This window comes from Schistocerca nitens, chromosome 8, assembly GCF_023898315.1.
Source record: "Schistocerca nitens isolate TAMUIC-IGC-003100 chromosome 8, iqSchNite1.1, whole genome shotgun sequence".
Lineage (NCBI taxonomy): Eukaryota > Metazoa > Arthropoda > Insecta > Orthoptera > Acrididae > Schistocerca > Schistocerca nitens.
In genome coordinates this window covers 89790489-89862577 of record NC_064621.1, presented here as the reverse complement: position 1 = coordinate 89862577, position 72089 = coordinate 89790489, and the positions used below count along the sequence as shown (strand labels likewise).

The 72089-nt window shown below is 42.1% G+C and overlaps 1 protein-coding gene across 1 annotated transcript; it reads left to right on the top strand.

Annotated features, from left to right (window-relative positions):
- The first annotated feature begins 20109 nt into the window (after positions 1 to 20109).
- On the top strand, positions 20110 to 70861 carry LOC126199407 (odorant receptor Or2-like). The gene is made up of 5 exons (XM_049936326.1): positions 20110 to 20996; positions 31354 to 31453; positions 31837 to 31941; positions 40178 to 40333; positions 70805 to 70861. Exons 1-5 carry the CDS (start codon positions 20110 to 20112, stop codon positions 70859 to 70861), a joined length of 1305 nt encoding a protein of 434 aa, XP_049792283.1.
- The last annotated feature ends 1228 nt before the right edge of the window (positions 70862 to 72089 follow it).

Here is a 72089-nt window from a genome sequence, read left to right as displayed (position 1 = left end):
GAAGACCAGCTTTCTGCACGTGAAATTCCACTGTGGTGACAGTTATAATGCTGTGGTGACGTTGTAATACATGTCTGTCGCAGTGACAAGCAGGATTACCTCATTTTTTACTGTCACCTCTGTGTGACTAAACGCGGCGATCTGTGATAATAGAACCGAGCCGGGCAAATATAAATACAGTCCGCTCCAGCTTACCAGTGTCGGTCGTCGACTGCTGCCTACGCTGTGAACTACTCCAAATCAGCCACTGAACCGTAGTGGATCTCGCAGCCTCGCCTATAGCTCTGATAGCTATAGATCTAAGGGACACTCCTAAGCATTATGCTGATATTACGCCATCAAGCTGGACTCCTCTGCAGCCAGTCACAAAATAGTCCTGGGCATCTCCATTGTGTCCTGGGTTCGCAGACCACGCCCTGACATGACTCACACCTAACACATCACTGCTCATTTCTTGTGCCCAATGCTTACATGCCTTGCTATTGGCGGAATATCTGATACAGCGTCGCACTCGGAAGGCTACTGAAGCTGCGAATCTGCCGAGGCCATCTTCCTGCATGTTACCTCTCCTGTGGTGCCAATAAACTCTCTTGTCTTTCGCCGATACAGGCTCTGTCATTTGGGTTCGAGTCAATCCATCGAGTCACTGGCAGTGGCTGCAATATGAGTTCCTGGTAAAAGAAGTATGTTCTTTACATCGCTGGACTTCTGATTCAATGGCCTCCAGGGAACAAGTGCTTTTCATCCTGACAATGTACAGTGCCATTTATTATTGGACCACCCCAACACTGTGGTTTTTGTCAGCCCATATCAACATAAAAATGTGTGATATAGAGCATGAATAGGGAGAAAGACCCATTATTATCGCATGATTTCAGAATAACCATAGGAAGCAGTCACATTGGATAGGTATTTAGGAGTCTGCTTATGGGGTCATTTAACGTGGAGCGACAATATAAAGGCAGATGCTAGACTGAAATTCGTTACCAAGGCGGTAACTGACAAACCTCTAATTTGCCTGTACTTGAATATTGCTCGTCAGTCTGGGATCCCTACCAGGTCGGATTGGTAGGGCAAGTAGACAAGATCCAATAGGAGAACAGTGAGTTTCGTTTCACGTTAATTTATTAACTGCGAAAGTGTCCCAGAGACAGCATACTCCACCAACTGACGCTCGCTACAAGAGAGGCTTTCAGTATCGTGGTGTGGTTTACTGTTGAGTTCCATAGCTGTGCATAGCTAGAAGAGTTAACCAAAACATTGCTTTCTCATACGCATAATGTGCGAGGAAGTAGGATGAGAATCGACTCAGAGGCGTTTCCTTTTGTGAGTCAGTGTGTGTGTGTGTGTGTGTGTGTGTGTGTGTGTGTGTGAGTGTGTGGATGTGTGGGTGGGTGGGTGGGTTTGTGGATGGTTGTATGTGTGTATGTGTATGTTTTGACTTTAAGGGCACTCAACGATGAGGTTATCAGCGCCCTGACACATTTTCAATGGAACGAATGTAGATAAACTCACTAATTTTTTTTGCGCACAGTCAAGATGAAACCTACAAAACGACACCAGTGCTGTTACTCCTACATCTCTCCAGTTAACTCACGCAATCACGCCTTAAGACAACGGAGAAAGGTTGAAAGGTGTTATGCCAGTCATTAAACCACAAGTATAACGACAAAGGAGCTACAACAATAGCACAGGCAAATCAGACAGGAAGACCACCTATAAAAAATAGAGTGAGCCAGTCATCCTAGCAACATTTTAAGACGATGTACCTAAAATCTTGGGAAAGGTGTTGGACAATTCAGAAAACTAAAAATCTAACTACGAGGCCTGTTCAGAAAGTAAGCTCCGATTGATTGCCAAATTGAAACCACAGTGAACATCAGAAATGTTTTACTTGTAACAATTAGCTACACCTTTCAGCTACTTCTCTACGTAGTCGCCGTTCCGACTTAGACTTTTGTCATAGCGTTGTACCAACTTTTCAATAGCCTCATCATAGAAGGCAGCCGCCAGTGCTTTCCGCCAATTCTCCACGCTGGCCTACACCTCGTTGTCTGTGTCAAAATGTTGTCTTCAAAGACAGCGGTTCATGTGACCAGAGATGAAACCCAGGGGGAGACAATTGCGGACTGTATTGTGGGTAATCTCACATTTCCATTTGAAAACGATGCAGGAGCATCTTCATTGCCCCTGCAGAATGCGGCTGAGAATTGTCTTGAGAAGAAACAGCACGACAGTTACGTAATGTTAGCTGCAAAGTTTCAGGCGAAATTTCTCACCAGGCCCTCGTACTTGGCAGCAGACACTATTTTCTAGACATCTTTACGCACTCACTGCGAGCTCAGAAATGAGAAGAGCGACGTGATGCTAACTGGGGTTATACTAGAGACACTACCCAACACATCTGTGCAAAGCTTTATCGGATTTTCATAGTCGTTTCCATTTCGCGACCGATCGGAGCTTACTTTCTGAACGCCCCTCGTACATTCGTTGGAAAGTAATGTAAAATAGAGGGTACGTCTTTCCGCAAAACTGCCGCTACCGTCTCGTCTGAAAATAGACCACAGTCTAATAAAAAGTGGTGCATGGTGATTTATATGCCACAAGTACCAAGCATTGCAGGGTGCTGTCTCTGTAGTAAGAAACCATGTGTTATAGGGCTGTGGCCTATCCAGCGACGAGTAAGGAGGACCTCGCCCCATCGATGTGGCTGGAACGAGATATGTCACAGCTGTGTTATGGGCGTTACTATTCGCAACTTACTGTGTCTCACTTCCAACCAATCATCCTCCCTCCGTACCTCGACAGCACGCAGATGGGTGGCACATCGTACTGACTGAGGATTGCGACACCACTCCTCAGCTGCTACATCTGTTCGTTCACTCTTGATGGAGCCTGATCTTGAGGACACTACCAGGGAACACAACATTGCAAACAACGGAGACCCCCTATTTCGATCCAAATGTAAAGACAGCTGTAGAGTTGTGGTGCTCAGTTAAAATGTCTTTAAATAATGTACTAAAAACAAACGTAGGAGTGCAACCTCGCCTGTACTGCACTAAAACTATCCTCGGCCTCTGCGATAACTAGGGTGGCAGATGGTTAAAACCCTGGATTTGTGGCTGTACTTGCTCCGCACCAAGTGACTCCACCATACGCCACATGTTGACCCCAACCACTCTTTTTGCTCGAGGAGAGGAGGATGAGCAGTTGTGTGGTATGTACGTAAATTCGAAGCTGCGAGGAACTTATATGCTTGATGCACCATGAGAAGTTGCTATCAGATTGTAAGTTGCGGTTTACCAGCTTGAAACATAGGCAGGGTGTGGAGTGAATCATATAAGAGCCTGTGGCCAGCGTAATCCCCTCGTAGTGGACAGTGTCAATGATCTTCAGTTAAGATCCACCCATATTCTAGCCACTTACGCACAAAGCCATATAAAACTGGAGCAGATGTGCGCTGTCTGTTCGCCAAGACTTGTGGCTAATCGCTTTTTAATATTCGGTGTCTTAAGGGTTTTGGAGCCATAAATGAGGCCCAGAAACCTCCTTTTCCCTCATATGGAAGGCAAGTAAATTACAACAATAACGGCGAGAACTGTTTAAAAGAATAACACACACACACACACACACACACACACACACACACACACACACACTTACCCGTAGAAAACTGAAAACCTGTCTTTGTAGTCCACTCTTGTGATTTCTCCACTGTAGGCTGCAAATTGCGAGTCGCTGTTGCGACGCTGGAGGAGGAACAGAACACAGCAAAATCGCCCACAAATAAGGAGCACTCTACAGGAATCCCCACCGTACATGTGATGCTTAAACACTTAAAACACTGACCTGAGGAGCACCATTCTCCTGCTAAAAACTAGGGGACAGAATTTCATCGTCGTGGGACCTAAAACACCTTTTGGACAGGAAAGATAGTAAGAACTGTGGAGGTGGACACGATATCCCCACTCATGCAATTTTGCAGTCTCCAAGTAGTATCGTTCGCCTTACTGATGTCGAAGAATATACGTATACAGTGGTGTTCACATAGGAAAGCCTGCTGAATAACCACCTCTATTATGGTCAAGTAGTGGACCGAAATCTGAGGAATCCGCACTGAGAACATGCCACAGGTTTCCTGGTCTCTAATATCAGAACATTCGACCATTAACAATTCGCTCCAGGTTCTTTCCGAAACAGCTCGTTAAAGCGGCACTTTGGTAACTACTGTGACATGTGCTGTACTTTCCTGGATCAACAATATGGGACAAAGTTTCGTCTTTCCAAGTGTTAGTGCTGGGAAATGAACCTGCCTGCCATGTAAAATAAAATCATTCGAGGATTATTTCGTTTGATGTTGTAGGCAAATGTCTAAGAATGCAATACCGGATTTGGTCGTGACCATGTGCCGTATCATGCGTCTCAGATATTGTAGCCCCCACATTGAGAAAGGGTGGTTGTAAGACTTGTGGGACGTGATGACCAACTTACCCCTCTCTGCAGTCACGTGGCAACAGTAAACCGGAGGATCCTGGCTGGCATTGACAATGTGCAAAATACTCTGCCATCGTCTGAGTTATGTCTCCAGGTGTTGTTTGGCCACACCGTTGTTTAAGCACTGCTGCTGTGGGTAAACGACTGTGTTTACCGAAATCCTGAACAAAGAAGTGAAACAGTTGATGGAATCCAGGAACGGTTGCCATGAACACATCTTGCTCTCCACAGTTAGACGTCGAGCCTTGGCTCTCACAACCTTAGAAACTGTGAGGTTCTCTACTGTTCGGAGGTACTCAAACCATCAGAGAGCTGCTTACATGTTCTGGTTTGCCAAGTGGCACACACTGGTTGGTTAAGGTACAGGTTGCCCCCTAAGACGGCCTGAGGACTTTGGGATGGGTATGTCAGCGGCAAGATAGCTTGGTCATGTGTTGTGGTCCTCCAATTCCTGGACACTCTGAAGGTGTTCATACTCAATTGGTTGAAGAGCATCCACTGAGCACTGCTGACCATCCATATTCGTGGCTTCTGCTCTGGTAATGCTCTGTCCAGTAGGTGGATCTCCAGTGCGAAGCAGCCACCGGAATGAAGGACTTCAGTTTCTCCCCTCTGGGGGGAGTCTGCATAGGTGGGAGAGCACACAAAGAAGTCGATGGTCGAGGACAATCGACTAGCAGCCGAGAAATGAGTAGGTCTTCCCATATTGGATATGCGCAGCTCCTGAGACATCCTGAGGTTCTCCAAGGCCCAATCCGTAGAATAAATATAGGTGTGAGCTCCATAACACATTGCAGACACTGAAATCTCCCAGTAGGATAAATGGGCGGAATAGTTGTTCAGTAAGGCCTCTGAGAGCCTCAGGGTCTATTGCACCCAGGGAAGGTACTTTCAGGGAGCGTATAGTGCTCTTTGGACCCACATGAACTGCAACAGCCTCTGCTTGCTGGTCGGTAACCAAGGAAGGAGCAGAGGGGTGATGCGTGTGGTTGAGAAACACAGAAACACCTCCCTTGCCTCTGTCAACAGTCAGGTCCTCCTTTTGGTGGCGGGTGTAGCCCCAAAGCACAGGGGCAGCAGTGGCTTTAAAATGTGTTTCTCGTAAAAAGAAGCACAGGATTGTGCCCGTGTCAGGAGTTTCAGCTTCTCCACACATATCCTAAACCTATTAGTGTTACACTATTATATGGGAGCCATCCATCACGAGGACAGAAATTTTATCCTGTCTTTTCATTGCAGGCAAGACCCCATAATGGGTGGATGCTCGGTAGTGGTGTGAGATGACTGCCTCAATACGACATCAAGGTCATTATCCTTACAGAGGAATCATGAGCGACGTCAGAGAGGATGACCTTGACATCGTCAGACTGCTTACTTCCATATTCGATCAGCGGTGGCCACCTGGTCTTTGATTTTTTGCCCTGGGTAAACTTAAGAGCCACAGCCATGGCTGTGGTAATGGAAGCACTGGACAGCATACCAGACCGATTCTTCGGAGGGGCGGGGATCTAATCAACGTCAGCAACCACGGCATTTTCTGAAGTTCTGTGAGGACGTACAGACGTTTCAATAACTTCTGCTGCACAAGTGCTGACACTAGCAACCTCCGTTTGTGTAGCAGCAGTGCCTTTCTGCAATGGCTGTTTGAGAACCGAAGCAAGGGAGGTAGCGGACATTGGGGACAGCATGGCTTTATACATCATCTTGGCCTCACTCTACGAGATGTACTTCGTAATAAAGCTCTTGTGTCTTCTGTTCTTCATTATACACGCTGCAGTCCCATCACCAGACAGGATGAGCCCCAGAGCAATTCACACACTTCAAAGGAAATGACCACGTGATTCCTTCGTGAGTGAGTGGCTTTACGACATCTACCACAAGTGGCTTCTACCTTACATCCAACAGTAGTACACCCAAGACACTGTTATTCGAAACAGTGCATGGGTTTGCGAACACAAAGGCTGCACGCTTAGGAGAAGGAAACCTGTCTTAACATGCTCAGGAAGTTTCGAGTTACTGAATGTCAGGATGGAGGAGTCGGATTTTATTAGATCCTCATCCACCCTATTCATTGTGTTTTGTTCATCGACTATACCTTCTTGAGCCCACTCATCTTTCAGTTCCTCCCTGTGAATGTCCACCACATGTATACATGTCGCAACAACTTTGCTGTGATCCAAGATGGTGTGTATCTCAGTTTAGACGGCGTATTCCGCATGGCATTAAGATTTCTGGAGGTTGTTAACTCGTTGGGAACTAGACGTTTCAACCAAAAGTATCGTATTACGCAATCACTTGACTGATTTTAAAGGACCACAAATTTCCTCTCAACCCTTTTGGATACAGATACTACCCTATACTATTTGAAAAATATTTTTGCCAGCAGCATGTGTTCTGTTACTGTAAATGGCAGCACTCTGAATAATTCAAGAGTCAGGAGTACATGAGTCTTTTTCTTTGGTTCGGTGTTGGTACCTACAAGCGCCCTGGGAGGAAGAAAACAAAATCCCGATGGGTCCGTCTCGTCATCTCGGCCCCGCGGGAAGCTACGGAAATGGAAGTCCATCTAGTCACGGCCCTGTTGGCTTAGGTAAGCCTTATACAACTGAGATGCAGCAGGTTTCCCAGATGTTGGCCACTAACGACTGTTCCACCTTTGGAGCATGCATCTGATCAGCCAGAGCATACCTTGAGACTAAGAGGTTTTTAGGGAGGTTTTTACCATTGTAAGCGGTCCATCAAACATCCCATTTCCCTGTGACATACAATGTTCCACTGCTGCACCCCATGGTGGTCGCTGGAGCATACCCAGAGTTTACAGTGACAGAGGACGGTTGGCGCTTACCAGGCCCAAAATCAGGAAGTCTAGGGTCGCCATGCCCATACCCATGAAACGAATGCTGAGCCCCTCAGGACTTCGCGCAAGTAGCTATCAAAGATTGTACCTCTCGTGAATCATTCGCGACAGGAATGGGAAGATGTAAAGTGAGACTAGTACATAAATTACCTCGAACCACACACCATGAGGTGGCTTGCAGCGTGTAGATGTAGCTGTAGGGCCAATGTCCGTTCTCCATGGAGTCTGCACATACTCGTATCTCATCATGATGCTGTATGCAGAGGAGACTCGTCTGAAATGATGATGTGACTCCATAGGTTCAATTGTTTTCGTGGGATGAAGTACTGTCGGCCCTCCTCTCTCCGCACCTGCTTGAAAGCAAACCACACACAATAGTTGCTGTGCTGACAGTCAGTGGGGCTTCTTACGTTGTCACACTGTCCATGTGCTGCTTAAAATTGGTGTACGTCTTTGTCAGGTAGCATCATGGCAGGGTATTCTTCCGCAGCAATGCCAAATTTGTTTACTTACTACCCTATTAGTAGTAGTTGTTTATCAACCTAACAAACATTAATTCACACTGCAGACTTACAATAATCAAAAATGTATATTAGATCAGCGTCGACAATATATCCAGTTCTCCCCAGAAGTGATGATAATGTAGATAATACTACGAGTAACATGGTTAGCAGCACCTCATGGCGAAGCTGAACTTGAAGTTCTTTTCCCAAAATGTGCCAGTAATTTATTTCCTACATCCAAATTCACGTTTCTACCTTTAAAATATAAGTATAATTGTTGTAAGTAAGTAAAAGGCAGTACCAACGAGCAGACAAAAGAACTTGTAGCCCCACCTCTGACTGGTGCTATATCGGCAGAAGTGCCTGTCACCTCAACCGCTTAGCGTGTTTCTGCAATGCACTGATAGCCTCCATGGTGAGCACTTTTAAGGTCTTCCAATTCTGCAGTGTGATCGTGGCTGTAGATACTGGCTAAGAGATAAATGAGGAGAACTATGACCTGAATAAAATAGTAAAACGGGAGGCCCTTGTAGTCACATTGCACCTAGAAAAAAAATGCAGCTTGTCCATGACGATGTCCTGCTGCAAGAAATGTGACCTGGTTTTATGTCTGTACACATCCAAAACAAAAATATGTAATGCCTGTCAATCACTGGGTTAATTGCAGTCATGCCTGGCTTGGAGCATGGTCCTCTTGACCTCTTGAGCCCATCTGTTCTACGATCTTGTAACAGCAGTGAGATGCAGACCCGAATGAGGAGAAATGTTGCATAAAGGTTAACTGTAGTACCGACAGGGCACGGTTCAGGCTGCATCAAATTTGCAAGTACGTTGTAGGCATTTCACCTCCTTATACAGCAAGACAGATCTCTTCTCCAATAACCAATATTCAAATGCGATTTGTGAGTGAGGAACAGTCTACATAATACAGATTGTTGGTGATACATAGCAGCTACCAGATACATCGATTTTGGGTTATTTAACTATGTTGCGCCTCGGGCTCACCTGGGGATCAAGCATAGTTCGTGTGTCGATCAGCATAACGATTTCATAGTGGGAGAAGCAGTTGTCAGCCTGAAGACCAGGTGATAGTGAGCCATAGGGCATATTAAAGACGAAAGAACAATAATTCAGTAAGCTGACACTATGGAATATTTTGCCACATGCCCTGAAAGCCAAAATTGCCTCACCTTACGGCCATGGCAGGCTTTCTGCAGAAAGTGACTAGGCAGGAAAACTGGAGCAAATGACATTATCATTTAACAACGGCATTTCTTGAACCCTCCAGCCATTTGCGATTTGTGGGGTGGGAATATGGTGCTAGAGATACACTTTCCAACCAGCTCACATATATACCACCCAAATCAGACCCTTCCCTTCGAATGTTCATTGTAAACACCAATATGAGGGTGTGTACAGCATCCTGAGTGACACAGTTTATGCCAGCTGATGACGACATGATGTAGATAATGTACTAGATGAAGTATTCATGGGTTTCGCCACACGTAGCTGCGGGCTTCCACCTGAGCTAAAGTTGGCATGCCGCCAACTTGGTTCCTTCGTACCAGTGTGTCATTTTCTGGGTGAGTACATCCGGCAGATACCCACCTCCATCGTGAGTCACACGTTTAAGCCTGAGCCAGCTGGCTGCCCACCTGTCACTGTCTAACGCCCTGAGCGTTCACATGCCGTCAGCTATGATCACGCTAGGCATTGTGGTCTAAATATTGCCAATCCCAGTGTATTGTTACACTGTGGCCACGAATAACTGAGCAGCTAGAGTTTGCTGCTATAATGGCTGACAGCCACGTATCAGTGCTCCTGATGGAGCTTCAAAAGGAATGGAGAAACAGAGGAAGCCGCCATGTGGGAGAGCCACCCGTGGAAGAATAACCCAAACTAACAGTAATGGGACAGGCAGACTGTGGACATGACAAGAGACCGAGACAAGCACAAACAACCTATACTCAAAGCTAGCGACGTAATAATGACAACGCCAAGAGCAGCGGGGAGACAAATCAAGGACATGACCAAAGACAGTAGGCGGGTGACAAGCAAGGTAGTTATGGAGAAGTCCCAGTACAGCGAACCGCTGGCTGCCTCCTATATACTGGAGGTGTGGAAAGTTACTGGCCGCTATACTCGCGTGGCGAGAACGTGACGCTCTAGCCGTACAATCACACAGCTACGCGGCCGCGGTGACCCGTGAAGGCTATCTAAGTCCATCTCCTCTGGCCGGTATTTAATCTCTTCAGTGCCTGATACCAGACCTATCACTGTCCCCCTCTACCGACTTCACGCAGATTTCCTTCAGGAGGGTCGCCGCGCTGACTGCTCGCGGGCAAGTGGACTATGCCCTCACACCGTTTGTCCGAGGATTCCTGCATCACAGATGACAACAACCTTGCGCAATCTACGACTCCTTCTCCTTAACTGACATGAATAGAAGGGTTTCTTAATTATAAATGTTTACACTGGTGTGACAGACGTCATGGGAGAGCAACATGCACATATGCAGAAGGTGGTAGTATACCGTACTCAACATATAAAAGGGCAGTTGAGCTGTCATTTGTATCCTCGTGATTCATATGAAAAGGTATCCCAAATGATTGTTGCCGTACAACGGGAACTAACCGTCTGTAAACGCTGAATGGTGTAGTTGGAGCTAGAGCCATGAGGCATTCCATTTCGGAAATGGAATTCAGTTTCACCAACTGCGACATGGTCGCGTATAGAAACAGTGATCCAATACTGTCAAATGTTTTTTATTCCAGTCTTTGATCACAGTATCAATTCTTTAGACGATGACCGGTTTCAGTCCGTAAGGTGTAGAATAGGCCACATTGTCCACATAGTCATTATTGCAACTCACCTTATTTTAGATCTATGTGACAATGCTGTGCTGATTGTATTTATATATTTTGACGATGCAATTATGGCCTTATCACTTTAGGACATGGCGTAAAAAAGATCTGAGGATGGTCATTACGGACAACCGGTCTGCGTCTAAACAACTGATATTGTGATCAAAGACTGGAATAAAAAACATTTAATGAAATTCAGTAATTCGAGAGCCACGCTTTCAAGAGTGCACTGAGAATACCAGATTTCAGGCAACGCAGCGGCGGACAGAGAGCAGCGGCGTTTGAGAAGAGCCGTCAGTGCTAACAGACAAGCAACAATGCCGGAAATAGCCGCAGAATGTGGGAACTACGACGAACGTATCCATCAGGACAATATGGTGAAAATTCTCCATTGACGGGCTATGGCAGTCGTCGACTGACGCCTGAGCCTTTGCTAATTGTTGTGGCGTAACAAGACAGCCACGCCACTCGGAAGTAGCCGAAAGGCACGCGTTAACTCACGCAGGCTAATAGATAGGTCTGAAACAGGATACGTAATGAATGCTATAAAGAAAAGTACGTAGCTCCTGGAATACTTAACTTTAATCCATCCTTGTGGTACATCGCTCTTGACGATACAAGTGAGACTCTTTACATACAAGCTATGTAATGCTAATGGCGCCTTGCTAGGTCGTAGCCATTGACTTAGCCGAAGGCTATTCTAACTATCGGCTCTGCAAATGAGCGAGGCTTCGTCAGTGTGCATCGCTAGCTACGTCGTCCGTACAACTGGGGCGAGTGCTAGTCAGTCTCTCGAGACCTGCCGTGTGGTGGCGCTCGGTCTGCGATCACTGACAGTGGCGACACACGGGTCCGACATGTACTAATGGACCGCGGCCGATTTAAAGCTACCACTTAGCAAGTGTGGTGTCTGGCGGTGACACCACACTAATAACATGACGTCGCCTACAGCGCCTCTCCAGCACTCTTGACTATCAGTTGGACACTAGACGACTCAGAAAGAATGGCCTGGTCAGATAAGTCCCGATTTCAGTTGGCAGGAGTTGAGGGTAGGATTCGACTATGGCACAGGCTGCATTACGCCATGGACCCTGGTTGTCAACACAGCACTGTACTAGCTGGTGTTGGCCCCATTACGGCGTGGGTTGTCTTTACATGGAATGGACTGGGTCCTCTCGTCAAACTGAGCCCATTATTGACTGGGAATGGTTCTGTACGGCTACTTGGAGAACATTTGTAGCCATTCGTGGACTTCATGTTCTCGCGCCCCCCCCCCCCACCCCCCCCCCACCCCACCAAAAAAAAATGTAATTTTAATTCATTATAATGCAGATTGTCACTGGGTCACAATTGTTCGTGACTGTTCTGAAGAACACTCTGGTTAATTCGATAGAACGGTTTGGCCACCTATATCGTCTGAAATTAATCTCATCAAACATTTATGGGACATAATCTAGAGTTCAGTTCGTGAACAAAATCCTGCACCGGCAATTTGCAGTTATGGACGGCTATAGGGGCAGCATGGCTCAATATTTCTGCAGGGAACTTCCAACGACTTGTTGAGTCCATGCGACGTCGAGCTACTGCAGTACGCCGGTAGGAGTAGGTCCGACACGATGACCCACCGTACTGTTCCAGTCACCGTCATCTCAGGTGGGGAAAATGGTACTCCATCGCGACATTCCAACAAACGATTCACTAGCCAACGTAGGGTCACGTCCTGTCCTCTACGATTGGAAAATTACCGTTAGAGATTTCGAGCTGATACCATTCGTCGTCAGACGCCTTGGATGCTTTCTTAAAAACGCATGTTACACTGATTTACAGATGAACTCTCTTAGGATAAACAATGACTCAGAGCTAGGAAAGTTCAGCAACGACCGTTGTCCTACAGGCTTGAGTTACAAAGAAACTTAGGTGGAACGTCGGTTTTAACTATTTGTTTTTGGAAGTTTTTCTGCGGGGAGTCGTATCCCACTCCTTGTTCGTATTTTCACACACTTGTGATTGGGTATTATATTATACACTTTTGCTGGGCTACAAAGTAAGTTAACCATGCGAACAACGTGTACTGAATGACTTAGAATTTATAAAACTAATGCGCAATGAATGCAAATTTTATGGATGTGATACCGTGATGTGTTACAGAGATATGGAATCTCAGAAAAAGGAGCTATGTATAATATTAAAATGTAAACATTCCCAGGAGTAATGGTCAAGTGAGGATGATTCAAAACAAAAATATTAAGTAAGTATTGGCTCTAAAATACATATGTTAAGAGCTTTAAGCTCTTCTTTATTTTCCATACTACGAAATAATTCTTTTTCACTGCAGGCGTTTTGCCTTCCATATTTTGGTAGACAGTAGTATGGATCAAAACAAGACAAAATTACATAGTAAACATCGGCCCTGAGAAGCATACTTTAAGAGTGATGAGCATTTTTCCAGTAGAACAGACATGTTTCACAGTATCGGAGGCTATGCACATTATGGAGTCAATGTTAACTATACTTTTTCTTCGAAATGCCATGTCCCTGAATACTTACCATCCATCCTCGTTCTCGACTCCTCCCTCGGGCATGGGTGTGTGTGTTTTGGTTCTTAGCATTCGTTAGTTTAAGTAGTACGTAAGTGTTGGGGCCGATGACCTCAGCAGTTTGGTCCCTTAGGAATTCTCACACATTTGAACATTTCAGAATTTATTAATATTTATTGGAATGAAAAATAGTTGACATGATAGATATCTGTAGAATTATAAGATTAGTTACATCAGCTGCAGATAGGTGGATGTACACTGTACTGGAGTATTTTCCGGAATTTTTTCAGGGAAGGAGTATTAGACAACTCATTCTTCTCATGAAGGATATGATCAAGGGAGCTGTTTTTGTTTGTGTGTATTTGTAGATCTTCTAAATGATTCATAGTGGCTCCTTTGTATGCTAAGCGTAATATTTCATGCTTTTTCAGTTTCACGCTGAATGGTTTCTTCAGCCGTGCGAGCTGCAAATGTAGGTTAGTTAAAGTTACCAAGTTTTAAAGCGCCAATGTGTTCACTGTAAGTTAGCTCAAAACTTCTGTCTATCTGGCCACAGGGGCACGCGTCGCATTTGACTATCTATATTCCTGATTTACTGTAGGTGTGCTTGGGAGGTCAAAATCGTGTACTTCATTTTGTGCTAAATGTCTGATAGCTCAGAAGATGAATTTAGTATTCTTATTTTTAAATAAATTTGGTGTTTTCTATGATATTGGCATATGTGTGGGATAATAGTATTTTCTTTTCTTTTGTGGGTGACCTGCCTTGCAGTGAATATTCTCTGAACAGCTGTTCTGTCGACTTGTGGCGTTTTGTTTTGTATTTAGTTGTGGAGTTGGTGTGTTATTACAGGATCATAGTTTATGTAACTGCGTAGGCTTCCGCGGCCAGAGTCAGTCGACATAAAAGTTTTCTGGGTATGGTACCGCGTCATAATGTAATAACTACTGCTGCTGGAGAAAAACCAACGTTTCGGCCACGTTTGCAGCGGCCTTCTTCTAGACCCTGTAGAAGGCCGCTGCAATCGTGGCCGAAACGTTGGTTTTTCTCCAACAGCAGTAGTTTTTACATTATGACGTGGTCCAATACCCAGAAAACTTTTATGTCGGGGATCATAGTTGTTATTATTAATAATTGGTTCAACTAACTTTATGCCGTTTTGGGTTGGTTGGGGTGACGTGATGGAGGCAGGGATTCTACACACACTACGTTTTCTTACGCACAGGATGTAGGGATGCTACGTCTTGGTACAGTTGCACTTAAATGTTAGTAATTTGTATGGTGTTGCAACTTTCTTGTGAAATAGTGTGAAAGCCGTCTGTTCGAGACCTCTTTGATATATATCACTACATGAGTTGGAAATCATGAGCATGGTGCATTGACTGTCTGTGCCTTGTTGTGTCCTGTTAGGGAAGTCACATCTTCGGCTGCGGCTAGTATGTATATCTGCGAGGTGCACCATGAGTCCTGATCTCTGCTGACCAATCAGGTAACTGGGCGCTTTCAGATTGAGTTCGCTCATCATGCGGATGATATCATAAAACGTGCTCGTCCACTGCCCCTGATACTGGCTGCAGGCTGCTCCTACACGTGGACGCCGCTTGCAGCTATCATTACTCACCTTCTTATGGTCAGAGACTTCTGATTTGTGTCCAAGCTGAAACATTCAGGAAATCATTGTGGGAGCGTTGCTTGCTAGCGTACTTTGGCGTAATTTTGTATTACGTAACTTTTCAACTTTGCAAATGGCTAATTTTGTGACCAAGGCTAGATGTTTTGTTCTGATCGAGGTTTTTCTCATGGTACGATGATCAATATCTGTCTTTCATCAAGTCATTCGTCGGTATAGGTCATGACCAATTTACTACCGTCGCGGGGATTTTTGGATATATGGGGTTGTTTTGTTCTAGTTTTTACAATACATAATATTGTAATCCCACGTGGTCCTAGGGGTAATATACACTCCTGGAAATTGAAATAAGAACACCGTGAATTCATTGTCCCAGGAAGGGGAAACTTTATTGACACATTCCTGGGGTCAGATACATCACATGATCACACTGACAGAACCACAGGCACATAGACACAGGCAACAGAGCATGCACAATGTCGGCACTAGTACAGTGTATATCCTCCTTTCGCAGCAATGCAGGCTGCTATTCGCCCATGGAGACGATCGTAGAGATGCTGGATGTAGTCCTGTGGAACGGCTTGCCATGCCATTTCCACCTGGCGCCTCAGTTGGACCAGCGTTCGTGCTGGACGTGCAGACCGCGTGAGACGACGCTTCATCCAGTCCCAAACATGCTCAATGGGGGACAGATCCGGAGATCTTGCTGGCCAGGGTAGTTGACTTACACCTTCTAGAGCACGTTGGGTGGCACGGGATACACGCGGACGTGCATTGTCCTGTTGGAACAGCAAGTTCCCTTGCCGGTCTAGGAATGGTAGAACGATGGGTTCGATGACGGTTTGGATGTACCGTGCACTATTCAGTGTCCCCTCGACGATCACCAGTGGTGTACGGCCAGTGTAGGAGATCGCTCCCCACACCATGATGCCGGGTGTTGGCCCTGTGTGCCTCTGTCGTATGCAGTCCTGATTGTGGCGCTCACCTCCACGGCGCCAAACACGTATACGACCATCATTGGCACCAAGGCAGAAGCGACTCTCATCGCTGAAGACGACACGTCTCCATTCGTCCCTCCATTCACGCCTGTCGCGACACCACTGGAGGCGGGCTGCACGATGTTGGGGCGTGAGCGGAAGACGGCCTAACGGTGTGCGGGACCGTAGCCCAGCTTGATGGAGACGGTTGCGAATGGTCCTCGCCGATACCCCAGGAGCAACAGTGTCCCTAATTTGCTGGGAAGTGGCGGTGCGGTCCCCTACGGCACTGCGTAGGATCCTACGGTCTTGGCGTGCATCCGTGCGTCGCTGCGGTCCGGTCCCAGGTCGACGGGCACGTGCACCTTCCGCCGACCACTGGCGACAACATCGATGTACTGTGGAGACCTCACGCCCCACGTGTTGAGCAATTCGGCGGTACGTCCACCCGGCCTCCCGCATGCCCACTATACGCCCTCGCTCAAAGTCCGTGAACTGCACATACGGTTCACGTCCACGCTGTCGCGGCATGCTACCAGTGTTAAAGACTGCGATGGAGCTCCGTATGCCACGGCAAACTGGCTGACACTGACGGCGGCGGTGCACAAATGCTGCGCAGCTAGCGCCATTCGACGGCCAACACCGCGGTTCCTGGTGTGTCCGCTGTGCCGTGCGTGTGATCATTGCTTGTACAGCCCTCTCGCAGTGTCCGGAGCAAGTATGGTGGGTCTGACACACCGGTGTCAATGTGTTCTTTTTTCCATTTCCAGGAGTGAATAACACTGTTAGTGAATTTTCATGCGTATTTATTTAATAATAACAGGGGTCATATTCAAAAGTAATTTATAAAATTTTACGATTTTCACGCTCAGTTTCCATCTGCTCTCACGTATTCGAGTTAACGAAAGCACACTTCACTGCTTTCAGCTGAACAACTAACACATAAACGTGTACTGGCAGACAAAACTTTTCTTTATTTGCATGCGTTTCAGTCATATTGCAGCCTGCTGGTGTCGCGTTTCGGCTGACACCGATTCAGCCAACTTGTGGTGTTTTAGACTGCAGATTGCTGGTGCATGTTGCTAATCTTATAAAAAATTTGGTGCTCATGCGCATGCCCATAGGCACCACCTATGTGTGCACCCTCTGCAGATCTTAGCGACCTCTTCCAGTATTGCTCCACCTATGGCGCATGGGTAGACGTGATACTATATACATGCCCCCTGTTGGAATGCCGTCTAGCGGTTTGTCACTAGGTATTAATCAACTTCTTCCTGAAGATATTACAAACTTCCTGCGTCCCACGCCCTAACCCGTTGAAAGAACCCATCACGATTGATAAGATATTCTCCCACATTATTTTTCATACATTCGTTATACGTTAGCTAGAGTATCATGTTAATCAGGTTGGTTGCTCTCAGCTGTGCAAGGCATGGTACCTCGTGATTTCTTTAACGCCTTCAGAAACGCAATGTTTTATACCTAATGACACATCGAACTACAGTTACTTTTATTGGTTTGAAATATAACTCCAAACAATGGAAACTCTATGTGGGAATACTAACAATGTAGGAAAAGATGGATTGGTACTTACTGTGAAGAAGCCACGTCAAGTTGCAGACAGGTACGATTAAAAGACACTCACCTTTAGCTTTCGGCCACAGCCTTCGTCAGCAAATACACACACACACACACACACACACACACACACACACACACACAAGCAAGCCCACCTCAAACACACAGCCTTCGTCAGTAAAGAAATTACAAATGTGGTAAGGTATTATGGGACTAAACTGCCTCGGTCATCGTTCCCTAAGCTTACGCAATACTTAATCAACTTACGCGAAGGAAAACACACACACACACATGCCTGAGGGAGGACTCGAACCTCCGACGCGGACCGTGACAAGACGCCCTAGACCGCACGGCTACCCCTGCGGCGTCAGTAAAGAGAGACAGAAACAAAACATTCACACACACACGCACACACACACACACACACACACATACGCACACACACACACACAAGGGTGTGTGTGTGTGTGTGTGTGTGTGTGTGTGTGTGTGTGTGTGTGTGTGTGCGTGTGTGTGTTTATGTGTTTCTGTCCGTGTGCGTCTCTTTTCTGACGAAGGCTGTGGCCGAAAGCTGCATGCGAGTGTCTTTTAAACACACCAGTATGCAACTTTACCGTTGCTCCTTTATGGTAAGTAGCAATCTATCTCTTCCTACATTGTTGAAATATATCGCCTGGACTTCAGCAGAGGGCATATATATACAATATCACCTTTAGTCATGCGCCTGCGAACCATAGATGGAGTAATAGTGGAAGAGATCGCTGAACTCGCCAGAGGGCGTTTATGTTGCAGCTAGCTCAGTGCGTACGTCTGTTTTTGTATAGAGATAGCGACGTGCATTAACAGTCTCCAGTCTAAAACACTCACTGAAGATGAAACTTACTGGCAGATAAAAACTGTTTTCCTGACCGAGACTCGGGACCATTGCTTTTCACGGGCAAGTGCTCCACCAACTGAGGTACCCAAGCACGACTCACGGCCCGTCCTCACAGCTTTAGTTCAGCCAGTACCTCGTATCCTACCTTCTAAACTTTACAGAAGCTCTATTGGGAACCTTGCAGAACTAGCACTCCTGAAAGAAAGAATATTGTGGAGACATGGCTTAGCCACAGCCTGGGGTATGTTTCCAGAATGAGATTTTCACTCTGCATAGACTTAGAGAAAGCTTTTGACAATGATGACTGGAATACTCTCTTTCAAATTCCGAATGTGGCAGGGGTAAAGTACAGGGAGCGAAAGGCTATTTACAATTTGTTCAGAAACCAGAAGGCTGTTATAATAGTCGAGGGATATGAAAGTTCAGATGTGTGTGAAATCTTATCGGACTTAACTGCTAAGTCATCAGTCCCTAAGCTTACACACTATTTAACCTAAATTATCCTAAGGACAAACACACACACCCATGCTCAAGGAAGTACTCGAACCTCCGCCGGGATCAGCCGCACAGTCCATGACTGCAGCGCCTCAGACCGCTGGACATGAAAGGGACGCAGTGGTAGGGAAGGGGGAGAGACAGGGTTGTAGCATATCCCCGATGCTATTCAATCTGTATATTGAGCAAACAGTAAATGAAATAAAAGAAAAATTCGGAGTAGGTATCAAAATCCATGGAGAACAAATAAAAACTTTGAGGTTAGCGATGACATTGTAATTCTGTCAGAGACAGCAAAGGACCTTGAAGAGCAGTTGAACGGAATGGACAGTGTCTTGATAGGAGTATATAAGATGAACATCAACAAAAGCAAAACTACGATAATGGAATGTAGTCGAATTAAGACAGGCGATACTGAGGGAATTAGATGAGGAAACGAGACACTTAAAGTAGTAAAGGAGTTTTGCTGCTTAGGGAGCAAAATAAGTGACTATGGTCGAAGTACAGAGGATATAAAGGTAGACTGGCAATGGCAACGTTTCTGAAGAAGAGGAATTTGTTAACATCGAGTGTAGATTTAAGTGTCAGGAAGTCGTTTCTGAAAGTATTTGTATGAAGTGTAGCCATGTATGGAAGTGAAACGTGGACGATAAATAGTTTGGACAAGAAGAGAATAGAAGCTTTCGAAGAGTGGAGCTACAGAAGAATGCTGAAGATTAGATGGGTAGATCACATAACTAATGAGGGGGTATTGAATAGAATTGGGGAGATGAGGAGTTTGTGGCACAACTTGACTAGAAGAAGGGATCGGTTGGTAGGACATGTTCTGAGGCATCAAGGGATCACAAATATAGTATTGGAGGGTAGCGTGGAGGGTAAGAATCGCAGAGGGAGACCAGGAGATGTATACACTAAGCAGATTCAGAAGGATGTATGTTGCAGTAGGTACTGGGAGGTGAAGAAGCTTGCACAGGATAGAGTAGCATGGAGAGCTGCAGCAAACCACTCTCAGGACTGAAGACCACAACAACAACAATAACGATAACAAGAACCACACTGGACCTCCGTCAGTAGCTGCACTTTAATTATAACTAACTACCTGGTACAATGTGCTGTCCACTTGTACATATCATGCGATTTTTGGTGAGGGTAACTCACAGTTACACTGCATGTCTTTGTTCGTTCATTGATCAAAATTCTGTACTAGTTGGGGATTATTTTCAGAGCACTGTTACTGATGTCATACCGGACATGTACTCTGGCTAAGGTTATACACTATAGCAGGTTTCAAGTGCACATGAAGAGCGACTTTGACCGCGTCTCTCCTTCCCCCCGGCAGGCCCCGCGGCCGGCGATGGCAGCCGCCACCCCTTGGTCGGAGTCGGCGCTGCGGCTGAACGCGCGCGTGCTCGCCGTGGGCGGGCTCTGGCGGCCGCCCGGCTGGCGCGGCTGCGCCCTGTCCACCTGCTGGTCGCTGTACGCCGGCTGGGCGCTGTGCACGCAGCTCAGCTTCCTGGTGGCGCAGGCGCGCGCGCTCTTCCACTTCTGGGGCGACGTGGGCAAGGTCACGCACGACGTCTGCCTCATGGTCACCGTCGTGCTCGGCCTCATCAAGTCCTACGTCTTCTGCCGGCGCAAGGTCGACTTCTTCCGCATCGTCAACAGGATCGACTCGGCCAGGTCCGAGCAGAGCAAGTGGGCCGACCCGGAAGTAACGTCGATCCTGAGCGCGTCATACAAGTCGGCGCGCAACGTCACGCTGTACATGACGCTGCTGGGCGGTTCGTCGCCCGCCGTCTGGGCCGTCACGCCGACCATCATGAGGAGTCTGCACGTGGGCCCCCCTGAGCGGGAGCTGCCGGCCACCGCGTGGTACTCCAGCCACGATACGGAGAGCCCGCTGTACGAGCTGCTCTGCGTCCTGCAGCTGTTCAGCATGCAGTACAGCTTCTTCGCCGCCGTCTGCCTCGACTTGTTTTTTGTCTCCATCATTATCCACATCGCTGCTCAACTGCAGGTTCTTGGCGTCAGATTGCGTCGCATCGGAGAACTTTACGACAAGCGATCCACCAGCTCCAGAAATTCTCCTATATTCCGACGACAAGTTGAGGTCGGATTTTCCGAAGAGGAAAACCAATGGGTGGATTTGTGCACCTGCATTCGGGACCATCACGCTATAATAGAGTGAGTATGTAATTTAAAACATACAAATCAATCAATCATATGTTTTTAAATTACAAACGGTTTCGGCTTTATATCCGCCATTAGATCCGTGAGAGGAAAATAAGAAAAGGGGATGCGGTTTATGCGGGCATAATATGAACAGTTGGTCTTTTAATGTTGTGCTATTTTGTGCACGATTAATTAGTTGTCAGGACACTGCAGGCTTATTATGAGACGGAGGTGCCGCGGGAACATCATCTGAACCATTGCAACAAGACGCTGTCGAATCCTGCCTAGTCGTCGAAAATGGGGTGTCCAGTAAACCTGCTTTCTCGGACCACTGGATAACCATTCAAACAAATACTATTAATGAGTTTTATTACGAAAAGTAATTCAAAATACTCAACAATGAGTAATACACAGATGTGTAACTGCCTAACAAATGCGGACGAGGGACAGACTAGCAAGCTGGGTAGGAGAGACTGACCCAGCCTGACTGACTGGCGAGCTCATAGCGCCCCTTAAATGCACGTGAACAGGCAACCCTTCCCTTTACCCACCAGAAGGAAACACCATAGCTGCGATTGCCACAGCGTCGCCACCGCCAGAAACGGTGGGCGACTGCTTCACACTAAGCGCTGCGGCGCGCTCTTCAAATCAGCAGTTTTTACCACGGCTCAACCTCCTTCCCTCGAACTAGAACAGGCGCCCGAACTCAGAGATTCGATATTCCCTCCCGATCTGTTCATGTCTGCCTAACAGGTTAACCGGCCCCAACACACGGAGCAACGTGAATGAGCCTATAAAGCGGGGTGTGAACTTCCCTACTCGGCCCCCCCATCCTACCTCGACCCTGAACATTCTTAATATAGACTTGATCCCCCGGGTTTCCCTGACAAGGACGCCTATTGCCTTTGTACCGCACGGCTTGACGACCATGGCCAACCGCGTTATTGCGACGAGCCCGATTCCAGTTCCTTCTAATTAAGCACGGGGATACCCGCTCAGGAAGTAAGTCTTTGATGCGCCATGTTGTAGTGGTCTTCAGCCCTGAGACTGGTTTGATGCAGCTCTCCATACTACTCTATCCTGTGCAAGCTTCTTCATCTCCCAGTACCTACTGCAACCTACATCCTTCTGAATCTGCTTAGTGTATTCATCTCTTCGTCTCCCCATACGATTTTTACCCTCCACGATGCCCTCCAATACTAAATTGGTGATCCCTTGGTGCCTCAGAACATGTCCTACCAACCGATCCCTTATTCTGGCCAAGTTGTGCCACAAACTTCTCTTCTCCCCAATCCTATTCAATACTTCCTCTTTAGTTATGTGATCTACCCATCTAATCTTCAGCATTCTTCTGTAGCACCACATTTCGAAAGCTTCTATTCTCTTCTTGTCCAAACTATTAACCGTCCATGTTTCACTTCCATACATGGCTACACTCCATACAAATACTTTCAAAAATGACTTCCTGACACTTAAATCTATACGCGATGTTAACAAAATTTCTCTTCTTCAGAAACGCTTTCCTTGCCATTGCCAGTCTACATTTCATATCCTCTCTACTTCGACCATCATCAGTTATTTTGCTCCCCAAATAGCAAAACTCCTTTACTACTTTAAGTGTCTCATTTCCTAATCTAATCCCCTCAACATCACCCGACTTAATTCGACTACATTCCATTACCCTCGTTTTGCTTTTGTTGATGTTCATCTTATATCCTCCCTTCAAGACACCATCCATTCCATTCAACTGCTCTTCCAAGTCCTTTGCTGTCTCTGACAGAATTACAATGTCATCAGCGAACCTCAAAGTTTTTATTTCTTCCCCATGGATTTTAATACCTACTCCGAATATTTCTTTTGTTTCCTTTACTGCTTGCTCAATATACAGATTGAATAACATCGGGGAGAAGCTACAACCCTGTCTTACTCCCTTCCCAACCGCTGCTTCCCTTTCATGTCCCTCGACTCTTATAACTGCCATCTGGTTTCTGTACAAATTGTAAATAGCCTTTCGCTCCCTGTATTTTACCCCTGCCACCTTTAGAATTTGAAAGAGAGTATTCCAGTCAACATTGTCAAAAGCTTTCTCTAAGTCTAAAAATGCTAGAAACGTAGGTTTGCCTTTCCTTAATCTTTCTTCTAAGATAAGGCGTAAGGTCAGTATTGCCTCATGTGTTCCAGTATTTCTACGGAATCCAAACTGATCTTCCCCGAGGCCGGCTTCTACTAGTTTTTCCATTCGCCTGTAAAGAATTCGTGTTAGTATTTTGCAGCTGTGACTTATTAAACTGATAGTTCGGTAATTTTCACATCTGTCAACACCTGCTTTCTTTGGTACTGGAATTATTATATTCTTCTTGAAGTCTGTGGGTATTTCGCCTGTCTCATACATCTTGCTCACCAGATGGTAGAGTTCTGTCATGACTGGCTCTCCCAAGGCCGTCAGTAGTTCTAATGGAATGTTGTCTACTCCCGGGGCCTTGTTTCGACTCAGGTCTTTCACTGCTCTATCAAACTCTTCACGCAGTATCTTATCTCCCATTTCATCTTCATCTACATCCTCTTCCATTTCCATAATATTGTCCTCAAGTACATCGCCCTTGTATAAACCCTCTATATACTCCTTCCACCTTTCTGCCTTCCCTTCTTTGCTTAGAACTGGGTTTCAATCTGAGCTCTTGATGTTCATACAAATGGTTCTCTTATATCAAAAGGTCTCTTTAATTTTCCTGTAGGCAGTATCTATCTTACCCCTAGTGAGAAAAGCCTCTACATCCTTACATTTGTCCTCTAGCCATCCCTGCTTAGCCATTTTGCACTTCCTGTCGATCTCATTTTTGAGACGTTTGTATTCCTTTTTGCCTGCTTCATTTACTGCATTTTTATATTTTCTCCTTTCATCAATTAAATTCAATATTTCTTCTGTTACCCAAGGATTTCTACAAGCCCTCGTCTTTTTACCTATTTGATCCTCTGCTGCCTTCACTACTTCATCCCTCAAAGCTACCCATTCCTCTTCTACTGTATTTCTTTCCCCCATTCCTGTCAATTGTTCCCTTATGCTCTCCCTGAAACTCTGTACAACCTCTGGTTCTTTCAGTTTATCCAGGTCCCATCTCCTTAATTTCCCACCTTTTTGCAGTTTCTTCAGTTTTAATCTACAGGTCATAACCAATAGATTGTGGTCAGAGTCCACATCTGCCCCTGGAAACGTCTTACAATTTAAAACGTAGTTCCTAAATCTCTGTCTTACCATTATATAATCTATCTGATACCTTTTAGTATCTCCAGGGTTCTTCCATGTATACAACCTTCTATCATGATTCTTAAACCAAGTGTTAGCTATGATTAAGTTGTGATCTGTGCAAAATTCTACCAGGCGGCTTCCTCTTTCATTTCTTAGCCCCAATCCATATTCACCTACTACGTTTCCTTCTCTCCCTTTTCCTACACTCGAATTCCAGTCACCCATGACTATTAAATTTTCGTCTCCCTTCACAATCCGAATAATTTCTTTTATTTCATCATACATTTCTTCAATTACTTCGTCATCTGCAGAGCTACTACTGTAGTAGGTGTGGGCTTCGTATCTATCTTGGCCACAATAATGCGTTCACTATGCTGTTTGTAGTACCTTAGCCGCATTCCTATTTTCCTATTCATTATTAAACCTACTCCTGCATTACCCGTATTTGACTTTGTGTTGATAATCCTGTAGTCACCTGACCAGAAGTCTTCTTCCTCCTGCCACCGAACTTCACTAATTCCCACTATATCTAACTTTAACCTATTCATGTCCCTTTTTAAATTTTCTAACCTACCTGCCGATTATATGCGCCATAAGTTAGACATAGGCGAATTGATAGGATAGGTCAATAAGAGAGAGGCCGGAGTAGTCTTCAATGGCTCATGAACCGCAGTGTTAAACGCAAAATTAATCCAGGGCAAGTTTGTATCCCACTTACTCGGTTTGACTTGATGGTAAATTATTGAAGCTGATTTTAGGTTGTGATTCACACGTTCAGCAAAGGACCCCTGAGGGTAATACGGTGTTGTGTTTATGTGCTTGATGCCATTCCCGAAACAAAAGGCCTTAAACTTATCTGACACAAAAGCTGGGGCATTATCACTAACCACGCTCTGCTACCAGTAATGAAACGTGATTTGTTTTCAGAGAATATTATTAAGAATTTATTTTATTTACTAGTGATTCATCAAGAACATTAACACATTTAATCACACTAAGCATGGAAGTAGTCGCCAGGGAGTAACTTATGAAATGATAACCAAATTCCTTTTAACAAATGGAAATTTAGTTCACTTTAATAGTGCCGGAAAGCATTTTTTAAAAGAAACAGATTTAAAATTATAATCAGAAAGCGCCCTATAAATATGAAAGTCACAATTTATTCAGAGGCAGAAAGAAACAAGTTTTGACACGGCCGTAGTTACGACCGTTCACAACAACCTCTGAAAGACTACACTGGTACAAATCTGCAACTCACAAGATAACTTTAAACTAAGAGTTTTAACAATTTGCACAAGCACACAAACTATGCACCTGCCGTAGGAGGGATGGAAATGGTACAAAACACTAACGATTAAAATATTAACCTTGCCACCGAAGGCGCAACTTGATTTTAACTTCTAAGAAAAGTCTTACGGTGAATGGGTGGCAACCTTATATAGTAAAATGATCATTTAAATAAAAGCCCATGAAATGCAATCTTATATAAAATTTTACACAGTACACAGATACCGCCTGTCAAGATCAAAGGCAATAATATCAAAGTTTCCAAAGATGAAAACATATTTCAGGTATTAGGCCGTTACACTCCAAGCAATAGATTCGTTACCACACCACATCCGACTAACATGACAGACGCAGCTACTAACGTACGGTAGATTGATAGGGAGATTACCGAACAACCCGAACCGCAGGTTGCTCTAACCCGCCCCTACTCCACAAGGGAAAAACGGACCACCCAATTTACAAACAACCACCTTCCCGCGGGTGGGAAAACGGAGAAGAATGGTGGGACGACCCCAAAGCTAAACGGCTGGTGACCTCACCAAGAAAACAAGTAGAATTTAACAAGAGTAAATCAAACAACGTATCACCAATCACTTAACTTCTAATAAACTGCGATTTCTAGACAAGACCTGGCGCAGCACCCCCGAATCGCTCTCCCGAACCGTCCGCCGACAGCCGCTTCAACCGACGCAGGAAGGCGTGCCGATCTCCCGTCTCAGGGCGTCGCAACTCGCACCGGCCAGACTGATGTCGTGGGTTGACTCCTGTTGCTCTCGTGTCGACCGCAAAGTCACTACCCCTCGCCATACACAGCGGCCCACTGGACTCACGTGGCGACCTCACATGCACCGACGCTCAAGAGGGACAAGTCATCTTGTGCCTCAGTGCGTGGCCGACCAACCGATCGATCCAACCGCCAATGACCATTGCCTGAGCAAACTCGAGCAGACTGGCGGCCTAACGCGCAGACTGAGATGCAGGAACTAAATCCTGACCGGGGTGGAAAGACTCTCATTTTGCTGGCTTTACAGGTTAATCCGAACGACGGACATACTAGCACTCCGAACGACAGACAGACACTGACTACCTAACAAATGCGGACGAGAGACAGACTAGAAAGCTGTGGCCGAGAGACTGGCCCAGACTGACTGACTGGCGAGGTCATTGCGCCCCTTAAATGCACGTGAACAGGCAACCTTTCCCCTTTCCCACCAGAGGGAGACACCAAAGCTGCGATTGCCACAGCGGCGCCACCACCAGAAACGAAGGGTGACTGCTTCACACTACGCGCTGCGGCGCGCTCTTCAAAACAGCAATTTTATACCACGGCTCAATTACGAAACGTAATTCACAATACTTAACAATGAGTAATACATAGATGTGTCGCAAGCAATGGGCGACAGACAAAATAAGTAACATTCTTCGGTATAACATGTCCAAGTTTGAGCTACATAGAATGTACGAGCAAAGTACATCAAGGTCGTTGGCCTTGCAGATTGTCGTGGAACTGGGCCGCGGCCAGTCGGGCGCGGCTCTTACGTCCTCTTCCCATAGATAAGGCTTCTGTCGCGTTGTCGTCCTGAAGAGGGGCCAGTCAGTGTGCGATTGCTGACGTCATCTTCACAACCCTCTCTGCTCTCTCGTTTCCCGTCTTGCGTGCCGGCGCTTGACTTTACGCCTTTAACAGACCGTATGTTCGCCGTGCTGCTACAACAATGGAAATGAAGTTACTTGTAAGGAAAAGTTTTTAAAACTAAAAAAGTTGGTTTTGTTTTATGATACTTGCCTTGCACTGTCCCGTGCTGTCCGTGACAAATTGACACTGACACGCACACACACACACACACACACACACACACACACAGTATTTAGCCACACCTTTTCACATTTCCTTGCAGTATGTAAACACTGAATGTCGATATAAACAATGCGGCTATGCTACACATCACACTTGCCACATCTCGATCATTTAGTAACGATTCATTGCGTTACAAAGCTTTTATTTCCACGGTTGCGTAGTGAATGTAAGTAGACACGGCTACTGAAGTTGTGTTCGCACGTTGACAGTATACACGTAATACGGATCGAAATATTACACGAAAGATAAAGACTGAAATATGTGCTACATAATTAAAGTTTCTGCCAGTTACTGGCATATGTGACAGAGCTTCTATTCTTACTACCATGTGAATATATATAATAAAGAGCAAAATTGATATTAGTAAAGAGAGTGCTGCTAATTGTTCTTGCTCCAAGACCATAGCCTATACTTTCCCATTGTCCGGGAAATGTTCCCTTAGCACTTCCGTATGATGACTGGCCCACTGTGATTTGAAAACTAAAATAAGTTGTGGCCGAATTCAAAAGACTGAATGCTTGCATATGAGGGGTGTTCAATAAGTTGTGCAACACTTCTTTTCTCCGCCAATGAAAAAATGAGGAATTTGGTGCGGTACATCGTGGAATATGCTTGCTTCAGCCCCAAGTTTTCGTAAAGTTCCGACAGGTGGAGGCGCTGTACATAGGTTTGAAAATGGCGTCTGTAACGCAGCTGCATTACAAGCAGAGAGCTGTCATTGAGTTTCCTTTGGTAGAAAACTGGAGCATAACAGATACTCATAGGCACTTGCACAATGTCTACGGAGACCTGGCAGTGAACACATGCGCAATGAGTCATTGGGCGAGGCGTTTGTCATCATCGCAACAAGGTATCGCAGACCAGTCCGATAACTCACGTGCTGGCTGGCCGTACACAGCTGCACACTCCTGTAGTGGTGAAACGTGCGGACACTCTCATTCGAGTCCCTCCCACTAAGGTAGTGTAGGGCTGTCACATTGAACGGAGTAGTGTTTAAATATAGGGTTTTGTAGGAAAGGAGTTAGGAATAGTTCCGTGTACTGGAATCCCAAGTAAAACCATTCTGCTTTCAGGAAAAAAGGTGTTGCGTTCCTTATTTAACGCATCTCGTTTTATACCCATATACGTCGACAATTAAAAATCATAGTTTCAGTTCACGATCCAAAATGGGTATAGTGGAGAAGCATAGCTATTTCAATATTTTTTACAACATGAACACGAACCTGTTACACACAAACACAGGAAAAATGTAAATGTGTTCCATAAATAAAGAAGAGACACAGAGAATGCCTACACGTAACGTGAAGTGACTAACAAAAAGTGTGATACTCGGATAAGCAGCGGTGGCGCTGCTTATAGAAGCAAATATTTTCCACGAGTTTCTTGATAACTGGGTGGCCATCCTCTGTGGCCGAGCGGTTCTAGGCGCTTCAGTCCGCAACCGCGCTGCTGCTACGGTCGCAGGTTCGAATCCTGCCTCGGCCATGGATGTGTGTGATGTCCCTGATGACCTCAGATGTTGAGTCCCATAGCGCTTAGAGCCATTTTTTTATACCTGGGTTCACATCCTTTGTGAAATTTTTAAATGAAATTATTCCACTTACGGCTGTTAAAACTATTTACTGCGATTGAAATTTCGAAAAGCTGTCATTTTCAAATATTGTGATCCAATAACTATGCCTACTACATGAAATTTAAATTGGATTGTTTACGTAATTGTTTCACCGGCTCCATAACGTAAATGGTATATGGAATAGGTAATAAATTCACAACACCGCATGTACCTATTCATACAGAGCATGGCACAGCTTTATATTACTGAGTTGACTTCAACATCCCACATTGCTTGAAAATAACATGTCGGAATTGCAGTCGCAAAAAAAAAAAAAAAATAAATAAATAAATAAATAAAAAATTAAAGCCTTAGGCGCAATGTTTTCATTTGAAAATTTTCTAAGAGTAACTGAATATCAAAAACTGCAGTTAAAAGCATGGTTTTTAGGTACGCGTGAAATCCATAAGGGTCCACTTAAACACAAAGAGAGCAGGAAGCTCTGTAGACCGACGCGGAGAGACAAGGGAACAGGCAGCGCGCAAGCGTCCCGAATCAGTCGACTACTGTAGAAGTTGAGCAGTAGTGCCTATGACGACCAGCTGTTCCTTTATATGCACTCTCTTCGAGGAAGATAAAAGAATTTTCAGATAATATTTGTAGTCAACGAAGTGTCTGTTGTGAATTTACAACGAACCTTTGTCTTTTGCGAACCCATTCTTCAACGACTTTCGTATGTCTCGTGAACAAGTCGAAAGTCTGCGGAAGCTATCTCAATCGAAAACATTAACTACCTTCGACCATATTTTGCTAAGATTATTTCGTGTACGATGTAGAAGATTCGCTCTAAAACAGGTTGCACAACATTCATACAGTCCCAGTCTCTTCCCATACAACTTCCATATTTTTCGAACCCTGAAGAAAGATATTCGAGGGGTCGATTTACTTAGGACGAAGAGGTTCACGCCGGGATACAATAATGGTTCCGAACGAAAATCGCAAACATTTTTTAGTGAAGGCACTGACCGTCTTCTCTTACAGTCAGTTAACTGTGTTAACAGTTACGGCGACTACTTACTTTTTTCTATCTTTCTCGTTTTCATTGGACTACTTCTTACGTTATATAAATTGAACTACATTTTACATAAAAATATTCACGTGAGAGAATTTACAGGGTGTTTTAAAGGAAGGGTAACACGTTCGTACAGGAGACAGCACCGGTCAAAATTAGAAAGTAAGTTCCTATAATGACAGGTCCGGAATCCAGTACCCGTTGGCGATATAGGCTAGATTGTCCTCGTATTCCCATCTGTTACGCAGAAACAGACACTATTGCCAAAGATGCATGTGGTTACCAAGCAACCGATTTCACCCTTCAGCGATTCATCACAGCGAATCACTCACTCTTTTACAACTGCGTTCCTCCATTCGGCCAGCGTCTCATGCATTGGTCACAAGTTACTGTAACGTCTGCACATTACTGGAGGTTAGGTATACATTAATTGCATCCAGTTTTCTACGGCTCGTGCGACGGTGCTCATCGAAACATTTCACGGGTGATGGATTGGTGACGGAGGTTCGGTAGCATGCTCTCCCGTTCACCGGATCCGAATCGGTCGGACCTGTGGCTATGTGGTAGTTAAAGGAGTTGATGTGTGCATAAACCGTCGATCATGTGTAGACGTTAAGGGAGCGCATGACTACTGTGTATGATGCTATACGAATGGACGTTGGTGTGGGTCATCGTGAAGATGAATTGACAGGTTGGAGTAATGCATACCTGTCTGATACACGAGAAGTTTTGAAAGTGTCATGTACTCCCGCAGGAGATAATGATAGTCAAAACTACGTGCGACAGAGCAGTTCATAGTAGATTCACGCTTGCGTCTATTTCATTTTACACTGCTGTTTAACCTACCACAACACTTAACCTTTCGGTTCCGTCTCACATTTCTCACACTTGATCGCCATCGTACGTGCAGAGAATTACAAGCTGCCAGCTGCCCATGCGAGAAAGAGCCGTCTTGAGAGGACATCCATCTTGTCTCCGACAGGGACGCCGCAGCGTCCAACACAGAGATGCAGCCCGCTCCCTGTTTGAGAGAACACGTTGGTGTTGACGTCCATGTTCATGTTCTAGAATTTCTGATAATGGGCTTGTTCCTCCTTTCCACTCTCAGAACTCATAATGGCTCTAAGTACGAAACCACTTATCACTACAGATAAATACAAACTTTAAGAGGACTGCAAACTCTACAATTTATGTAAATATTCACGGCACGCTGTCCTCCAAATGTCAAGCTCCTTGACGTCACACAGCTTTTAAAGTTACCATTTGGAGCACTGTAGTCTAATGCAAACAGCACGTTACATCTGCAGCTGAACTTCGCTACACTGAATTTCTTGTTACTTTATCTTGTTACAGGTTAGTCAAGGAACTAGAAGGTTTGCTGAACATTATTATACTGTTCCAGTTCTTGGGCGCTACAGTTGTTATATGCGTGACGTTGTTCCAGAGTTCAACGGTACGTTTTATGACTAGTTTCAAGAATTAAGAAATTCGTTCAGTCACCAAGATGTTTCATTCTAAAATATTTCGGAAGTAAAGACGTTTGCTTAATGAACTTCATTTCCATTCGTATTTTCTGTGTTTAGTAAGTGGATAACGTCTCATCTTTGAAATACCAATCAATCATTATTCTCGTGACTGAGATATGTAAAATATTGGACTTCATTGTGTATATTACATCCGACCCTTATTGCAAAATATACTTACGAAATAAACTAAATTCCTGTTATTCATTTATGTATGGCTTCCTCTTCTGCAATTTTTTCTTAGTGCCATATTAGTAGTGTAAAATGTTTAATTCACTGAATGTAATATTTTTATTTTCATTAACTTTTACAGAATACTGGCAATGTAATGACATTATTGAAACTCCAGGCGTACCTGATGGTTATTATATACGAAATATTCATCTACTGCTGGTACGCTGATGACATACTATATCAGGTAAACCACACATGGCTTCACCGGAAACTGTGAGTCACAATAGTTTGTTTTACTTATTTCAGTGTATGTAATGAACGTCTTAAGAAGTCTATATTAGTGTTGTGCCATACTCAATTTGTATGGGTAGTATCTCCATCTACGTCACCTCTAGGCGACTTTACATCTTTTTTTGATCATATATTTTTCTATGTGATGTTGAACAGCTCTCATGAATTGTTGAAAATGCGTTATATAACACAGGACTGTAATACTTCATTACCCTAAAACTTGTTTTTGGTCTGCACTGGGTCCACCTTGGAATTGTAACTGCATTTGTCGATTGTGAATCGTGTAAATGCAACGCGCAATTATAAATTTCAAATACTCCATTGCTGCAACGTGTGTAGAAGATTTAATCCTACAGTTCAGTCTTCTTTCTGATGGAAGAGGTGATAATTGTTTCCCTTTCTTTTCTTTAGTGCCATCGGTCTTCTCTCAGTCAACATCCTCATCGTCTCAGGGAAGCACTTAGGACCAACAATTTCAATAATTTGATGCACATAGCCAAATGCCAGTCAACCCTGCTGTTTTTGCTTCCGTAACTTTTAGTGACGTGTAAATTATTCTCAGCTGTCCTCTACCCGGTCCCATATTCAAGTCAGTGTTCTTCAGATAATCCATTCCTCGCTGATTCTGCTGAGGATCTCCTCATTTATTATTTCACCTGTAGCCCACTGGCCCCTGACTCGTTAAAGAAAGGAACTCCATGAACACAACAACTTGAAACCTGTGCACAAAGAAGTTAATGTGTTAATTATTTTACTTTAAGCAAGTATAGTTTGCATGGTTTAAGAGGTAAAACCGGAATTGTGTCGGTTTTATTAGTTAAATGTTGTTCACACACGAAATAATTGCGAAACTAAAGATAGAAACTCATAATAAACTAAAACTTCCATTACTTTTCCGGGTTGTAAGCGAGAAAAGTGTGGAAAAGGTTAGAAATTTAACGTAGGATAGATGTTGCTAAGTAGTGTCATTATTAAACACTGGATGTGTATAGTCTGGGAAATATGTGCTGAGTTGAAAGGAAAGCTAGTTTTTCATGCATGTCATTGTTTATGACATACTTCCTAAAGGTTGTGTCGTACAATGACGTAATTTTCCACCTACATATATATATACAGGGTGGTCCATTGATAGTGACTGTGCCAAACGAAAAAACTATAAAGAACGAAACTTGTCTAGCTTGAAGGGGGAAACCAGATGGCGCAATGGTTGGCCTGTTAGATGGCGCTGCCATAGGTCAAACGGATATCAACTACGTCTTTTTAAATAGGAACCCACATTTTTTATTACATATTCGTGTAGTACGTAGAGGAATACGAATGTTTTAGTTGGACCACTTTCTTCGCTTTGTGACAGATGGCGCTGTAATAGTCATAAACGTATAGCTCACTATTTTAGACGAACAGTTGGTAACACGTAGGTTCTTTAAATAAAAATACAGAACGTAGGTACGTCTGAACATTTTATTAAGGCTGTTCCATTGTGATACATGTACCTTTGTGAACTTATCATTTCTGAGAACGCATGCTGTTACAGCGTGATTACGTGTAAATACCACATTAATGCTATAAATGCTCAAAATGATTTCCCTCAACCTTAATGCATTTGGCAATACGTGCAACGACATTCCTCTCAACAGCGAGTAGTCCGCCTTCCGTAATGTTCGCACATGCATTGACAGTGCGCTGGCGCATGTTGTCAGGCGTTGTCGGTGGATCACCATAGCAAATATCGTTCAACTTTCCCCACAGATAGATATCCGGGGACGTCAGATCCGGTGAACGTGCGGGCCATAGTATGGTGCTTCGACGACCAATCCACCTGTCATGAAATATGCTATTCAATACCGCTTCAACCGCACGCGAGCTGTGTGCCGGACATCCATCGCCATTCTGTCATGCAGTGAAACATCTTGTAGTAACATCGGTAACACATTATGGTAGAAATCAGCATTGGGGGCCAATTATCCTTCCTTCCATAATGCTGCACCATACATGGATTTTCCTTTGGCCATTAGTACATATTATGCCGCTTTACGTTACCGCTGTTGGTGAATGACGCTTCGTCGCCAAATAGAACGTGTGCAAAATATCTGTCATGGTCCCCTAATTTCTCTTGTGCTCAGTGGCAGAACTGTACACGACGTTCAAAGTCGTCGCCATGCAATTCCTGATGCATAAAAATATGGTACGGGTACAATCGATGTTGAAGTGGCATTCTCAACACCGACGTTTTTGAGATTACCGACTTTCGCGCAATTTGTCTGCTACTGATGTGCGAATTATTCGCTACGGCAGCTAAAACACATACTTGGGCATCACCATTTCATGCAGGTCGTGGTTGACGTTTCGCATGTGGCTGAACACTTCCTGTTTCATTAAATAACGTAACTATCCGGCGAACGGTCCGCACACTTAGATGATGTCGTCCAGGATACCGAGCAGCATGCACAGCACACGCCCGTTGGGCATTTCGATCACAGTGAACACGATATCGATCTTTCCCGCAATTGGTAAACGGTCCATTTTAACACAGGCAATGTATCACGAAGCAAATACCGTCCGCACTGTCAGAATGTTACGTGATACCACGTACTTATACGTTTGTGACTATTACAGCGCCATCTATCACAAAGCCAAAACAGTGGTCTAACTAAAACATTGATACTTCTTTACGTACTACACGAATATGTAAAAAAAAATGGGGGTTCCTATTTTAAAAAAGCGCAGTTGATATCCGTTTGACCTATGACAGTGCCATCTAGCGGTCCAACCATAGCGCCATCTGTTTGCACCTTCAAGCTAGACGAGTTTCGTTCTTCGTAGTTTTTTCGTTAGATGCTTATTTCGTGAGATATTTGGCCCTGTCACTATCAATGGACCACCCTGCATAAGGGTAACAGTAACGAACTTATAAATTAAAACGTCACGGCGAGTGATGAGGCCTTGGTGCATGAACTGCGAATTTGTGGTATGCGGTAACAGGTTCTCCTTCAATGAAATGAAATGATCGTACGGCATTGTTGGTCGGGAGACCCCATACGGGGTGTTCGGCCGCCGAAATTGCAAGTCCTTTTTAGCTGACGCCACTTCGACGACTTGCGAGTGAATGAGTGTGAAATGATGATGAAAGACACACAACACCCAGCCATCCCGAGGCAGAGAAAATCCCTGACCCCGTCGGGAACCGACCCGGGACCCCGTGCGCGGGAAGCGAGAACGCTACCGCAAGACCACGAGCTGCGGAATTTTCTTTTAATGATTTTCTTGGACTGATGAGTTGTCAATGAGAACATTTTCTTTAAGGTTTGAGAGTACGCGCTACGTTTGTAGGAATTCGATAAATGGTCCCGTTTTTAAATACTGGCTGGCTATAGTGGGGGTAGTTAGCTATTTGTGAGTTACGGTCCCTCAGAAAACGCAAGGTGTGGTATAAAATAACGGGACTGATGCTGTTACAGATAAGCGCACTAATAGACCAACGAATTATTCTGAAATTTCACACGAAACTTGGAAAAACTGCTACTGAAATCTATCTCTCACTAAAGTAAGTTTCTGGTGAAGACTGTTTATCATGTACACGAGCTTTTGGATGGTTCAGGCATTTCCAAAATAGTTGAAAAGGTGCTGAAGATGACTGATTCCGGGATGCCCTACAACATAAAATAACAGATGACGATATTAAACAGGTCGGTAATCTGGCTAGATCAAAGCATCGGTTGAGCACTCGATCTACACTCCTGGAAATTGAAATAAGAACACCGTGAATTCATTGTCCCAGGAAGGGGAAACTTTATTGATACATTCCTGGGTCAGATACATCACATGATCACACTGACAGAACCACAGGCACATAGACACAGGCAACAGAGCATGCACAATGTCGGCACTAGTACAGTGTATATCCACCTTTCGCAGCAATGCAGGCTGCTATTCTCCCATGGAGACGATCGTAGAGATGCTCGATGTAGTCCTGTGGAACGGCTTGCCATGCCATTTCCACCTGGCGCCTCAGTTGGACCAGCGTTCGTGCTGGACGTGCAGACCGCGTGAGACGACGCTTCATCCAGTCCCAAACATGCTCAATGGGGGACAGATCCGGAGATCTTGCTGGCCAGGGTAGTTGACTTACACCTTCTAGAGCACGTTGGGTGGCACGGGATACATGCGGACGTGCATTGTCCTGTTGGAACAGCAAGTTCCCTTGCCAGTCTAGGAATGGTAGAACGATGGGTTCGATGACGGTTTGGATGTACCGTGCACTATTCAGTGTCCCCTCGACGATCACCAGTGGTGTACGGCCAGTGTAGGAGATCGCTCCCCACACCATGATGCCAGGTGTTGGCCCTGTGTGCCTCGGTCGTATGCAGTCCTGATTGTGGCGCTCACCTGCACGGCGCCAAACACGCATACGACCATCATTGGCACCAAGGCAGAAGCGACTCTCATCGCTGAAGACGACACGTCTCCATTCGTCCCTCCATTCACGCCTGTCGCGACACCACTGGAGGCGGGCTGCACGATGTTGGAGCGTGAGCGGAAGACGGCCTAACGGTGTGCGGGACCGTAGCCCAGCTTCATGGAGACGGTTGAGAATGGTCCTCGCCGATACCCCAGGAGCAACAGTGTCCCTAATTTGCTGGGAAGTGGCGGTGCGGTCCCCTACGGCACTGCGTAGGATCCTACGGTCTTGGCGTGCATCCGTGCGTCGCTGCGGTCCGGTCCCAGGTCGACGGGCACGTGCACCTTCCGCCGACCACTGGCGACAACATCGATGTACTGTGGACACCTCACGCCCCACGTGTTGAGCAATTCGGCGGTACGTCCACCCGGCCTCCCGCATGCCCACTATACGCCCTCGCTCAAAGTCCGTCAACTGCACATACGGTTCACGTCCACGCTGTCGCGGCATGCTACCAGTGTTAAAGACTGCGATGGAGCTCCGTATGCCACGGCAAACTGGCTGACACTGACGGCGGCGGTGCACAAATGCTGCGCAGCTAGCGCCATTCGACGGCCAACACCGCGGTTCCTGGTGTGTCCGCTGTGCCGTGCGTGTGATCATTGCTTGTACAGCCCTCTCGCAGTGTCCGGAGCAAGTATGGTGGGTCTGACACACCGGTGTCAATGTGTTCTTTTTTCCATTTCCAGGAGTGTATTTGCCTGCCCGGTTGGTTAGCCGTGCGGTCTTACGCACTGCCTTCAGGGTCGGGAAGTCGTGCCCGTCCCCGGCACGAACCCGCCCGGCGGATTAGTGGCGAGTTCCTGTGTGCCTGCCAGTCTGTAGATGGTTTTTAAGGCGGTTTTCCATCTGCCTCAGCGAAATACGGGCTGATTCCCCTTACTCCACCTCAGTTACACTATGTCGGCGATTGCTGCGCAAACACTTTCTCCACGTACGCGTACACCATAGTTACTCTACCACGCAGACATTGGGGTTACACTCGTCTGGTGTGTGACGTTCCCGGGGCAGGGGCGGGAGGGGGGCCGAACAGTACTATAACCCTGTGTTCGGTGTGGGGCGGCGATGGGGTGAGTGGACTGCTATGGCCTGTTGTGGGCTTGTGAACCACTGAGGGCTACGGCAGGGAAGAAGCTTCTCCGTCGTTTCCAGATCCCCAGTTCCATACAATACAGTCCTATCGATTGCTGAGACTATAGGAATTGACAAAGAATGTGTAAGGAAAACATTGGGTAACCAGTTTAACATGAGATCAGTTTCTGCCAAACTGGTGCCGACAATTCTCATCATCGAACAAATTAACCTCATAAAAATGTTTGTAGTGACACATTGAGTAGCATGCAGAAAGTGCTCCAAATTTCTTTGAAGGAGTTATAACATGTGACAACTCTTGATTTGTTATCTGTGATCCGGAAACCAAGCGGAGATCCACGCCCAGATAGAGGCCAACTTCACCAGGTGCGAGAAAATCTAGAATAAGCAAACGAAAATTCAAAGCGGAGATGATGATTTTTCTCTATATTCATGGAATTGTGTATCTTCACTAGGTTCCTGACTTACCATTAATCAACATTACTACCTCGATGTTCTTGATCAGCTGCGTGAGAAAATAAGAAAAAGGACGACCGGAATTTCGGAAGAACAAGTCATCGGTTCTCCATGAAGACAACGCAGCAGCTCGTTCGGCATTGGCTATTAGGAGCTTTCTAACGTACTACACCATTCTAGTGTTAAACCGACCATCTTATTCGCCTCACCTAGGCCGATGAGATTTCCGGTGCGAGAGGTCGCAGTCTGTAGTAATTCACACAAAGTCATCCAGTAAAACAGAAGTTATATGTGGCGTTGCCCATAGTAATGTTATAGGCTATTTGCTGTTCCTTGGCTGTACAAACTATCCGCGATCTTAGGTTGTTTGCAGATGATGCTGTCGTTTAATGTCTAAGAAAGTCATCAGAATATCAAAACAAATTACAAAATGAATTAAAAAAACTATTTCTGTGGTGCGAAAATTGGCAACTGACCCCAATTAACAGAAGCGTCAGTTCACTCACAAGAGTGTCAATGTGAATACGTTGAACTTCGGTTGCACGATAAATCAGTTACATCTGAAGGTCGTAAATTCAACTAAATACCTAGGAATTACAACTACGAACAACTAAAATTGGAAGGAACACCTAGAAAATGTTGTGCAGAAGGCGAAGCAAAGACTGCGTTTTATTGACAGAAGACATAGATGAACCGGATCTGCTAAAAAGACTGCCTGCAGTACGCTTCTCCGTTCTCTTTTGGAATACTGCTGCTCAGCATAGGATCCTTAACAGATAGGATTAACGGAGTACGTCGAAAAATTTCAAAAATGGCAGGACGGTTTGTATTATTTAGGAACAGGGAGGAGAGTGTGACGAACATGATACAGGATTGGCAGTGAACATCATTAAAAGAAAGCCGTTTCCATGTGATTCTTCAATTTCTCCAGGCGTATTTCATGACGAAATAAATCTCGGGTGAACAGCCTGGTATGAGTGTGCATAGGACGCAATATTTCGGCAATCGACCACGTTTCCATCATGAGGTGCGTACTGATCATGGCAACGTGGTCGATTGCCGAAATATTGCGTCCTATGCACACTCATACCAGGCTGTTCACCCGAGATTTATTTCGTCAAGGCGTTTCCAGTTGCGGCGAGAACCTTTCATGAAAATTTGATCACCAACTTTCTCCTGCAAACGCGAAAATATTTTATTGACGCAGGCCTACGTAGGGAGAAACGATCATCGTAATAAACTAGGAGAAATCAGAGCTCGCTCAGAAAGATATAGGTGTTCGTTTATTCCGCACGATGTTCGAGACTGGAATAGTAGGGAATATTTGTGAAGGTGATTCTATGAACCTCTGCCAGGCACTTAAGTTTATTTTGCTGATATTCATGTAGATGTAGGTGTGAGGTATATCTATTGCCCAAGGTCAGATCTACGTTAAACGGAACAAGATACCCATCCCTCGAAGCAGCGAAAGGAAAAGCAACACGTGTCAGCAAAGAGCTAACTGAAGATGACTCGCAGCACTTTTTGAAGCAACAGAAAATTCGTACGGAGCGTTGTAGGGACAGATGAGGGGAGCATACTTACGGTGACAATAAGTAAATATGTCTATTCTCGAAGTAACTGTTTTGCAGCAATAGTCTCATTATTTTGTAGCCACACTTCCTACAGATATTTTTTTTTATTAGACTTAGTGGTTCAAATGGCTCTGAGCACTATGGGACTTAATACTGTGGTTATCAGTCCCCTAGAACTTAGAACTATTTAAACCTAACTAACCTAAGTACATCACACACATCCATGCCTGAGGCCGGATTCGAACCTGCGACCGTAGCGGTCACGCGGTTCCAGACTGAAGCGCCTAGAACCGCACGGGCACACCGGCCGGCTTTGACTTAGTGTGTTGAGCTTTTAATGTATGATTATACATCTTAACGATCAGATTGTGACATGAGTGTAAATTTGGTCAACACTTGTATGAAATACTGTGAATAAAATTTATCCTACCCCTTGAATTAGTTTGGCAGGCAACCGAGTACAGTTCACTGATAGAACGTTTTGGCCACGCTGTAACGTAGATCAGTCCACAGAATTGCTTGTATCCCCAGTAGCAGCGGCTGCAGTTGTAGCTGCCAGCAACTGTTCTTGTGCTCACGGTGGGTGCGCTGTCTTCTTGGTGCCGCAGAGCTCCCAGCTGGCAGTGGGCGCCTACTCGTGCTGCTGGCTGGAGTCCACGCCCAGGCTGAGACGCGCCCTCGTGCTGGTGCTCTGCAGGGCGCAGAGGCCGCTGGGGCTCACCGCCGGCAAGTTCTACCACATCTCGCGCGCCACCTTTGTACGGGTAAGTGCTGTACACCCATCTGTCTTACGTGTTGTTGTCTATGTACCTTGAAAAAGCTTTTAACTCCTAAATACTCCAGAAAAAATAAAGTTGTATATTAGAATTCATGATCTCAGTCTTCGTTATTTCAGTCATTACTTTTCCAGTGTATAGACTGAGCAGTGTTGGCGAGAGGCAACATCCGGTCTTACATTCTGTCTTACCTCTACTTGATCTTCAATTCTTACTGTTCCATCTTCCTTATTGCACATGTTGTACACTATCCGCCCTTCCCTATAGAATACTCCTGATTTTATCAGACTTTGTAACACATAGCAGCATTTTACCTAGTCGAACGTCTTTTGGAAGGTGACGGATATTATAAGGGTCTTATAATATTTCTCTTAAGATGTTTCTCCCATTGTCAAGTGCAGATTCAGACATATCCGTCTCATCCACTTACCTTTACTAAAACGTTCTTGTACTCGTCGCCAACAAAGTGAATGCAGCTACAGTGATAGCATTCGGTTAATCGCAAACGGAGGATGTGTACTTTAAAATCAACGAGCTCGAAATACATTTGTCGATTGATATGAGGGTTGGAACAAATAGTGGCAACCATTTATTCACATCTCCCCACAACTGTTCTCTACTGTATTGGAAATGGCTATGTCAAAGCTAAGCTGGGAAGGTAAGGGAATTAGAATTAATGGAAGAAAGCTTACCAACTTGAGATTTGCTGATGATATTGCCTTAGTGGCCAAAGACTTCGCAGAGCTCCAAAACTTAGTTACAGAACTTGAATCGGAATGTCAGCTGGTTGGCTTGAACCTGAACCTTTCCAAAACAAAGGTAATGTCCAACAAATGGGTCCCAGCTGGAGATGCGAAAGTCGAGGACAGTCTATTAGAAGAGGTCAGTGAATATGTCTACCGTGGCCAGATTATAATTATGAAGGGAGACATAAGGCCTGAAATCTATCGACGCTGACAAGCATTTGGGATGAATTCGACAGTATTCAGATCAAAAATGCCAGTAAATCTGAAGAAAGCAGTATTTGATCAATGCATTCTTCCTGTGATGGCGTATGGCTGCGAGACATGGACACTAAACTCATTTACAAAAGGGAAACTTAGGACAGCAGAGAGATCCATGGAGATATCAGTGCTGGGCTATACAAGAAAGGATAGGAAGAGAGCAGATGACATCCGGTCTGTGACGAAGGTTAATAACATCTTAGAGACAGTAGGTTCCTTGAAATGGCAGTGGGCTTGTCACCTCGCAAGAAGGAAAGACAACAGATGGACGAAGCTAGTACTGGAGTGGAGTCCGAGAGGGCACCGGAGGCCTAGGGTAAGACCACCAGACGGATGGGACAAAGACATCAAGAAGATCGCTGGTAACACCTTGCAGAGAGCTGCCCAAGTCCGTCCCACTTGGAGAATACTGCTGAAAGCCTACCTGAATCCACGACTCTAAGAGGTCACATCATTTAATGATTCAATTGGCTGATGATGATGATGATGATGATTATGATGATTTATTCACAACCAATACAAAAGAGTTACATGTTTGCACCTGTTACTGTCCTTCAAAGTAGTCACCAGCGTTGTGTAGAACCCGTTGCCAGCGATGTGGAAGGCGTAGTATACCGTTAGCAGAGCTTGTTCTGTTGATTGCGCGAATGGAGCAATCTACTGCCTATCGAATCTTTGGAACAGTTCTGAAGCGAATACCACGAAGTGGTTCCTTCATCTTCGGAATCAAATCAAAGTCACGAGGACTTACGTCCGGGGAGTATGGGTGGTACAGTACTTTCCAGTCCCATCGACCGAACGGAGCAGCAACAGATTGCGCTGTATGCGCCCGCGCATTGTCGTGAAAAATGATGGGTGGGTTGCACAGAAAGTTTCGCCGCTTCTTTCGCAAAGCTGGTCTCAGGTGATGCTCCGAAAACGAACAGTAATACTGTGCATTGACAGTCTACCGTGGAGGAACGTAATGCGTTAAGATAACACCATCACAGTCGTACACGAGAATCTCCATAACTTTAGACCGCTCCATTCGCACCATCAACAGAAAATGCTCTGCTAACGGTATACTACGCCTTCCACTTCGCTGGCAATGGGTTCTACACAGCGCTGGTGACTACTTTGAAGGACAGTAACAGGTGCAAACATGTAACTCTTTTGTATCGGTCGTGAATAAACAGTTGTCACTATTTAAGTTCCAACACTCATATTTTCCTTCCCATCAGCCATGAATTAAGAGACGTTCTTCTTAAAATACAACAAGAAGCTCTAAATTATGCGAACGTGACAGAAATCGGTAGACGTGATGATGGTGTAAAGGACGAACATATGATTACATTTTCAGAAAAAATGGTTGATTTTTTCAAGAGAAAGAGCATGACAAATTGAGAAAGGCAATAACGCGTTGGTCCACATCTGTCCCTTACGCAAGCACTTATTCGGCTTTGCACTCATCGAGAAAGTTGTTGGATATCTTCCTCAGGTGGTGGTGGTGGTGGTTAGTGTTTAACGTCCCGTCGACAACGAGGTCATTAGAGACGGAGCGCAAGCTCGGGTTAGGGAAGGATTGGGAAGGAAATCGACCGCGCCCTTTCAAAGGAACCATCCCGGCATTTGCCTGAAACGATTTAGGGAAATCACGGAAAACCTAAATCAGGATGGCCGGAGACGGGATTGAACCGTCGTCCTCCCGAATGCGAGTCCAGTGTGCTAACCACTGCGCCACCTCGCTCGGTCCTTCCTCAGGGATGTCGCACCTAATTCTGTCCAACTGGTGACTTAGATAGTCAAAATCCCGAGCTGGTTGCAGCATCCTGCCATTAATACTCCAAACGTCGTCGTTCGTACAGTGATATGGTAATGCTACCGGCCAATGTAGGGTTTGGCAAACGCAAAGTAAGGCTGTAGTAACTCTCAACTTGTGGGGGTGCGCATTATTTCACTGAAACGTAAGCGCAGGATGCCTTGCCCTGAAGGGCAGCTAACGGAGCGCAGAATATCGTCGACGACCTGCTGTGCTGTAAGGATGCCTCAGATGACAACCAAAGGGGTCCTGCTGTAAAGTGGTTGTTGGGCCGTATGCACGGCGACAGTCAGCTCGGTACCCGACCACCATTTTGACTGTCTCCCCACACGTCTCCGCGACTCATCGGGGCTCAGTTACAAGTGGAACGCATTACTGAAGACTGTCACAGTCCACTCAACGGTATTCCAGCTCGACGACTTGTCTGGAGACGCTCCAGCGGTGGGATACCAACTTGATTAGTGGTTCCCATACAGCATGACAACCAAGAGTGATTCAGGATCCCTTTGGCAATTATCCGTGGCTCCCTCGCGGTACAGCGGTACGTCGACGATATTCTACGCTATGTTACGGTGCCCTTCAGGCCAAGCCTCCATTGGTGCCCGACACGGAGAGAGTTTCTTCTGCTTCTATTTGCGCTTGCCAGACCCTAACTTGACCAGAAACGTCGCCGGATCTCTCTCCACTTGAGAACGGTTGGAGTATTATGGCTAAGGAAGTCGAAACAACTGGGGGTTTTGACTATCCGATGCACCAATTGGACAGAAACTGGCACGATATCCTTCAGGAAATCCAGAAATTCTGTCAAACAGTGCCAAGCCAAATAACTGCTTGCATAAGGACCAGAAGCGGACCAAAGCGTTATGGACTTGCTCAATTTGTGATGCTCTCTCTCTTCAAAAAATCGTCCAATTTTTCTGAAATTGTAATACTTTGTTCGTTTCTACATGTCCATTACGTCTTCCGATTTCGATCCCATTCCCATAATTTTTTTCGTGGTGCGTCTTTTTCATTTCTTAGAGTGTGTAACAGTGGAACATCCAGTTCTTGCTGTAATTTAAGAAGAATGTCGCATATTTCATGGCAAATAGGATGGAAAATATCGGTCGACCAATATAGTTTGTGCTGGTTGATTGTAAAGCACACGCCCTCTTTGTACGACTAACCGAATACTATCCTTGGAGCTGCTTTCACAGTGTTTGGTGACGAAAACAATAACGCTTTAGGTAAGTTGGACGGATAAGGAAAGACCTTCGACTATGTAAAATGCTGCTAGGTGTTAGAAATTCTGATAAAGGTAGGAGTAATCTATAGGGAAAGACGGATAGTGTACAATATGTACAAAAAGAAAGATGTACAACAAGCATGGAAGATCAAGATGGCTATAGCATAGAGTGCAAGGCAGAAAGTTACCTCTCTCCACACTGTTTAATCTTGAAAGAGCAATGACGCAGATAAAAATGTTTAAGAGTAGTACTATGATCCATTTCATTTTGAGAACATGAATTCTAATATACCAATAACAGAAACAATGGAAATCTTAGAAAACAACTTAAAAATGCAATGTACTGTAACTTGACCGTATCAAAGGAAAAGTCAAGTTGCCGACCGCGGTGGCCACGTGGTTTTAGGCGCTGCAGTCCGGAACCACGCGACTGCTACGGTCGCAGGTTCGAATCTTGCCTCGGGCATGGATGTGTGTGATGTGCTTAGGTTAGTTAGGTTTAAGTAGTTCTAAGTTCTAGGGGACTGATGACCTCAGATGTTAAGTCCCATAGTGCTCACAGCCATTTGAACCATTATAAAAAACAAAAAAAGGTCAAGTTCTTGATGTCAGTGACGTTGCTATTGTCACTGAAAGTGAGAAAGGACCGCAGGACTTGTTGAATAGGGTGAACAGACTAATGAACGCACACTCTGACAAGAGTAAACAGAAGAAAGGTAAAAGTCATGATAAGAATTACCTGAAATGAGGTTATCGTCAAAAATGGATACCATGAAATATATGAACGAATTTTGCTACATTAGAAATAAAGAAGGCATAAAATCACTATAACAGGGAACATAACATTTGTGTCCAAGTGAATTCTGTTAGTATCAAATATAGTCCTCAATTTGTAGACGAAATTTCTGAAAATTTATATTTGGAGCACAATACTGTATGGTAGTGAATCATGGATTTCGGGAAGAAATGGAAGAGGAGAGAATGGAACCATTTTAAATCTAGTGCTGTAGCAGGAAGTTTGATGGAGTGGTAGAAAAAGGAGTGTAACAGTTGTCCACAGGATGCCGAAGAAAGGACAGAATGATAGGATGTTTCTTAAGACTGCAAGCAATGGATTGTATGGCAGCATAGGTAGATGCAGAGGGTAAAAATTGCAGGGAAAAACAAAGATAGGAATATATCCAAGAACCAGTGGGGACACAGGGTACAAGTGCAAGTCCATGATGAAGAGGTCCGGACAAGAAAAAAATTCGTGACTGGCTGCATCAAATCAATCAAAAGACTGACGGCTAGAAAAATAAATAGGAACGCGTGACAGTGATGGCTGGAGAGTAGTTATCGCAATGAAAACGATACGTCGATACAAGAGAGAAAACTTTGGCTTATCACGATAACCTGAATTGTAATAAACAAACTATGCAGTGCAAGTAATTAACCATAGGCCAAAATAGTTACACACATTTAATGTGGAACGAAAATCACGACAGATGTGTTTCCGGTCAAACAGAATTTACCTATCGCGTAATATGAAGCCGGGGACGTAAGTATTGCTCGAGATTCCAGTGAACTTTTTTGTTGTTCCAATTCAGTGAAGTGAGGAGAATTGTTTCATACAGTCACTTATTTTAAGATCCAGCCTTACTGATCAAGACTCATAATTTTTATAGAAATTACTGCTACGTTTGTGTCATTATTCGACGATAGTTAAATCAGCTAATTAAAAAAGAAGTAAATTAATTAAAAATTAACGCTGTAAATATTAATAGCTCATCTTCCAAAGCCACCAGTAATTCCCAAGTATAGAGATAACGATCTTCCTTAACTACTACAGTTTATTTATCTACTTGGTCTCCTTGAATGGCTAGGTATCACGGAAACTCAGGAAAGTCTTCTCGCATCGTGTGCTTGCATGTGAATCCAGTAGTGTTATCTGTTCGGTCTCTACAAATGTTGTACACGGCTTTCTTTTAGAAAAATAAGTTGCTTGTATCTGTTAAATATACTTTTTCTCGTGGAATGTATATGGCTTGATTCAGAAGAATGTAAAATGAGGGTACATCCACAACAGTGGTGCTTAAAATTGTGTGTGTCAATGCACGGTGTTCATTCATTTAAAGTACGACAAAGGGAAATGCTCTCGGTAATAGTCTCAGACAGTACGTCAAGAAGACATAGGTGTTTTATGGTGGCGGTTTTTTTATAACTACTTTCTAACTTTTTGAAATTAAATATTGAAGCTTTGGAATTTAATTACCACCATATTTTTAGCTAGGCTTCTCTACCGGGATTGTATGTTGGCGAGTGTAATTTTGGGACGTGATTTATGCATAAAAGCTATCGGACTTCGTTTTGCAAAAAGTGAAATTTTTGATGCCCTTTCTATTTTGAAAGCAAACCAATCGTATTCTACTGATTGGTGTCGTTAATATGCGGTCATTCACCAACAGACATCCTCACACAAAGTATGCCACATTTACTTACCAAATTCAGGAAAAAAACCTGAGAAAAAAGGTATTGTTATTCTTAATTACAAACACAATCAAATTAAATAATAATTATTATCGTTGCGCAAAATGAGTACAAATAATACAATCTCTACTCAACTGCGACCGTACCGGATAATGGCTGATTAAGAAGAGAGAGAATATAAAGTTGTCGGTCCGGTTCATTTAACATAGATCATATTTACAGATAGGTTTTATTATAAACGCAGTGTCTATTAAGCAGCAATAAAATCGCCTTAGCCCTACTGCGAGAAAACACATAGTCACGAAATCCGCTAACACTTGGGGAACATTACACAGCCCTTAAAGTTTTTCAAGTTTTTAAGAAAAAAAATTAAAAATTTACATCACTTCATTAATTTTTAGTGTTTAGATTGTCCGTTTTATTTTTTTATTTTTATTTTTTTCATTTTATTCGTTTGAGATGGAGCCTGCTTTAGCTTTGTCAGGAATGTAATTTGCCTTCTCATTCGGGTACGATCCTGCCGGAAACTGGCGAAACGATACGAAAGGCACGGTCATCCAGTTCCTTTCTCATAGTATTTAAAAACGTTACACACTGACAAAAGTCAGATCATTTAGTACAATTAATCATGATGAACAAATGACATCGTTAGAAGAAAAAAAAGCATTAACGTAGTAACATTTCGCTCTTTTGACAGTTTACATTAATCACTCGGATGAACAATATTCATTCTTTCTCGACGGTTATAAAGTCGACGCATTGCAGGCGAAGTCAGTCGTGCTGAAGCATTCGTCGTTGCTGTGGTGTAGAGCGGTCACGGCGGCGTCCTCGCGATGTTGACAAATCTGCATGCGTGTGAGCCACGGCGATCTGCGTTGTCGGTGATGGAGCAAGAAGATTGCGGAGTTCTGGACCGGTTGTGCTCGACAGGATCTAGTCAGGTCAGGATACTGGGTTACATGAAAAATTCGTAGATTGGGGCCAGTAACACAATTTTTAATACACACTCCCTAAAAAGAATTTTGAAGTAGGTAGCTGTAATTACTTGCAAATCTAATTTACATCAGTTTGTTCGGCGATAGCTATGGGTTACATGGTATACGCATTTGCGTTGTGATACAGAGGGTGTGATGTATCGTTTTTGTTCATGCACTTTACTGTCAGCTGACTTCAACACCGTTACTGCACAAACACGTTCATGTTATTTTCGGTTTCCGCACATTCCATAATGTTCTCAGAATACCGTACATTACACATGTTTGCAAAGTGTTTATCAAAGTTTTCGTTTCTTAAGCGCTTTGCTTCGCGTCGGTTTGTAATAGTCACACGTGACGTCACATCCAAAAAAGTTCCATCGTTACAGTGTGTTCCACAGTTTATGCGCGATACACACTATTTGAGTTTCAAGTAACAACACTTCTCTTTGTTCCACATTAGCGGATCATCACATCACTTCAATGTTGTCGTATGGGTGAGTACACAAATTAAATTCACTTGACACTAAGAGTGCCGTCCAACCGACGTTAGTGAAAAGTGTATGTATTTATTTCAATATTCGAAATAGTATTATCATGTATACAACGTCTCTTAATGACATATATTTCTTTTTGATCTTGCATAAAGAGTCCTCCTGTGAAATACACATTTACGTGCACTACTTCCCCACTGACAGTTCTGCTTGTCATAGACAACATAGACAACTTATTACTCCGGCCACGTCGGTACATCACTTACAATCGAGATCAAACGAAAACCCTACAGCTTATGTACTATGTTGTAGGTACCAACTGTATCATTTACATAGTGTTTTATATTCGATAGCTTTCTAACTTTTTCCTCTTATCATTCTTCGCGACATTAATTTCGTTGTGTGGCTGTTTGCGGTATTCAAGCCTAGCTTTACAGTGTTTTGTCACTATGTAATGCGAGTTTATTCATTACTACTGGAGCTAAAGACATCATTGACTGTTTTTACCTCACACAAACTGGTGTGTACCGTTGAAATTAGTCGCGAGAGTTTGTGCAGAATACGAATCTGCTTATGGCACAATGTTGCCATTCCACTACTACTGGACTCAAATCTCAATAGTTCCAGCATTTCAATTATAAAACACGACTCACGGTAGCTTGCTGTTTATGTGTGCAAACTACATGCTAGGCATAAACAGAAAAGTATTATATCCTAGTAATCGTTGCATCTGGACAAAACTTAAAATCTACTAATAGAAAAACTTTGACATCTGTATGGCCTATGCCTTACTTTATTTACTTAGAGTTGCATACCAAAAGAAATGGAATAATTGCAACCATGAGAATGGCACTAATATTAGATCAAAATGAGATTCTTGTTACTTTTTTCTTCATAATGTTAATGTAACGATTTTAATTAAAAGATTATTTCTGAATTTCTACTACTATTGTGAAAGGTTGTTGTTCAGCAAAAGGTTTATTAAGATCTACTTATGCACACGAAGAAAATAAATTTGTCTTAACCCTTTGTTGCCTGACGGTACTTAAAAGTACCAGTAAGTTTTGACTCTCATTATTTTCTCGTGGTGCAGTTTCGTGATCTGAGAGCCTGTCGGTACGTAACAGTAACTCTGCTCTACTGTTTCATAGATGTTATTGTGCAATACATAGACCTCTCTGGCGGTCAGAGCTTGAAATTCTTTTTCGCGCGCTGCTGTGAAAACGGAAGATTGTATGTGCTTGTTTCCATGGTGTTGCCTGAATTTGTGCGTAATTTATTGAAACTTCCGTTGAGTTTTCCATTGTACGTACTTATCTTCTTTGTTTTTTTATAATAGTTTGAAGCATTATGTTACAAGTGAATGAGATAAAGTGGAAAATATAAGGCGGACTTATTAGTACCGTCAGGTTGTGCGAACACTTTATTGTAGCAACAATGCGTTACCTCTCACTAGTTGTTCTGTCCACTTTTTCTCACACAGAAATCCGTAAATACATTTGCCTGTGGAACAATTAGAACAAACAGGAAAGGTTTGCCAGGGAATTTACCTAAAGAAAAATGTCTAAATCAAATCACAGAGAGTCATCTTTAGACCTAACAGTATTTCAATGGAAGGAAAATAAAGTAGTGTATTTTGCGTCAAACTTCCATAGCACTGAACAGAGCGTAGTGACAGGAAAACAGAAAGATGGAACTAGTATAACTATTCCATGTCCAGTTATTGTAAGTGATTACAATAAAAACATGGGTGGTGTGGATCATGCAGACAGATTACGTTCAACTGATGGTCTTGACAAGGGATCAAAGAAATGGTGGCACCGTCTCTTCTGGGGAGCAATAGAAATTGCTTTTGTCAATGCTTACGTCATTTTCAGTGATCTACATGGGGCACTGCCACTGCTGGAATTCAGGCGTGTTGTGGCACTTGGGATAATGAATGAACAGCAAGTTCCAAATCTCAAAAAGAGAAACTCTGGTAAAGATGAAATAACTCTCCCAAAGAGAAGGAAGGATAGCTTTTCTGTTCCGAAGGATGTACGTCTTGGCAACCGACGGAACCATTTTGTAGTGTTCAGTTGTAAAAGAGGACTATGCGAAATGTATGCGAAAAATAAAATTCAGTCGAGACCACATTCTCAATGTAGTACATGTAAAGTGTATTTGTGCTGCAATGAGAAAAAGAACTGTTTCCTACAATTTCATGAGGTATCACTAAATATGTGATATGTATATACTGTCAAAAATGTATAGCTAAGTTACTATGTATTGTGAAGTTGCTCTAGAATAAATTTATGCGAAATTTTTAAAAAAAATTCAGAAATATCATATTTCTGTTAATTAATTTTCTAATGTAAAAATATTTAATATTTATGTGGCATAAAGTACAAGTTATAAAAATTGGAGCATTTTTCTGCCCATGTTGTGATTCTGTCCATGGAGTCTGACGGTACTTCTGAGTACCAGGAGAGAAAAAAGTTGTGAAAAATAAAATAAAATTTTACAAAAAGTCCTACCATCATTTGAGGCCACAATAGCATAAATTCTGCAAAGAAAATGTTAAAAAGTAAATTTTATCGTATGTCAGGAAACAAAGGGTTAAGACTACTGTGTACACTGTGGGAAGTCTTACATACTAACATATTTACAAATTCTCATAATATTTACATAGGTACATCCACTCTAGGAAAGGTTTGCTCAGTAAAATATTTCTTTATATCTTGTTGTAATATGCGACGGATTTCATTCGCTACAGCTTCTCTGTAGCCCCACCGGGCAGAATAGGTAGAGTGGCAAAATGTTTCGTGAGGCTTTACTTGCAATGCATACACATATCCTTTAATTATACTGGGCCATTCATCAAAAACAGGTATATATTTGTTTAATAGGTTAAGTAATCTGTTTTGTTCTACAGTGCTTAAATAAACTGATTCACAAACTTTGCTTCGCATTTCCTTTCTGCAAGACTGCGCATCAAACTGCTGTTGACTGGGCTGTGCTTGATATGACAACAGGAATGGTAGGGCTCTCCCCTTCCCATTCACTTTTAACTCACATTTGCCACATGAAAGGTTAATTACTGCATCTCTTTCTTGTAAGGTATCTACTCTCCATATGCAGCTCAATGATAAATCTTCACAAACAAGGAATGTGCCCTCTATAGCTCCATTACCTTCCTCAAGTAATACATGAGTCTGCATACGTACTCCCTTCGACTTATTCCCAAACGCACCAATGATCCTACAATTGTGTACCGGCAGCGTATGTGGTGTCTGAAGTTCACAAATCTTATTATAGAATTCTAAAGCCATACAACTTGTAGCCACGCCTGTGTCAACAGTAACTGTGGTTGGTATTCCACCTACTACTGCATGGATTGTTTCCTTTTCTGTTAGTTTACACAAATGGTTTTCTTCGCAAAGTTCATCACTCAGATTTTTGCATGATTATCTCTTATTGAATATACGCTCACACAACATTTGTCCCCTGCTTCTTCCGCTACCGCCATGTGAGGGATGTCGGAGGTCGCATTTAGTTTCACGCCTCTGAAGTGCTGGGTGTCGTGTTGCCCACCACTTCTATAACTCTTACTGGTGGCTGTTGCCTCCAGTTTTGTCCAGAATTGTTGTGTTCAGCGGCACTGTTCGGTGGTGCAGGAGCGCTACCTGACTGTGTATTGGTTCCTGTGTTAGGATGCCAATTACTGCTTAACTGCTGTGGTATCGGTTGCCAGTGGTTTGGTTGATTATTGTTATTACTATTGTAATTACCGTACCCTGGATGATATCTGTTGTCATGCCCACGCCTCTTATTAAAAGGAGGAGAATTTTTTCCAACCCTTGGTCCTAGATTATTGTTACCACTGTAACATTGAGGCAAACTACTTCCCATTTTTGTTACTATTATCGTTTTTATTGTGGTATTGGTAATAGTTATTACTGTTGCTACTCAATACTTGAGCATTACTTCCCCCGTTCAATTTCGCTTCTTCATGCGACAGGTCAACAGAATCAAGCGTTGACATGAGAAGTTCTACATCTGATTCTGGTACATGAAGTAATTTTTCTTTTATTGATATAGGTAATTTCGATTTTAAATGCCATATGACTTCTTGTTTGGGCATTGGTTCATCCCAGTATTTCGTCTTGTTTATATACTTCTCAAAATATTTACTCAGTGTACCTGCTTTGCTATTGCATATCTCGGGATTATATACCTCATGCCTTAAACGTTCTTGTGTTTTTGCTGACCAATACTTATTTAGAAAATCTTTCTCAAATTCCTCATAAGTATGGCAATAATCTTTTACTTCATTCGCCCGTAAGGATCCATCACCTTGAATATGGTTAGTGACAAACTGTATTTTCTGTTTGCCGTTCCATGACTTTAGTAGTATACCCCGGAAGCTTTTGATAAAATTGGCAGGGTGTGGTATTTTGTGATCTGGTGTAAAATTTTGGAAGTGTCTGTATTTTAGTAAACTCTCTTACACAAGTATATTAGAAAGAGAAGTGGCCGCCCCCTGTTCACAAGCTACGTGAACGGTTTGCGGACTGGGCATTGTTTCCGAGCAATTAATAGGTGTTGTTGCTCAAGATGTCGCAAGCTGCGCCTGTGGCAACTTACTGACACGTAAATCAGCCTCGCCTGCTGCGTTTTTTTTATCGCTGCCAGCTCCCTTTCTAACGAGTCTACTTCTTGTGTAAGTGTCTGTTTCCATTCGGAAACCTGTTCGAAGTTTTCAGCTAACATGTTTGCTACAGACAAAGCTTCGTTTGTCGCTTTCTTTACGGTTACAGGCTGTTCGTTCCGTAAACATTCTTCAAACTGGTCGTCTTTCATATTCAACCAGTTTACAAAGTCAAGAATAAACTGATTGCCTTTCTCTACAAACGTCGCTTCTACAGATTTCTCCTGTTCGATAGCGAGTGCCTGTACCTGTGTAGCTATTTGCTGCATATAATTTTCTAATCTACTTCGCGCTGCATTAACTTGCGCGACCTGCTGGGTAACATCATTGACAGCTTCGGGCAAGTGCTTGAATGTTCTTCGCATTTCGTCAAATTCATCGCTAATATTTTTGAAGTTAGTTTCTGTTTTACTGAATTTTCTATCAATATAATGTATCTTAAATACACCAAAGAAACAGTCCGGTTGATGAAGTTAATTATAGAGAACCAGGGTCTGGAAGTACCGCAAATACATTTATGAACGATACACAACTTGTCACATTTTACAAATTGGTGCAGTGGTAAAATAAATGGTGCAGTAATGGACAAATGGCTGAGAGTCTATCCCTGATACATTAATTGAAAGTGAAATTTACAATTTACATGCAGACATAGGTTCTATCAATTATAAGATTAGCTTCAGCATGGAAAAAAGCAAAATTCTTAAACATTTGCAATAAGGCTTATAACAAAATAGATCAACGAATACCACAGACTGACGACCGATACATTAAAATACCAAACATCATATCAGTCGAACTAACAGAAACAGGCATCACTTAGACACATGCGCCAATAACTGCACACATTACCACTAGGCACAGACAGCTACCAAATAGAACTGAATACCGCACTATAACTAGCAACAGACAGTCGATACAGTTACCATGTAGTAATAATTTTGAGGAATAAAATTACGAATCACTCAGTTGTTACCACAAAAAGACGAAATCTTACAGAAACAAACGTTGAATTCACGAGTATAGCAACTACTCAGAGTGAGAAAGAAAATGTAAACAATACATGGCACACAATGACACGCAACCACATACAGTCACACAAACACACACACACACACACAAACAGATTAGAAGATAACGCATGTGGACATGAAAGATAACAAGATGAAATTAAATTTTACACCAGAAATTACAGATAACGTGCTCAACATCTGGTTGTACACTGACAGCAACATTTGAATGAAGTTATCTCTAGGGAGTCGGATATGGAAATCACTTGCGTAATCAGTAAGAAACAACTGATCGCCGTACAAGAAAACTATTAAATTCAACATCCATAACAGAAAAGAAGGAACTCACAAGTGATCTGACAATCCTGGTAATCGACCATTTTTTTATTATAAATCACATGGTACAATGTCAAATGTAGACATGATCATACATCTCCTCATCACACATTACCGCAACCCTCAGTTCACATCGCACATTCATACTTCCTTCACCTTCTGGGCGGCTAAATTATCTCTGAGATTCACAGCCATTCTCATCTTTCTACATCACGTATGTCCTCTGAGTACCTGATACACGGTCCTTAATTTTCATACACATATAGACACCAACTGCCTGTCTCTGTCTCTCTCTCTCTCTTTTTCTGTCTGTCTCCTTTGTTGACTGGCTGTATTTTCCTAGTATTCTACCAAACACTGTTTCATGATTTACCTAGAAATTGCAGTATGTGTTCTTTCTGTTTCATATCCACAAAATTTATTTTTGCCCAGATATATGAGTGAATGGACTAATCCCAGTTGGGACTCAATATTGTAGACACAGTACAGTTTGAGTTTTCGCTTTGTCAGGTACTCACATTACTTGAAAGCAAGTTGCCAATCTCTGTAACACTTTGAAATCATATCACGATTCGATAGAATATTTAGGCAGTTTCTTTTCAGTCAGCATTTGTCAGTACTCCACAGTCTGTAGAAATCTCCGGTTGCGATTACATAATCTGCAAAGTTGTTAATATACGATTAAGCGTCCTAATACACTTGACACTAACTTTGATTTCACTTACAGCCTTTGTATATGACTAGAATTTCTTTCGATTTCGTGAATGTCTTTCGACAATATTCTGCTATGCTAATCGTCGAAGGCTTTATGCATTGCCCTCCTTACAGTGAAACACACGTTCAGTTCAATATCTCCGTATCTATAGTCCTGTGTTTTGTTTAATATCTGTTATGCAATAGTCCATTTCCTTACAAATTTATTTACAGAGGCTGTATACCATCATAAATTATTCTACTACCTTCATATATACTCACCCTACTACGTCTTTATCTAGCTTACAGAAGAGGTAAGTCTTCATATTTGTTATAGCTGTCTTTGGGCTTTTGTAAATGTTGTAGCCTCAATTACTTTTCGTTCAGTGATACCAGTTTCTAGGTGAACATCCTCAGTGAGGTCATATGCTATTTTTTCCATTATGAATGAACTTCTGAAGTATCTGTTCAATGTGTTAGGTTCGTACCAAAGTTTATAGCGTTTTTGTATCGCATGTTGATATTCTGGTTGCTTTGGGTTAATCTATCGTTTGTCATTTTTATTTGTAGATTATTGTTGCTATTTGAGTTTGCATTTTGTCGTATTGCCATTTGGAGATAGTGAATGGAGCTTGGGCACTACAAAACAGAAGCTGGGTGGAGAAATCGAAACATTTCCGACACATTCGTTTAAATTCAACAGAGGTGTGAAAGTAGTGGAGTCAGATGTGTAAGGGGATAATGCGAATGGACGGAGTATGGCATGAAAATAGTTTTGACATTAGTGACTGCACATTCAGGAAGACCTTCAAGGTCTGATGAAGATGCTTTAAAAACATTAATCCACAATAATCCACATCATTGTACTAGAGAACTGAAAAAGTGATGAAATGTGATTACTTCACTATCGTGAGGCATTTGAATGCAATGAGGAAGGTTCAAAAATCGGGTGTACGGGTACCGCATGCTCGAGGCAAAAACCAAAAAAATCTGCTGGTGGACATATGTGCCCGTCGGCTTCGTCATAGTCAACACCGACCATTCCTATCCTGTATCGTTACTGGTGATGAGAAATTGTGTCATTATACTAACATAAGGAAAACAAAGAAACTTTTTAGCCCAAACAAAACAGCATCTCCCCGTACAAAATACGGGTGCTCGTCCACAAACGATACTGTTATTCATCTGTTGGAACAGTGATGGTGAGGTGTACTACGATTTACTTCCCCGAAGTGCAGACCTCATTGCTGGTGATGGTTGTTGTTAACAACTGAGGCGTATTGCAGACGTAGTCCAAGAACAGTGACCAGCAAGACTGTGTAAAGTGATGTTATTCCACGGTAACGCTCTCCCTCAATAAAGTAGAGTGATAAAAAACACTATACAGGAGTTGGTTTGGGAAGTCACACCGCACGCATCTAGTTCACCTGATTTTGCGCCCTGAGATTTTCACTTTTTCCGCTTACTGTCGAACAGCCTTGAAGGATCTTTTCTTCCGGACGAAAATGCGCACTGAAGATGGCTCGACGAGTTCTTTTCCACAAAAACACGTGATTTCTACAGTCGCCAAATGGAAAATCACACCAGCATTGGCAGACTGTTGTACATAGTGGAACAGAATATATTACTAATGAATTCACTTTCTGTTATGTATATCTGTTGTGTTTATTTAACTTATGAAAAAATGCTATGAACTTATGCACCGACCTAACAATTTTGAGAGTGTGCATTTCACAGAGTTTCGCGGGATGCAAATTTTCTGTAGTTTCTGCTCCGCTATTGCAGTAAAAATACATTAACTCTTAAATATAAACCTGTGGCGCATTTCATATCTACAAAAATTGAAAAAAATGCAATCGAAGCTAACGTAAACAAAAGAGCGAGATGAAACGCACCCTCTCCTGCTTTCGTCTCTAAGTTAATACAGACTCCAAACAGGTACGAGTGATACTCTTTCAGTTACTGAAAAAAGAAAGATCTAATCTTATAGAAAGAAAATAAAAATATGTTTTAAACAAAACATTTGAATAATGTTGGAAACGGACAATCATAATTAGAAAGTGAATAATATGATAAAAACACTGAAGTAGTACTTCTTGACGTATATAATATAATCCATATTTCTACCTCTTCATTTAGTTTTATGGAAGTACAGTAAACTAATCCTTATAGGCTTAACAAAATTTGTAAGGTCCTGAACGCTTGCATCGTGACTTACAAACCAGTAGGTCGTCCTTAACTTTACAGTCATAATTGTTAGATTAGATACCCCAAATAGCTGCTTTATTTACAATAGCTGCTTTATTTACAATTACATCAAACTGTTTCGGCTTTATCGCCATTTTAAAGTACCTGCAATTACTATTTTGGTGAGAATAGGTATGGATGTCAATGTCATCCATATCAAAGTAGCTGTCTTGTACTCACGTCTAGATTGATGTGACGTCCATATTGCGTCGTTAGTGGATTGTTTTGTAACTGTCACTGCTTTAATAAGATCGTGAATATTGTTGTGAAGATGTTAAAATTAAACGTTAATTACGACGTGACAGCAGTTTGACATTTCCTCTATTACGACGCTATATGTTTTACAAAGATTGTACAGATGAACAGCGATATTATTTTACTAACTAAAATTTGTTACGATTATCTTTGGTTGTTGCATATGTTACTTCCGACTTATCCATTTTCGTGTTCTATAAGTTCAATAAAGTTTTTAAGGTAGCATTTGCTTCTAAATTCTGTATGTTCGTTTAATATTTCCTGTGGGTATTTTGTCGTGTACATATAAATTTCTAATTCCTCAAGAATGTTCATTGCAAAAACTTTTGTCTTCTGGGGAGAATCTGCAGTGCATTTTCGATCGTGTCAGCAGTGTGCTTTTGATTTTTCAAGTGTAAAAGAAGCTCAACTCATTATATTCGCTCTCTCTACTGTGTTCTTTAAATCTCATGTTAAAATTTCTTCCTGTTTGTTCAATGTAAAAGCTATTACAGCTGACACATGTTATTTTATATATGCCTGGGTTATATTTCGATGTTCTAGTGGTGGCGGAATGTGATTTTATTGAAAGGTTGTTATTAGTTCGAAAGGCTAGTCGAATATTTGTGCATTAATTTTGTTGGAGATTCTACCAAGGTAGACGGCCGGTACTTATATTATTTTCTGTGGCGGCGATGTTTCTCGAGCTAGGCATATCTCGCTATGTATTGTGTTCTGCTTTTGTGTTTTACATTTGTAATATAATTTTGTGATTATGTTGGGGTCAAAATCATGTGTAGAAGCTATATAACAAATTGTGTTAAGTTCTTCTTGAATTGCTGGGTTTTCTAATGGGAGGTTATTTAATCTATTAATCATTGAATGGAAAATGGTAGTTTATGAGCCATTGGGTGACAGGAATTGTCATTTATAATAATGTCAGAAATGGTATTATTTCTATAGATGTCAAATGTGTGGCGATTATTATTTTTGCCAATTGTGAGGTCTAGATAGTTAATGGTACTGTCTTTCTCAGTTTCCATAGTGAATTTAATTTTAGGGTGCAGTTGGTTGAGTTTTTGGTGGATATTTTCGATTGTGTGGCTGCCATCTACCAACATGAGGGTATCATCCACATACCCAAAATAGTATACAATTCGGTTTAAAATAGTCCAATCTGAGTTAAGGAATTTATTTTCCAGAGAATTTAGCAAAACATCGGCTAATTTGCCTGCTACACTATTACCCATGGCTACTCCATCTGCTTGAGTATAAATTTTGTTGTTAAATTCAAAATAATTTTGTACTTATGCTGTTTCCAAAAGATTTATAATTTCAAATGCTCCAGACATGGATATTTTCTTATATTGTAACAGGTTATATTTTATTATATGGGTTGTTTCCTGTACTGGCACATTGGTGTATAGATTAGTGACATCAGATAAAACAAATTTACCATTAGATGGTATTTGAATGACTTTTGTATCTCTTACCAGACTACGCAAATTTTACGTTGTGTACTTTTCGTTGAATGTATAAAGTTTTATTATTAGAGTGTTTAGTTTTTTGCTTACCAGATATGCTGGGCTATTTATGCAATTAATTACAGTCAGAATGGGAACTGTCGATTTATGTGTCTTTGGTTGGGCTCCTAATTTTGATGTTGGATTCATTACTGTGCATGTTCTTTCCTCATCATCAGTGAGAATGGTATTACAGTTCTTGATGGCTCTCTTAATTTTAGCTGCACATCTGTTGGTAGGAATTTGTGCTAATTCTGTGATATTGTTAGGTTCTAAAGAATGAAATGACCTTGTCTAAATAGTCGTTTTTGTTAAGTATGACCACACTATTCCCTTTATCATCTTTTAATGGTATAGCATCATTTAATAGCCGTCTATGGTTTACGTTGTGTCGAATTTCCTGTTCTGTCTTGGGCTGGTATTTGTTGATATTCTAACTGCTTAATTCCCTGTATGTAATGTTTGTAATATTAACAGTAATTTCAGTATGAGAGGTTAGCTACATCTATTGAAACTTTAGCAGTGGATATCTAATGCTTTACAGAATTTACCTGTAGTGTTAGGGCTATGTTGTATTTCAGACCTTTAGTAAGGAGATTTGTTTCGTCATATGTGAATTCTGTATTTGTGAAATTTTCTAAATGTGGGGAAAACTGAAAATCAGATTCATATTCATGTGTGGGTTGCTGTATGTGATGCTGTATGTGATGCTGGATGTGTACAGCTTTTTCGAGTTTCTTGTTATTGCTACGTCGAACATGTCTGTTTGTGTTCCATATATATCTATCTAAAAACTGTGCAGTGTAATCAAAAGTTAAAAGTGTTACACTGTTACTTAACTTTAGATGTGCTACATAGAGTTCTTGATTCATTGTTTCTATTGTACGTAATTTGTCCTCTATTTCTTGTCTTATCCACAGTCTTCCTGCACAGGTCTTGGTTAGAAGTACAAGATCTTGTATTGCTGTCACTTACGGTCATAGTTTATTGTCCTAATTAAAGTTCGAAACAGTAGAGTTATCAATTGTAGGCGTGGTTTTAAATGGATTCAAACATTTCAACAACTGTGTAATTACGTTTGTATTCATGACGTGAGGAAATGGGACAGCATGAGATATAGGCCTACTGCATATCAGAGAGTAATGAAACTGTATGTGATGTGGCAGTCGTAAATCATTTCTTAATTGCAAGAACTCACATGCTGAGTCGTCTGCCATGATGTCAGAAATACGGTTTATGGGAATATTGTTAAGAACAATGAACAGTGGCATCTTACATTGAATTAAATGATAATTTCAGCACCTACAGAAAATGATGATTATTGAGATGTGGATTACAGGTGCGAGTATTTAATAAAGCTGAGAAGAAGGAGGAAAGTAATGAAATTTCAAATACACATTTCTTGTAGTACAACAGTAAGCGAGAATTTCCAGCAAACTATAATACGAAAATCTACAACTTGTTAAATTAAATAAAAATGTACGGAGATGTCTTTGACAGTGTGACAAACTACTGAAAACTAGTCATCAAATATCATCCGATAACTTTCAAGACGGTACAACACTTAGCAACAGGATGAAAATTCTTGAACGACTCGAAGATTTTTACTTGGTTCAGTAGGTAGAACAGAAACGTAAATAAGCATTGAAAACAATAAATGAATCCGACATGACATGTATAAAACACACCGAGGTATGAAGAAAGGAACGTCGTCTCTGGATTGCGACGATTCAACACTTGTGGTTAAAGCCAAAGGCGGAGGGAAAAGAGTTTGCCGAACTAGTCACAGAGTGTTCATGAAGAATGATTGTTAACCAAAGCTGGAATTGTTAATGCTCTATTTGGAAAGAATAGTGACAGACAAGACATAAAGTGTTGCAGCCTTGTGAACAGTATCGTCATCACAGGTGTTCTATTTCCATCACACAAAATAGCACTCTCCCTGTATATGGGGACACAAAACAGTACTGTTTGCAAGTCGTGAAGGAAAGTATAGATCTGAATACTTCGTATGGGTGAAGTCTTTATCTTCCGTATGTATTTAGAAAGATTTTGTTCCAGATTCAGCAAAAACTGTTGTGTCAACGATTATGGGACAAGATCATGATTCAATCTACAATTGAGTTCTGAAAAACATACACGTTGTACTGCTGCATTCATTACAGTTTCCCGATGTTAGGGGAAATTCAAAGTTCGAAGATGAGTCGGGAAAATGTGTTCCATATCATGAAAACTACTTGTAGCAGTCCAAGAGAATGTTTGCGGATTTTTTTATATAGCAAAATTAAAAAAGAATAAATGCTAATGGAGTATATCGAAACCATTTTCCTTGACCTGATGAGGTTTTTATTTAACCTGTAGCGCAGGTAAACTTTCGGAAGATCTGAAACAACTTCATAGAAGATATTTCAAAATAGGCCTCAATATCAATCGTAAAAACACTAGAATATGTATTAATACACCCTAAACAAATCAGTACAGATCAACACTGAAGTAATAGACATGACTGAGTGATGAGATTTACATGTAGATCAGCCGAAGAGGACGATTAGATTTATAAAATACAAACAGGAGATTTTTTTTATAAAATTAAACACTGTTTCAAAATCAAGAAGCTGCGGGGTAACCAAAACACAAATGACCAAGGAAAAAAGTTATGCACATTAATATAGGAAACGAAGCTTATATCATCCACTGCTGGTGCAGATGATATAAAATTGGCTGCCTGGCCTAGGATGTATGAAATAATCTCCGAGCCAGTTTTATTTTGGTCCCCCTGCAGTTTGTCTTAAATGTGAAGTCTACCGTCCACATGCATTATTGGCCTTACCTGTGACACTGATACTTGGAAAATTATGCCGAGAACATTCAAAATCTGAGAATTCTGAAGCGAGCAATGGGAGGACGCGTGTTACAAATTAATGAGACAGCCTGAGAATGAAATAGATCACATTTAACACTGAAGTGGAAGTTTTAGAGATTACTATAAAGAAAATCAAATGGAGAGGGGTAGAACATGAAGCTAGGGAAATGGATGGTAGGAGTATCATGGATGTCTTTGCTAGATTCCAAGAATTATGAAAAGACATAGAGGTCGACCTAACGGAAAGTGGGTGGCTGATAGTAGATGCAGGCAGGAGCAGCAAGGAGGATGCGCATCACTGATGACTAGGGATTCACGCTGTACAGTTCGACCACTGTATGGAAGGGCAGATAAAAACACTACAAATATTAAATAATGCGCAAATAGTGAGCCCTATTAACCCACCACATTGCTTACTCCGGCTTTTCTGGAATGACATAGTGGCATCCACAAAAACATCATCTAACATGACGTTTAAACTATTCGCTCTTCTTCTGTTGTATGAGTATTTAGCGGCAACGAGGTAGTGGAATGAAAACGATACTGTTGGGAAGGAAAATAAGTAAACTGTTTCTTATTTCAAAAGTAATCGTCATAATTTTTAATAAATTTCTCTGTAAGAGAAGACTGTCAGTGCCTTTAACAAAAAAATGTATCTCTTTACTTCTGGAACCATGATGGTATACAGCCACGCACGCCTTCGTCCGAAGCAAATTGACGGCCACAAATGAATTTCTCCATGGCTCCAAAAATACGGAAATCGTATGGGGAGAGATCGAGACTGTGATGTTTGGGGAGTCCGCAGCGACACTTCTGCAGCGCAGTCGAAACAACAGGCATGTCAAATCCGAAAAAGTCATGATGAACTTGTTCTTTGAATGCACAAGCGCGCTGGTCAATGACTTTCTGGAACACCGCTCTACAATTCACGTACAGCGATACGTGGAATGTTAAAAACTGAGCATGATCAAGTCCAGGCGCTCAAGATTGTTGCCGAACGGCATCGTAATGTTGCAGGATAATGCCACATTGTTGCCAATATAGTTTCGACTGCGCAGCAGAAGTCTGCACTTCATACTGCACACGCACTCCTGTTTCCTGCAAATCAGGTTGTAGTACTTAAACAACGTGTAAAACAGCTTCAGATTTCAGTTCCAACGTACACTTCTCTATCTATAAGAATTATAATCGAAGAGCCAATAACAATGTAGTCCCAACCGGGCTGTACTGAAAAGTTTCAACGCAACCTGAATTATTTATCAAGAATGGTCATAACACGTATCCCTCCCCTCTCCTCCAATCACAGCCTACTATTACAGTTACAGTATAACCCCATCTAGCCTGCACTAAAAAGTAAAGTATCAGAAATGTTTTGATGAAAATAATGTATCAAAGTATATGAAGTGTCTAAATTACTGAAAATGTAGTCAACTTCCGATAAAAGTTTTACATTCAATGATATAAGGGTGATGATCACAAACAGCTTCAAAAATTTCTAAATGTGCTGCAGGGTAGGCTGGGTTGAGAAATAACTGTTAAGAAAAACATTCAATGTGTCGCACTATTTCCGAGTTAATTAGCATTGACGCTACCCAATCCGGCCGTTGCGAACGCAAATTCATGCGGTCTACCAGATACAATTGGTATCAATTCTTCTCATGCCGTATATGATAGCACAAGAGACTGTTCATCCTTACTATCATCCCACGTCCAGTTCTTCTATCACTTTTTTCGCTTTTAGAACACCAAAGGAAAAACAATTCTGGCGACACCGTCCTCGGCGGGTCAAAGTAATTTGCCCACACAACGTCTGACAGGCCAAATTAAATGCTAATTAAATCAGAAACGGCGCTGAATATCGCAACATTTTTCTCAATAATTATTTCTCAGCACTATCCATTCTGCAACACTCTTGTGAGATTCTCAGCCTGTTTCCAGCAACCTTGTACCTCATTTGCAACGGAGTATTGGAATACTTATATAACATATTCCCCATAAAAATTAAAAGCTAATATTTGCTTATAAATAGTAAATAACGAATTAGGAATACGTCGAACATATATTTTACCTTAAATACTGTTCCATAAACCTTGAAAACTCGAAATAAAATGAACTGCCGTTACATGTCCCAGTTTCTTACTGTCACCAATCGAGGTCTCTAATTTTAAAAAGCGTCGCAAGTTTGATCTCTACACCATGAGTTGTTCTCACGATCACTAAAAGGAGTCTCTACTGCTAAGAACTTCACCTCTGTCACGTTTGTTTTTAATCACCAGTTTACGAGATTGGGAATAACAAAGATAAAGGAAAAACACGATCGATGACAAGTATTACATACAAACTACTGCTGACTCGCTAAAATACATCTAATTAACTACATCAACGTGTAATAAGTGCACCGACACACACATGCACAATACAATTTTATTTAATGACGGAAGGAATAACATATTGGATTTTGGGAAGAATTAAGCTGCTTTATTAAGCTATACCTCTCTAAGTTCAGAAGGATGTAGATTGTTTGGAAACATACACTCGAGAGACAAACAAACAGAGCGAGATGTGACATTTCCAGAGACAATGTCAGAGTCGACATCTCGAAAATAACTATAATTATTTATAAATTATTTACAGCTTGCGTCTCACATTTTGCAACAAAATGCTTCAAATGGCTCTGAGCACTACGGTGCTTAGCAGCTGAGCTCATCAGTCCCCTAGAGTTATAACCACTTAAACCCAACTAACCTAAGGACATCACACACGTCCCTGCCCAAGGCAGGATTCGAACCTGCAACCGTAGCAGCAGCGCGGTTCCGGTCTGAAGCGCCTAGAACCGCTCGGCCATAGCGGCCGGCACTTTGCAACAACAATAAAGCTTTGCATCCACTGTTTCAGCATCTAACTTGTGTACATTAACTATGTAAATGCACACAGTTTCCACGCTTCTCATAATATAAGAAATATCTCTATGAAAATTGGAGTAAAATAAAACTGCATTACATGTAAGAATAGCTCAGTACCTGCTGCTTCTTTTACATATCCTGAATAGTCAGCAAAAATTTTTCTTCTTTTTCTTAAAAAAGATTTATGTATTTTTGAACCAGTTACTAAAGTGTAAATCTACACACTATAAAAGACTTAGTGACCTTTTACATGACTGTCATTCGTTTCATAATGAAAGTGTTCCAGTGGGTTTAATTTAATTTCATATAGTGAGTTAAAGGAAAAAGAGACGAATCTGATCAGTCGTTCTTCAGTTATCAGCGCCAGTTCTACATCTGGCACTGAACTCTCCCATCTCAAACGAATATTCCTGTAGATGCAATCACATTTAAAGGTGCCACCCATTTTGTCATCAGGAATGACTATTTGGTACAGTAATTCAAATAAAAATAATTTTGTAAACATATATTAGGCCCATTGAGATATTAATGTGTTAAAAATTCATTTCTTTTGCTGAGCAGATTTCAAAAATCTGATTGCTTGTGGTCCCTATTAAGTAGCTTTCTTTGATTAAGTTCAGCCATAGAAGTATGGTCTTTTCCAAATTTATTTCTGACCAAAAAGACATTATGATTCCAGAACGAAATACCTTCATACAAATTTCGTCTCCTATTTCAGCACTTTAGGGATTGGATTTCCAACTAACACAGAAGCTTGAAAAATGCTTTAGTACATCTTTAGTAATGACTCATTTAAAACAAACTTCACTCATTCTTTCACTACTCTGGGGGTCCAATTACCCAAAATCCTGAAACACGCATGATTTCTGTTTCCTACTGAGAAACCAGGTACCAATTTTTGTAGTTCTAGCTTGAAAATTGCCTTAATAATGGCATACACTTAAAAAAATAATTCACCCTTACTTCACCTTCTTTGCAATGGAATTTCGAAAAATCCCATTTTTAAACGATCCTCACAATACAAGATCGACATATCCGCTAAACTTCAAGTTTCTGTCCTTAGATACTTGGGCTGAGCGTATCAGTCAGAAGATTACAATTAACAGAGAGATTCCACACATTGTGCAAAGCAGAATGAAGCAGCGTACTAAATCTAGCTCAATTCTAATTTTTTACAATACTTACTTAAACACTTGGAGCTTGCATGTTGGTAAAACAGTTAGGAAATTTTAAGTTATGAAGCTCTCGTTTACGAGAAAATTTTGACAAGCGTAGCACATTTGCATTGTCTATGGACCTCTTAGCTAAATATTTTTCGGTTTTTAAAGTGTTAGTCTAGCCTATTAAAATACATGCAGCTTGCTTGCTTATTATAATATGCAAGACAGCTACGAAGATTCGAGGAAACAAAGTTTTGTTACCGTAAGATTTCGCACACTTTACTAGCTTCAAAGTAAATATTAACACATCCTAATCGTAAGAGACTATATAAATATTGTTATTTCACTACTCTATGAGTCTAGTGGGAAGCTGAAATTCTGGCATCTTCTGCTTCTCTGACAAAATCTGGTGAGATGTTTTGCATCCAACTTAGGCAGAGAAGAGCTAGTGTCTGAAAGACGGAGGAATGTATCGTTAATATCACATTTAAGTAATGCTAAGGGAATATAGGGAAGTTGAAGTGTTCACACTTCTTCTTCTTCTTCTTCTTCTTCTTCTTCACCTCTGGCAAAACTTCAGTTGATGCTTTGGACCCAATAGCAGGTACAGCTGGATTAAGGGCTTAAATTGAGGTAAACACGTCTTCATTGAGTAACGGTAACAAACTCTAAGTATTGTACTTAACCTATTGATTCAGTATGATACTTGTGCCTGACTGAAAATGAAAATAGTCTGTGAGTTATTTTATATGAACCATTATGAGGAGAATGAGTTTCCATTTTTCGACAGAATCGCTGAACTATTATGAAATGTGTTCAAATATTTGTTAATGGTTTTCTTCATCGAAGTACCACCTACTTATTTTGATGCTTCAAATACGATTCTTTCAGTTTTTGTGTCTTTGTTTTTCTTGTGTCTTGACGCCGTCACAACAAACCGCAAGAAAAATGAAATAAACTGGTCATACCTTTTCCTTTTAAACATGCTTGGACACTGCATCAATGCACAAGCGCAGATGCCAGTATGAAGCTGAGTAAAGAAGCTGAGACTTGTTCCCGCATGTTGGGAACACTGAAAGCAAATTGTTATTTATCAAGACGAGATATTTTAGTTTTTCGGCTCATTAAATAAAGCAGTACAAAGAGAGAAGAAATTTAAAGTGGTGTACAAATCTGAGAAATGACTATCAGGCTGATTTAAAAATATTACATGTAATTTTTTAAATTTGTTTGCACTAGTAAGCTGTATCAAATTACTTCCAGCTACACCAAAGTACTGTATCATTTTGCTTAAAAAGCGTATCACCTTGCAACGAAAGTGTATCAACCTGCCCAAAAATTTTATCAGTTAGCCCCAAAAGTGTATTTATTTGCCCTACCCCTCCCAAATAAAAACAGCTTGCTCGAAATCTACATCAAATTATCTATCAAACCCTATCAAATTGTCCCAGATTGAAGTCAAAGAACCCCTCGAACTTTATCAATGTATTCCAAATTGTTTCAAATTACCTCTCAGACTTTATCATCTTGCCCCAAAAGTTTATTAAATTATCCTACTAACCTTACCTACTTACCGCAAACGTTTTATTGCATCATTGCAGCTGTAAACATTAAACGTTACTGTGTAACTAAGTTCCAGACCCCCTTCCCAAATCATTCCACACCTTTCTACCTCAGAAAACTCTGTGAAGGTAGCGGGAATCTAATACATGTGCACAGCACTGAAGACAGAGACGTTAACCGTGCTGGCGAAAAGTGCAACTCTTACCATAAAATGCTGAGGGCTCTTTTTGACAATGGTCATCTATGTAAAATCTGTTTTGAAGACGAAAAGAGAGTGCATACACATAGTAGTTTGTGTTAACTTTGCAGCTTCCGTTTCGTCATGTACTGTGCACCAGATTTTTGTTGTAGCTAGAGTAATGGCGTATTATTTTGTTGTAATAAATTAAATATCAAAGATTATTAATGTACACATTTCTGCACTTTGTTAACTGTGAGATATATACGACCATTCTTGAAAGAATGACATTCGTTTCCATTTTTACAGTTGCATTCATTGGTATAAAACACAAAACTCTTCAGATAGCTGCTTAACTTAAAGTTCTTATCACTAGTCACAATAAGAAAACTTTGATTATTTTAATACGTAATACAGACGATATTTAATTTGAAGCAAGCAATTTTATATCTTACATGTAACATTATTTTTGGTCGAAATATCATAGAAATCTTCCTTATTATGTTAAATATGCAATCCATGTGTACTTTCATTAGCTATACAGGTAGTTTAGAAGAAAAATATTGTTCTTAAAAGTTCAAAGAGAATGAATGTGTAGCACACGTATCAAAGTTACGCTGAAAACGAGCGCTGCTTGAACGAAAAGTTCCTAGCAGTACTTTCAATATACAAGTTGTGCGTATTTTAATAAGTTATACACACAGGTTAGAAGCGGAAATATTTAATTTGAAGCTTCATTGTGCTGGCAAATAGTGATAAATCTCACAAAAAGTGATGTATAACAGTTTATTTTCTAGACGTCGACTTTGACTTTGGCTTTCGGTACTTCCCTATCTGTTACTGTCTTTGGTCGTCTCTCGTCAGTGGGTTTATGAGCAATCCATGTTATTTGACAATTTAAGTGATATAATGTAATAAAATAGATTATTCCTCCCTGAAACGGAACACCAAAACTTTCTCCCCAAAAACGAATTGTGTTGGGCATGTGTCTTTGTGCTGGTGTAATTGATTATAGACCTTTCATCGAGCCCTATTTTTGAATGCAGCAACAGTTTGTTTGTAGTATTTTCATCAATTTTATTTTTTCTTGTGATGCACTATCTCTGTTGCTCCAACCCTCCCTTCCTTCCTTCCAAACATAAGCTGCTGATAGCAAGCACATTAAGAGATTGAATACACTCTACGTAATTAGATACTGAATCAACCTGAACATTTTCTGAAGCATGTTAGAAGATTATGACATTCTAACAAACATCATACAAGAGGTAAACTTAACCGCAACTAAACCCCAACAGTATGCAATAACTTATCAGTTGTATTTCTCTCAATTTATGTGTCACAATCATGTTTTACAGACAGAAATAACTTAATGAAAAACCAGCACTATGATAACCGACGTAAACATCACATTTTTTAATTGATGTGGTATTTTGCAGCTATTTTAGATTATTTGGACATTTCGGATGTGGAAAGTAATTTAAGGTTCTGTTGGTCCTTAGGGCGACATCGGAACATTTTTACCAATACAGTTACCTGTTGGTCAGAGGGAGAACAACTCGTGGTAAAGATATTGAACTTGTGACGCTGCTGGCGACAGTAAACATCTAGGATGTGAAACAGGAGTCAATTTTATTTCAGATTTTTAGGGTTTCCGGAAATATATTTAAATTAGAAGTCATGTTTGACAACCACACAATTTTTGCAAGAAATTTACAAATATGATTGGTAAGACAATATATAAACAACTTTTTTTGAAGTCAATAATGCATCCATAGTTGACAACATTTTCCATATTTTAGAAAACATAATGAAAATACTTTTAGTCCACTCGAGAAGGGGCTACGCTGTAATAGTAAAACTGGGCTCTGATTGGAGGGGAGATATTGTGAGATACTTTTTGACAAGTAATTCAGGTTGTTCAGATACTTTTGAGCACAGCCCGGATGGGCTACATTGCAGTTGGCTCTTACCTTATAATACTAGGGTGTGATAGGAGGAAAGGAGAAAGAGTAGGTATAACACGCACTATTTGTTCAAAAATGGTTCAAATGGCTCTGAGCACTATGGGACTCAACATCTTAGGTCATAAGTCCCCTAGAACTTAGAATTACTTAAACCTAACTAACCTAAGGACATAACACACAACCATGCCCGAGGCCGGATTCGAACCTGCGACCATAGCATTCCCGCGGTTCCGGACTGCAGCGCCAGAACCGCACGGCCACCGCGGCCGGCACGCACTACTTGCGTACCATTTTATGTATACAATGTAGATCTTTGAATTTGAAGTCATTTCAACATTATGTGAGCGGTGTATATGTGTATGTAAGTAATATAATTTGACACTATTTTTATGCCAAGGATAAAGAATGAATGTCCTTAATTTTAATGTGAGCGCAACATAATTTATGCTACATAATTGACACTTTTTTAATACTTCTCTCTGATTCGTTGAAGTTGGGAAGAGTACGTCACAACAAATGTAAATGACACGATTTTTACATATCATTTAAATACTACACACTGGATTGGCTGGAAAGAGGAGGGATTACTGGATGTAAAGCACAGAAATTTTCTACTGTCACTTACTTGTACTGCAATACGACTGCCAAGAGATATTGGAGGAATGGGCTTTTAATTTCTCATTAACACAATATTATTTTCCCCAGTACCATGACTGGCTGGAGATATGGAATACTGCACTGTGTAATTGCTCGGAGGCAGGTAGAGGAGAGCAGTTTTTTCGTTTTCTGTTAAGATGGTTGGTGTGTTTCCAACTTCTTGGAATTTTCATTCTGTGCTACGGTTGGCTGGAGATAGCGTGAAGGGAAGGGGTAAATGGACAGTCCAGGGGGTTGGGGCATTTCATTTAAAATTGGTAATTAATTTTCTGAAGATAACATACATTCACAGTCATAGATTATGGCGTGCATGACCTTAGAAAAGGTAAATGACCGAGTTTATGACCTGATTGTGTGTCTGTAAGGAATCCAAAATGTGTCAGAATGTACGTAACAGAACTACTACCCCGACTGTTCTCTCTTTAGTCACATAAACTATGAACTAATATAATATTTGGTATCTTGATGTTTCAGCTCATCAGCGCATCATATTCATACTACGCCCTTCTCAACCAGATGAACGACAAATAACCGTCCCTCACCACACAGCCCAAACGTCCAGTTGGCGCACAATGATTTATTTGGAACGACACTGGCATCTAATACTGCACACTTATCATAAAGCAAGAAAAAAGAGAGTAGTTAACTGAATAAAGCTGAACATTGTAAAACTTTTTAAGGTAATCCATTTGAAATTATATTTATGATGTCTGAAGATCATCGGCAACAACTGTGTATATATTTCATGTCTTGCTGTACTTAAGAGAAAATTGATTCTATTGTGAGCTAGAAAACTCAAACTTCCAAGAACAATTAAGAAAATTCAGTTTCAAGTATTTCTCTTGTACGTGCATTTCCTTCACTTTACTGACTTTGGAACAGGCGTCTCACTCTTAATAGTTAATGGTTTTATTTCTGTGCTGGACAGTTCTGGTGCAGATTCTGAAACTCTAAGCTTTAGTAACTGTTTAATTTCTCACGACATTGATGATGGCAGACTTATTCTGAAGCCATGGCCAGATTTCTGCACTGGATCGAGTTGTTCCCTGCGATATCGACGGTTTTTATGCTGGCACTCGGCGGTTCGCCTACGTCTGCATAGGACGCAAATTGTAAATGGGCCGCCAGCAGGGGCCTTAGCGAGACTCGCTGAATGGCTACAGGCCTCTCCGCCCTCCAACAGGTGGCGCTGTGGACGGCGCCAGACGACGCTGTCTGCGCGTCTACTGACTGCAAACAAATGTATTCATCCGCACGTGCATTTCAGATGCCGCTCAATGAGTTCTTCTCCCCAAAACTCGCAAGATGCGCAGGGAGTCTGCTGTTCGACGTTATCACCACAATAAAGAATTACAGGAATGGGCCCAAATGAATTGGAGACATTGCTGGAATTATCTCACAGTGATACAAGTTGGGTTTATATTTCATTTTTCTGTAAATACATGAAAAGGAGTTGTTTTAATCATATATTAAATGTTTGGAGTGTTCACAGTTAGCCATGTTACCTCATACGAATTTCGTACACAAAACATCCTCCTCTCTTCAGTGCCTCCGAGATTTAAGACCATTTACTGGCTACTGTGGCCTGAGGATATATTTAATGTTCCACACACTGCATACCCTGTAAAACGAGCCTAGGCGAATAGTAAATGGTTGTGAAAACACACTTGACCTCTTAGCAACAAATAATGCTGAATTAATAATGAGCATCAAAACCGATACATTAGTGAACACAGGGCTGTCGTAGTGAGATTGAATA

What these genes read in the sequence shown, in the direction of transcription:
- LOC126199407 (XM_049936326.1), top strand. Translation starts at nt 20,110, where the DNA reads ATGAAGAGCGACTTTGACCGCGTCTCTCCTTCCCCCCGGCAGGCCCCG. An exon ending in GACCATCACGCTATAATAGA is followed by an intron (nt 20,997 to 31,353) that starts GTGAGTATGTAA and finishes ATCTTGTTACAG; the next exon opens with GTTAGTCAAGGAACTAGAAG. An exon ending in CGTTGTTCCAGAGTTCAACG is followed by an intron (nt 31,454 to 31,836) that starts GTACGTTTTATG and finishes TAACTTTTACAG; the next exon opens with AATACTGGCAATGTAATGAC.